Source organism: Rhinichthys klamathensis, unplaced genomic scaffold, assembly GCF_029890125.1.
Source record: "Rhinichthys klamathensis goyatoka isolate OS25496 unplaced genomic scaffold, OSU_Roscu_1.1 h1tg000115l_1, whole genome shotgun sequence".
Classification (NCBI taxonomy): domain Eukaryota; kingdom Metazoa; phylum Chordata; class Actinopteri; order Cypriniformes; family Leuciscidae; genus Rhinichthys; species Rhinichthys klamathensis.
The window spans coordinates 1,516,434-1,588,522 of record NW_026606652.1 but is presented as its reverse complement, the minus strand read 5'-3'; the positions used below and the strand labels follow the sequence as shown (position 1 = coordinate 1,588,522).

Sequence of the window (72,089 nt, the reverse complement as noted above, 5' to 3'; positions counted from 1 at the left end):
AAGTTGCCAATGTTATTGAACGGATATGACTGATACACCACTCAACTAATTTGGGAAGTTCTTGGCTATTCGGCAGGGATTCTCCAGTCGCAGTGTGTGTTCATCAGAACTGGATGGTGCATGCTCACTGATCCAGAACTAACATCTGGAAACTTCTTTCTCTTTTCTTGTCTCACAGACACACACTTTCACTGTTCCAGAAAACAGCTGCTACTGCTAGAAATGGTTTTCACATCTTCTGTACATGCATCTGGTACTTGTTTAAGCCAGAAAACACAGGATCCTCCTGATTCTGATGTTTGGAGATTTCTGTCCTACACAATAGCTACATACCTATACATTTTTACAAAATTGGCGGTTTTATCACTATAAATATGTTACATGTTCTACATATTTATTGTGTGTGTGTGTGTATATATATATATATATATATATATATATACATACTGTATACACACATGTTGGGTTGTCATGTTTTATGGGGACTTTCCATAGACATGCTTTTTATACAAACTGTAGTCTATCCCCTATCCCTAAACCTACTCATTACAGAAAACTTTCTGCATTTTTACATTTTCAAAAAAACATCACTTATTGCTTTATAAGCTGTTTTCCATAAGGGGACCAAAAATACACACACACACACACACACACACACACACACACACACACACACACACACACACACACACACACACACACACACACACACACACACACACACACACACACACACACACACACACACACACACACACACACACACACACACATGATGAATAGTATAATCATCAAATAAATTAATCATGGTTAAGTATTTATAGGATTTAATATTGTTTTGTTCTTTGCACACATGTGAAATCCCACACACTGATATTTAATATTCCATGGAAGTATCTTGTTTTTCCCAACCTGTCAGTTTGTGTTATGCATGTTGTTCAATGATGAGGAAATTCGTAAGAAGTATTCATTGTCAGATACACGTACACGCATAGCTGGAGGCTGTCTTTGCCATTAACTTGTGCCTATAACCAATGACATTGTCTGATATTGAAACTCTTTCACACACACACACACACACACAAAAGAAGAGTTCTCTGTGTCTGACATCCTCCTCTCCTGTCCTCAGGGATATGCTAACCTCCTTTTCAGATGTTCTACTTTGATTATGTTACTCCACATTTTTCTTTTTTAAATTCACATGCAGGATGTTCCCAATCTTAAAATCAATGGCACAACCTTGAAATCCAATGATAACATGTAAAAAATGTAAAAGAGTTTTATTTGAAGGTGCAAGAAGGCTAACGTTTCATTCATGTGACTGTGTGAAACCAAACACTACCCTCAAACAGCGCACGGTATGCGACGGCCTCAGATAATGTTACTATATCAACAAAATATGAAGTCTTAATGTTGACACAACAAACTGCTGTCGTTCACTGATACATATGGTGCACATAATCTGCCAGAGTCAAGGCACTGATCTCAGTATTGTGAAAATAAAAAAGTGGCATCACAGCCATCAAGCTGACTGCAGTGTTAGATTACAACATAAGATAGTGCTGCACTGCATTGGTTAAAGGAATTAGCAGAGAGAGATGAGAATGCATCATTAGCACAGCATAAAATCAGACAATATTTTTTTTTCTTACTGTTCAAAAGTTTGCCGTCAGTAAGACTTTTTAAAATAAATATAGGCCTACTTTTATTCAGCAATGATGCATTAAATTGATCAAAAGTGATAGTAAATATATTTAAAATGTTACAAAATATTTTGTTTCAAATAAATGCTATTCTTTGGACCTCCTAGGAATCCTGATAAAAAAATCATGGTTTTCAAAAAACATTAGAAGCAGCACAACTGTTTTCAATATTGATAATAATCAGAAATCTTTCTTGAGCTTAAAAAAAAGTATGCTTTAACCTCATGCAGAGTAATTTCATCCATTCAGGTTTATCACAAAGATAGAAAAACTGAGACAGAACTCAGGCTGAACTTGAGGCTTCAGAGAGAATCATGTTGTTTACAGGGAAGGTCCTGGTTCCGAGCTGACTGTCATTAGAGGTAATTACTGTAATTCTCAGCACGCTCCGCTGCCGCACAGAGAAACACAGGAGAACTCAAAGACATCATGGGCTTCTGAAGGGAAAAAAATAAGTATTATTTTAGTCCGTGTTCCTTTTGCTTTTAAAATCCCGATCAACAGTCAAAAGCAAACCAGCTCTGCAATACTGTGTGTGAAACTGAGTTTTACAGGAGGACAGTGATTTGGCCAGCAGGTGCAGTCGTAATGTTCCTGGTTGGAATGTGGTTGTGTCTGATTTATTTTCCCATGAGCTTGTACCTAAAAACACACATTTTCAGTCCCATGTGCATGACAGAAACATGGGACCACTCAAACTCTCACGCTACACAATCATTTAAAATAATCAGAGACTGAGAGTCCAGATATTACAATGATTATACTTCACTGATTCAAGTTCATTTCTGAACATTCGTGTTTATGAGTTACTGGTGTGCCTGGGCCTGGGATGCACATGGCTGTCTGTCTCATTCTTTGGTAATTCAGGTTGCCATGGCATTCACATAGAGGATGATCAGACAAGAAATTAGTTGTGATTGCAATCTAATACTCTTATACGGTAAGGGATTTAAATCTGTCCTGCATCATTTGGAAATGAATCACACCTAAAATCATGCTGTTTGTTGAGGAGAATCGTGATTTATACCTAATGATATCGTAATGATGTTTATTTGCACTGTAATATAAAGTTATAACTCTATGACCTTATTTCATTTTATGTCTTAATGTGTTTCCTCTCTATACAGACTGTTTACCGCTAAGGAGCAATAGAGACATTGTGCTTTTGGCTGCCTAATTTAGAAACTTTTCTGTCTCTCCAACCCCATATTACAACTCCACCCAAACCCATTTCCTGAGGAGGCCTCACAATACACACACACTCTCTCACATACAAACACACAGTTTGAAATAAAAGTACTACTAAAAATGCAGTGATTTTCTTCTGACTGCGGCATTGTAGCCTATGTGCTGCTCGGGAACATTACACACACACACACACACACACACACACAGACACACACTAGACAAACAAATATATTTTGTAATGCATGAAAGACTTTTGCATGTGTTGCAAAAAACATCATCACTGCATCACTCTAGAGTGCAACAGTGGCAGTGCCTGCCCACTTTTGTTAGTTTGAATATACATTGAACCAAACAATATCATAACATCTTAGTTGATAATTCAATAAACTTTATTTTTGACTAAACATCCCATGTTTTTTTCGTGACAGAAATGTGTTGGTACTAGTGTTAGTCTCCAAATTCAGTGATACTCACTCACGGTGTCACTTTAAAGGTGAACTAAGTAACTTTTTTACCTTAACCGAACAGCTTTGGAGTCATTGTAATGTTTATATTACTGATTTCGTGTTGAATGGTGGTCATCTCGCACCCCCCTGGTGCCTTTGAGCCGCAAAACCACCCTTGCAACTTTGGGCCGACGGGCTTTACGGCAAAAAACAGATCTGATAAAATTCTGGTAAAATGAGCATCAAACAGAAATAACCCGGCGCCGTATACATGTGGTGTTCGAGGCGCACATACAATAGAGGGAATGCATTAACGTCACTTCCCCGCCGGAACACCCCCCCCTCAGCGGGACTGAGTGGCAGAAGAGCTGCTGCGTGACTGGAGTTAATAGGGGAAACTGCGTTAACGCGAGTAAAACAAACTATTATCAGTTTAAACTAAAAGTTGGACTCGATATAGTGTTCCTTACAACTTATCAAAGATCCAGTGATCCATGGATATTGACATGCAGCCAGGAATCGTGTTTCCTGACATTTATATGTGCCTGATTTCGACGCCGGGGAAATAAATGAAGACAATTTGCCTGTAAACGTTTTATATAAATACAATATAGGTCTAAATCCGAGTGATCACTTACATTAATGTTATACTGTATATCATCATATCGTCCAGCCCTAAAACTTGTATAGTTTTTTGTCAGTGTTTATTTAAAAACATCCAATTATGCAGAATATAGTCTGTTCTGTAGCTTTTTGCAGTCTGTAAAAATATACAGTACCTGAGATTTCTGGTCAAATCTAGTTGTACAGTCAATCGCAAAGCTCTTTCCCGTTTTAGATGTGTTTTGTGTGATTTTCACGGCATTCACGCTGAAAACAAATGCTGCCGCTCAGTCTTTTTGCCACTTGTGGGCGTGACCGCATTCACTCCGGCCGACGGTGACGTCATGCGCATACCCTCTATACAGACTGCCGACAGTTAAACAGGGCGCGCGCGCAGCTCTTAAAGGGGCCATACCTTATTTACAGCGTCCATCCTACTGAACAGGTACCGGTGTACAGGGGGAGGGGATCCGGCCGTGAGTGCGAGCCATCTCTGCATGAGTGCTTTTCACGACAGTACAAGTACTCCACAGCCACTCTAGGGGTCGCTGTTTGACAAAAATGGAATTCCTACTTAGTGCTGCTTTAAAGCAACACCAAGTAACATTTCCTCTGCGGTCGCCCTTCAGTTTGGAAGCGGAATTGTCCATTCCTGCTGTCGTAAATAATTTAGCCTACCGCATCCTACTGTCGCACGCGCACGCACGCACGCACGCACATGCTCTCTGTTTATCCAGCACCGGCTTTGGAATCATGATGACAATTCAAAAGCTACCCGGCTGCTAGGTATCTGTAGTTGTAGTCTGTCCAGTACGCTCCACCTATCGGCAATTGTAACGCTTGCCGTAAAGCAAGTCAAATTTGTAGTTTTCTTATGTCTCATTCGGACTACAGAAACGCGACCCGATCTGGCAATCTTACATAGCGTGGATATATCAGATAAAGGACCGCAAAGCGGTGGCATAAGTGCATTTCACCATGTCACGACTTGATGAACCACTGAAACGATTTTGAAAACATGATTTTAAGGTAAAAAATCTTACTTAGTGTTGCTTTAACGTTGATGAATGCTTTAAAACGCGTTTAGTTTAGTTCTTGTAAATTAAACATAAAATCTCCGTCGTCCGAATAACGGACTGGATCTAATCTGTTTTTTTAGCCAAGTTGATCATGTTTTGCGGCAGTGTTGTCTCGTGATGATGACGTCTCATTGTGCATTAAATAATGTTAACAGATAAAACTTTTGATTTAAAAAATGTAGGCCTATTAGTAATTTTTTAATTAACCCCAAGGAGAATAATTGCTACACTATATAACTATTGTTTATTGTCATTTTATCTAATGTTATCTAACAAATGGAATCTTATTGTAAAGTGTTTTTAATACTACAGTTTCCATCTTTGTAACCATGATATAGACTTTAATATATAATCTAAATTGGTATTGGTTTTTGGTACAGAATACTGAAATTTTGGTACCGTGACAACACTACTGGATAGTGTAAACAAAAGTAGGCCTAAACGTGAAAGAAAAATGCATTTTCTGAAGCAACCATGCAATTTTAGCTTTTTCTACAAGACTTTGAGCTCTTTATGTCGTGCTTTTCCAATGAGCCTGTGTTGGAATTTTTTCAAAGATGCATGCAATGCCATACATGCTAAAAAAGAAACTGAAGCAAATGCATCCTGCAAATATAAAGCTGTGAAGGTTAAAGTTTGAGTTTTGGCCCTGTATGTTATGGGCCTGAATGATCTGTTTAGGTCCAGCGGTCTCCAGTTACAAACGGCAAGAACATCTGGATGTATTTATCTTTTTGCCCTGCCCGGATACAGTACAGTCTGAGCTCAGAGGCATTAAAAGCTGTGTTGTGATGCTTTTAAAATAGATTATTCTGACTGAATAGATTATTAATCTATTAAAAGAAAACTGTCTGGCCATATGATTTTTAGTATTTGCACTGAAGCAGGTTTCATTTAATGGTAACACTTTACAATAAAGTCCTATTAGTTAACTAACATTAATGAGCAATCAATTTGTTACAATTTTTATTCATCTTTGTTAATAAAAATACAATTGTTAATTGTTAGTTCATGCTAACAACAGATAATAATGTATTAGTAAATGTTGAAATCAACGTTAACTAAGATTAATAAACTCTTTAGAAGTATTTTTCTAATGTGTCTTATGTAGTTAACTACAAATGGAACCTTATTGTAAAGTGTTAGATTTAATCTTATGGCATAAGCACAGAAAGGGAGGAAATACTGGAAAAGGAAGTGGTTTCCTTAGAGTTTCCTATAGGCCTGATTTTTTACCCCACCTGGGGTCTTGTCCTGGTCTTGTTTTGTCAAATCAGCTGTGTCACGGTGGCGCTAAGGACATGACTTTGCCTTCACATTGCTGTAGGGCTGTTGGGATACTGGAAGGTCAAGCACTGACCAACACTAAACATGAGAAGTGTTCTGGACTGAGGCTGTTCGTGAATGAGTAAACTGTTGTAGGCTCTAAAAGTCTTGATTGTTTGAGAGAAAACAATGCTGTTCTCTGAGGTTTCACTGTTGTTCCTGAGAATGGAACCACTGGGGGAGAGAGCAGCACCAGTGTGTATCAGCATGCTGTGTCATCCCATACACCTTTCATAAAGCTGAAGGTTCATTGGTCAAGTAGCAGCATTTTAGCAGTGATATAAGCTATTTACACTAATTACAAATAGATAGATTCTACACAATGTAAAAATAGTAGTATTTTTATATCTTTGCAATAAGTGTAAATAGTAGTTAGATGTAATTTATACTTAAATAGTGGCAGATACTATTTGCAACTCAGTGTTGTTGCACATTAAACGGTATGCAGTAATAGAGTGTAAATGATTATATTTATTTTCACTCAGATGTAGGCATGTAGGGCTACATCACAGTAGGTCTGTCACTACTTCCGTTTCAGCGGGTGCTGAATGATGTTGCAAATTGGTATGTGTTTTTGTATTATTTTAATTTATTATCGTAATAAAAAGGTGGTTTGTAGTGGTTCACTAATTGCACTGTTATTCCTCTAGTTATTACCTATGGCCTGAAAATTTTTTAGTTTTGCACATCCACAATTATAGCTTAATTGTGCCAAAGTCCCTTTAACCCTCTGGGGTACTTCGGTCATTTCTGACCGGATTTTTTTAAACAAATTTTTTTTTAAATCGTAGCTTCGTCGGAATGGTACGAAACTTGGTGACTTTTATGGTACTTGGTATACGAACACACAAAAAAATTGGGGACAGGATTTGAAAAGTCTAAGTGGTCATAAAAAAAATAGTCACACTCAGGACCTTCGGTCAAAAATGACCGGCCATAGGAAATGAATGGGAAATTGGCAAAAATATGAAAATACAGAGTTTATTTGTGCGTACAATCTACAAATCAGCCACGATCCAGGAAAAAAGCACACAACAGTGAAGGGGGGAATCTCTAAAACATCAAGAGTGCAAAACAGACAAATACACTCACACACACACACACTTATACACACAAAAACACACGCATGTACACAAATGAACGCGTGTCTTGCAAAAGCTAATTTTGGGAAACGTGTGAAATAAAAGCAATTATTCATCAATGTAAGAAATAAAGCGCACAGCAATGAACGCATGAGACTGTGAACAATCAAGGTTGCAAAATACACACACAAACACACACACGCACGCACACACACACACACACACACACACACACATAGGGAAATATGAGACTGGTGAAACTGTAACAGAGAAATGTGAGAATATGTGAAATAAAATCAATGAATCAAATAAAGGGGAGACATTGGGTCCAAAATGCAAAGGTCACACACTATGTCTCTCTCTCTTGAAAACACGCACACACACACACACACACGCACACAGTGTAAGATCAAACGATGGAATTCTTCCTTAGTAACCTCCAGGCCTATTGCAGCACATATGTGCTCTTTTTATGCGTTTATTCAACGCATTCTCATCCCAAGGCGTCACTAAATGACAATTTTGACCATGCTTCAATATTCGACGCTTTAGGCACCCTTTAGCGTCAGTTACATGACGCGATCCTAGGGCGTCATCTTACTGACGCTTTACTTTTAGCGTCAGTTAGATGACGCGGGTAGGTTTAGGTCTGGGGTAGGAAGCGTCAGTTACATGACGCTAAAGGTAAAGCGTCAGTAAGATGACGCCCTAGGATCGCGTCATGTAACTGACGCTAAAGGGTGCCAAAAGCGTCGAATATTGAAGCATGGTCAAAATGATTCCCAAGGCGTCAGTTTGATGACGCCTTTCGAGGTTGAATTCAAATCAAATACTGTCAAACCACCCATACTACTTCTGAATAAGATGTCTACTTCATAAATTGTATGAAAATTATGGAAATACATGGTTCAGATCACTCAAAACATATATGAAAATGGAGGCGCCCTTATATGGTCAGTAAGGAAGCTTGGCTTTCCATCTAGTGAAAAAGTTTGGTATGCGCTAAAATAAAATCTTGACTGAAAGCTTATTTTTTGAGATATCAACCTAAAATTTGGAACACAACTTCTTAAGATTTTTGGCTTTCATTTTCTTGCAGTTTTAGAGTAAAATATATTTTGTAATATATATATTTTATATAAAATATAAATAATTAAATTTTTACATTGTTCATTTTCAGTAACTCAAACTTACATAACTTTTTTTCTGTTTTACTTTCATAATTTATTTCACTTCTACAATAATCTGGCAAATGTCTTCTTTAAAACAAGACCAACCATAGGTCTATATTCCAAAGCATTCTTGACTTACAACCATTTAAGTTTGGATAGTGATTTTCATGTCTATGCGAAAATAATAGAATTGTTATTTTATTTAAAAAAATAAAAAATAAAACAAACAAACAAACAAACAAAAAACTTGACAAAAATAGTCTTCGGGAATCACTTATTATAAATTAAAATCCACAACCTGAAAAAAATAGGCAAATATGTGCAAAAACAACTAGAATTCACAAGCCTTTCTTCAGAGGCTGTAAATCCATCTAGTGGTTAAAATATGATATTGCATGATAATTATGCTCACTACATCCACCAGATGGCTCCAATGTGATTTAAAAAAATGTTTTCTATAGGCCAAGGATCCACTTTAACCTGAAATATAGCATTAATTAAAAAATAATAAAAATAATATATATATATATATAAATTTTCTATTATATTCAATGGGAAAAAGTTGATCATAATTATTGCATAAATATTAATTATTTTCATAAAATTCTCTCAAAAAAAATAAAAAAAATAATAATAATATTATTGAACAAAAATAAATTTCATTGATTTTACTAAAAAAAAACAAAAAAACATTGATTTCAGGGGTCTGGTCACTTTTGACCGCGAAGGTCCTGAGTGTGACTGGAAAACGAAGAACCCCAGAGGGTTAAAGCTGCAGTCGGGCGTTTTCCCTCTTTGTCGCCATCCCTGTTCGAAATCTGCAAATGCAGTCATTCGCGGAATTAACAACTTTTTTTGTGAGTTGTACTTCAACACCCTCGACACGGCACAGCGCGGATGAACACAGTGTTTGAGGAGAGTGTGCAGCTGTCAGTCACCGCGCCGGTGTCGATACTGGCATTCAGAATCACAGATTATTCTTTTTGGAAGTATGACCAACATAATAATTTTCACCGGAAAATGTCATCTGAACTAGTAAGAAACATCCACTTTTGTTCTGGTTCTGATATTGCAGTAAATCGCGCTGATTAAATCTAACAATCGCTTATCATATCACGCAAAACCGTGCAAATTATACTTTGTTCTCAAATTGTTAATGTTAACAACGTCAGCATTGCGTGACTACATGTAATGTCCTTCCGATATGTATCCTTGTTTTCGCATGGGTCCGGTTGCAGTGTCTTTTTTCTGTAGCCACTCCGAAGTCCGAACGAAGTCTTTTGCATTTTACAGCGGGTGAATCTGTTGTCACTGATAATCGTCGTTTGAACCTTTCTGGATCCGCCATCAAATGGATAAGTTTAATTATATCAAGTGCTGTGAGAAAAGGCTATAAATCTCCACCTCCAGCATCCTCACACGCAATATAGCCTACTAGCCGAGACTCCTTCTTTATGTGTACAGATGTGACGTAATGACGCAAAGACAAGCTCAAATCTCCTGCGGAAATCCACCAGTACCACTGGAATTAAAAACATTATTACAAGCTTACCGTTTTGAATGGAGCTACGGCAAGCAGATATTTTGAACACTGGCTGGTTATGTATTTTCTCAAATATGTATTTTGGATAATTTTTAACCCAAAAAAAGCTACGGACTGCAGCTTTAAGTTTTTCTATGGTCTTTGATTGTGCGTTGAAAATGAAGGTGGATGGTAGGCTAGGGGCCCTCGAGGTTCTCTTTCCTGCAGAATTTAGCTCCAACTCTGACCAAAGGTTGACCGTAATTAGCTTGGTCTGGTGTGTTTAATAGGGCTGGAGCAAAACTCTGCAGGAAAGTGGACCTTGAGGGCAAGAGTTGAGAACCCCTGGGCTACAATAGAGCTTATAGGTAACACCGGGTTTGAAATCGAGGCTGTGAGGGACAGACTCACTGTGTTTTCAATGGCATCCGCTGTAAAAAGCTATAAAGCTCCTAGTACTTATCATTTTCCACAGCTCATATTGTCGGGAGTTTTTTGTCTACTGAAATGTATTGGAAATATTGCAAAAACTCGTTCTGGTTTTGTAAGGCAGCCTTCTTCATCCCAGTTTCATGTCTCTCTTTTAACTCTGTGGTCTTTTGCGTCTCGTATGATGAAGTGCGTTCAACTTAAGTCAGAATTTCATATGCTTTTATTTATTTATTTGGGTAAGAAGATCACTCGATTTCTCAGCTGCTGCATGGCCTAGAGGCTTTTCCAGTTAAAATCTTTCGGATGATTATCTCTGTAAGCATTGTAAATAAAGATGGTGTTTAGAACAGATCATGCAGTTTTGTTTTTAGTGCTAGAACTAAAATAGCAGCTATTATAATAAAATAACATCATCATTATTCATACTTGGGTCAAGCAATCACCCACAACACTCTTACTCATGGTTTGAGACAATGTAAAAACCTAGTTATTATTACCATTGCTGACAAAAAAATAAAATAAAAAATCTGACATTTGGGTTTACACATTACATTGCATGCTTGCTGATGAAACTTTCGTTATTATTATTGATATATGCCTTTATATTTCTTATTAATTTGTAAGTAAATAAAGTTTTTTTTTCCAGACTGATCTCATGAAATGGCGTATGTATGACACGCCAATTCGTATTTCCATTTTTGGCGTGCTATCAACACGCATAATCGCTTTTCAGCGTGTTTATCAACGCCTTTGACTTAACGTTATATTACTGTATTATGTACATATAAATATATGACCTACCCCAACCCCGTCCCTAAACCTACCCGTCACTGGGGTTAATACCATTTATGAGTCTTCTCCTACCATCCTAGGAAAAGAAATTTCGCTCCACAGATGTAGAATATAGATTTTGCTTCGTTTCGCTCGGACATTTAACGGCGTACACATACACGCGGAATCACTCGGACGTTTAATGGCGTAGACATACACGCAAAAGATTTCGGCGTGGACATACACGCGGATAGCTCAAAATGCGTATAGATAACACGCCACTTGAATTGAAAGTGGCGTGTATGTTTACGCAAAGTCAGGACGTTTAATGGCGTAGACATACACGCAAAAGATTTCGGCGTGGACATACACGCGGATAGCTCAAAATGCGTATAGATAACACGCCACTTGAATTGAAAGTGGCGTGTATGTTTACGCAAAGTCATGATGTCATGTTGCCATTTGTGTCCAAACACACAGGTACATATATGAGTTGATCTCCTTAAAGATACCTGTTTTTATCCAGCTCATCAGGGATGATACAAACAAACAGGAATTCAGGTCACACACACACACACGCAGCATTTAATCTTACTCAGACAGTCACTAGGCGTCTTTAAGCAGGTTAGGGACTGCATAAAAAAAGCTGTTTTGCATGTTACAAAAAAGATGATCTGCTTGATCTTTACCAACAACAGCGACTTAAAGGATTTAGGATATTACAGAGAAGAAATGACGAAACTAGCTTTATACCTGCACAGACAGAGGTATAGTGGAAATGAGTACAGGGAACATTTAGATGTACATTATTAATACACACACAAACCATTTTAAACTGGAGGCAAATCCATTTAGATTGTTAGTCTGAATATGTTAATTGACAAAAAGTTGTAGACCACATGACCAAAACTAAGCACATGCTGTAGCAGGTCTTTGACCTTCATGTGTAACTACAGTATGTTTCGTCTTCAGTGAAACTGTAATGTCTCTGGACTCTGGACTGCTCACAGAAACCCAAACAGGACCAAATATTTACTTAAATCTTCTCTATTTCCTCCTGCAACATAAACTACAAAACCCCCACTAAAAATACCTGATTAAAAAAAAAAGTGTTTCCCAGGCCAAACTCTTTATAAGTTATAATTCAAAAACCATGACACAAGAACTTTTTAACATCAGAACATGATCAATCTGGTTTATGAAAGTGATGATGGACGGTATAGCTGCCTCACGTCCTTCCTATCAAATTACTACATCTGCAAAAATAACATGCTAAAGGATGTTTTGGGTTATGTAAGTTATAGACAAATATTTTTGTAATATGCCTCTGTTTAAACAATCAAAAATCATGTTTGCAGCAATCCACTACAATGTAGGTCAATGGAGCAAAGCTTTATAGCAGTTAATTTAGCCATGTTTACATGAGATTAGCATGATAAAATCAATTATTTACCTCTGTGCAAATAAGTTATATCCAATTTTAAACTCCTGTCTTGAACTTGTAAAGGCAGCTAACCTGGTAACTTTTGATACTAGAAAATGTATGTTTACGTTGAGAAAAACCACAGGAATTATATCTGTAACTCAGAACCAGACATTCACCCAAAACTGTGTGTACACACCAATAAAAATATATTTTAGACTAATTTAAAACACAGCTAACACACACATTTGCACAGAAAAAAATAATATAAACTCTTTAGCAAAAGCATGAGCAGCACATTTCTGTTTTTAAAGGTGCAGTAAGCGAATTCTCTGACTTATTGATGAGTTAATACTTTATCCTGAAAACTATGTTTTTATTTTCAAACACATTACATCTTGTGTAATGTCACTTGAAAGACATTTTTATTAATAGTTGTCATTAATAATATTAAATTACCTTTAATTTTATATTTTCAGTTTTCAATTTCATTTTAGATTAAGTTTTAGTATTTTCATTATATATTAGATTTTGTCATTTCAACATTTCTATTTAGCTTTAGTTTATTTAGTTTATTTTAGTTTTAGTAATTACTTCTTACATATTTCAGTTAGTTTCCAATGCAACATTTACATTTTTCTATTTTTAAGTTATTACATTTTTTAAACAAAACTTATTTTTAGTTTCAGTTAACAAAACCAATGATTCTTAGAAAGTTAAAACAAAGAATTAGGTTCTTTTATGTCTGAATGCAGTCATTCAGCTCTTCTCATTCTCCTCTGATGCCGTTATTGTTTTTTAAGTGCCCGAGTGCAGTGCACTGTGTGATGGTTAACATCAAGGACTCATCATGAGGAATCTCATAACAACATGTTTGAGTCCTAACATTCAGATAGCCAATAAACACACACACCAGCAGTGAGTTTGTGTGTTCGCATACTCTTGAGAATCTCACACAGGGTCATGACCTGAAACAGTCTCCATTTGTTCTCCCCTTTAGTTTCCCCTTCACCCCTTCTCACTTATAAAAGGTGCATTATGTAAACAATAAACTCTGCAATCCCAACCCGAAAACTTAAGAGTGAGATTAAACCGTAACCCTAATGCCCAAACACAATTCACCACCTTAATCTTCAAACATTGACAAAATTCACAAAATTCAGTGGCATATTTATTCAATGGCATATATATAAGTTTTAGACATTTTAGTTATATAAAAAAACCACATCAAGCGATGACAAAGTTGGGAAAAATAAAATGCAGAAAATTAAGTCTTTCCTAATTTTCCAAACAGTACTTGCAAGTGATCTATGTAAATGATTCCCTTTCGAGAGGTCTCTTCTATTGCGTAAGTAGCTTACACTATGGGAAAACTCCTTTTCTCAAGAAATATTGAAGTCTTTATGTAAAACGCATTGCAGCTGCACAGCATACAGCAGTGAGCGAGGCAGCTCGGTCATTGGCTGTGCTGCGGCAACTGCACGAACCTATGACGGGGAACTCTGAACACGCTTCCAATGAGCGTGCTTCGCGCCCGCGCGCGTCAGAGCCCGCCAAAATGGGCGTGGCCAAGGGCTATATATTCGCTGCCTGGGTCCGGACCACGCAGAGGCTGCCCTTACTCGAGGCGGATGCCCCGAGTGCGACTCCCTGGGCCTCACCGAGCTGCGCGCTCGCTTCGCCGCTTTTCGCCGCGAAAGAGCCTACCACCACCGTGCTACCGTCCCCTCTAGTTGAGCCGCGCAAGAAAAAGCGCCGCTCACAGAGGCCGCCAGAGCGCGCAGATTGCAGTGACGTCACGCCGGGCCAATCCCCGCGTGCTTCACCACCACCCGAGGACTCCCCGCCGCCAGTCCGGTTCACACAGGCGGACCAGCACCCCTCCAGCTGAGCGATGGGTCTCGTCTCGTTTGGCGCGTCAGGGGATGACGACGATAAGGATGACAGCCTTTCCTTTGATGCTGCATCCGACGACTGGCCGGGCTCGTCCTTCGACCCCGCGCCATCGACGTTAGCGGGCACGAGTGTGGGCTCCAGCATGGACTCGGAGATTGTCTGCATCCTGTCCAAGGCCGTGGAAGACCTCGGGCTCGATCGGTCTTCCCCGGAAGAACCCGCCCGCAGCCGACTGGACGAGTGGTTCCTGCAGGGGCGCCGGCAGGCCCCTCGGCAAAGGCCCTCCCCTTTCTTCCCGGAAGTTCACGACGAACTCACGAAGTCGTGGAAAGCCCCGCACTCTGCTCGCCTGAAGCCATCTGTGGCTGTCCGCCAACAGGAGGCAACCGCCCGAGCGACGGGGACCTCGGCCCAAAATTGTGCTGAACCCGGAGCCTCGTAAGTCTTCCTAGCTATAGGGAGAAAAAGAGAGAGCGCGTGTCTCGCAAAAGCCGGACCACTCTCTCCAAAACGTTCAAAGCATTACCCAGTCCCCTTACAGGCGGCTGGAAATGTCTGTACAGCAGCCAATGGGCCAGCCGCACAGCTCGCTCACCTGCAAACAAACGCCGTTTTAACGGCGACACACAGAAATCACATAAAGAGCCATTTTCTGCCTGTGTCATTAAGGGGTCACGTGTCCACACTAAAGTGTGCATTCCCACATATCAAAACTGTCAAAGCAGTGCCAAATGCTTCCCCAGCTCAGGCTGGACGCCCCATAAATGTAGATCGTGTGCCCACTGTCATGTTTGCACCACTACACATAAGCACTGTTCCCACAGTTACAAACACTTCCCCAGTAATAGCGGGAAATTCTATCAGGGTAGCGCATGTACCCGCTGTCATGCACGCACCCCTACTCACAAACACTGTTTACATGGCCAAAAACCTCCCGCCATGAGCGGGAAGTTTTATGAAAGTGGCGCGCGTGCCTACCACAGTCTATGCACCCCCACCCATAAGCACTGTCCATACAGTCTTAAACATTTCTCCAACTCACGCTGTGAGCATTACGGATGTGGCGAGCGTGCCTGTAATCTCACACGCACCCCTGCACTCGGCACTCAACAAAGCTGCTCAGCGCGCGCGCGCGCCTCTGAGAGCTGTAAGCCCAGCATTAGCACATGGCGATTCGCCGGCGGGAGCCATACGTCACTGCGACACGCCCCCAGCCAGGATTCAGCCCATATCTGTGCGAGCGAAAGCTTGGGAAAATATCCCCGACATGCCGAAATGGGTTTTTGAACATAATAAAACACGGTTACTCGCTTCAATTCGCTCGCAGACCACCCCGCTTCTCAGCGGTGGTCGAGACGAAAGTGAGAAAAGATGTTTCACATGTTCTACGCACCGAGGTGCTCAAACTGATAGAGAAGGGCGCTATAGAAACGGTTCCTCCCTCTATGAGCGAGGCGGGTTTTTACAGCCGCTATTTTCTCGTCCCGAAGAAGGATGGTGGTCTCCGCCCCATCCTAGATCTCAGACATCTGAACAAAGCTTTAATGATTCGCTCGTTCAGAATGTTGACAACCAAACATATCCTCGCGCAAGTTCGCCTGGGGGATTGGTTTCTATCAGTGGATCTGAAAGATGCTTACTTTCACATTCCGATAGCGCCTCATCACAGGCCATTTCTGAGATTCGCTTTCGAGGGACAGTCATACCAGTACACAGTACTACCATTCGGCCTATCTCTGGCACCCCGTACATTCACGAAATGTATGGATGCAGCACTCTCCCCCCTGAGACAGCGGGGAGTGCGAATACTGAATTATCTCGACGATTGGCTAGTCCTAGCACAATCAGAGAGTCAGTTAATGACACACAGGTCTTGGATTATCAGCCATCTAGAATGCCTGGGTCTAAGAATCAATTTTGCAAAGAGCATGCTATCCCCCAGCCAGAATATTTCTTTTCTGGGAATAGTGCTAGACTCAGTGCAGATGACGGCGCGCCTCTCATCAGAGCGCGCGCTCACTATTCGGCGCCTTGCAACATCGTTCAGAGCAGGCGCGCGCGCCCCCGTCAAGCGTTTTCAAAGGATGCTCGGTCTCATGGCCTCGGCATCAGCTATACTCCAGCTAGGATTGTTGCACATGCGTCCTCTCCAACGCTGGCTCAAGAGCCGTGTCCCCACTCACGCGTGGCGCTCGGGCCACTTTTTAATCAGAGCGAATCACGGCTGCATAAAAGCCCTGACGCCCTGGAAAGCTGCCGACTGGTATCAGTCCGGTGTGAGTTTGGGCGTGAACACAAGGAGAAAAATGATCACGACAGATGCCTCCAAAATAGGTTGGGGGGCCCTTTACGAGGGCAGGCCTGTCTCCGGCTTGTGGTCAAACCCAGAGAAGCGCCTACATATAAACTGTCTGGAATTGAAAGTGGTCGCTTTGGCTCTCAGAGCCCTGCTTCCGTACCTGAAAGACGAACACGTCCTGGTCCGAACGGACAACATGACGGTAGTCTCATATATAAATCGCCAGGGTGGACTCAGGTTGAGCTCCCTGCACTCGATGGCCAGGGAACTCATCCTATGGTCCCAGTGCAACCTGCGCTCGCTGAGAGCAGCGCATGTGTCAGGTGTCCTGAACCAGGGAGCGGACATGCTGTCCAGAGACAAAGTTCTCCCAGGAGAATGGTCTCTCCACCCCCTGACGATTCAGTGGTTATGGCGAACCTTTGACAGAGCAGAGGTCGACCTCTTTGCCTCCAAGGAAAATGCGCACTGCCCTCTCTTCTTTTCAGAGCACAGATGCGCTCGCCCAAATCTGGCCGAGCCGCCCATTGTATGCCTTCCCCCCGATCGCGATGCTACCTCAGGTCATCTGTCGGATCAAGGAGGAGAAATGTGCCGTGCTCCTGGTAGCCCCACTCTGGAAGAACCAGACGTGGTTTCCAGAACTGATGCAGATGATGCAATCTGCCCCATGGCCGATTCCGCTGAGGCTAGACCTCCTCAGGCAGGCCAACGGGATGATCCTCCATCCCCGCCCCGATCTGTGGGCCCTCCATGCATGGCCCCTCAATGGGTTCCCGGGAACCTCCCCAGTGGAGTGTTGAGAACCATCACTGAGGCACGAGCGCCCTTTACAAGGCGCTTATATGCCCAGAAATGGAAGGTGTTCAGTGACTGGTGTAAATCCAGGAACCTGAATCCTGAGACATTCGAGGTACCGAGCGTGCTCGTTTTCTTACAAGAGCTGTTGGAGGCAGGCCGCACCCCCTCCACGCTCAAAGTATATGTGGCTGCCATAGCGGCGTCACACGATCCTGTAGAAGGACGCACACTAGGGAAAAACTACCTAGTTGTTCGTTTCCTGAGAGGCGCCAGGAGGATAAATCCCCCACGCCCCCCCTCAGTGCCGATCTGGGACCTGGCCACGGTCCTGGATGCACTCAAGAGTGCCCCGTTCGAACCTCTCCGAACTGTGCACATTAAACTGCTCTCTTGCTGGCTCTCACCTCAGTCAAGAGAGTGGGCGACCTGCACACACTGTCACCAAGCGCTGCCTGCCTGGAATTTGGACCTAACGACAGCAGAGTTGTCCTTAGGCTAAAACACGGGTATATTCCTAAGGTGCTCTCTACACCCTTCAGAGCACAGGTGATATCTCTGGCCGCGCTATCGTCTCCAGCAGACGAAAGCGACGCTAATTTACTCTGCCCAGTCAGGGCGCTCAGAGTATATTTGGAACGTTCTGCCCTGTTCGGACAGACAGAGCAATTATTGGTATGCTTTGGCGGCCGCACCAAAGGTCTCGCTGTTTCAAAGCAGAGAATATCGCGCTGGATAGTTGATGCTATAGCGCTGGCTTATGAAGCCAAGGGCCTTCAGTGCCCCTTGGTAATCAGAGCTCACTCTACGAGAGGCATGGTCTCCTCGTGGGCGTGGTTGAGTGGGATACCCATTCAAGATATTTGTGCGGCAGCAGGCTGGGCCTCACCGTCAACATTTATCAGGTTTTATAACCTACAGGTCCCCTCATTGCATTCCAACATACTGTCGGTCTAACCGACAGTATGTTGGAATGCAACTCCTCCCTTATAGGGTCCGTCTCTGACTGACTTAGAGGGTTTTTTATGCATATCAGTACATAAAAATGTGCTTGTGTGTTTTCCACTGGACACCCATTGGGCCGTTCTACATTGTCCCTTATAAAGCCCGCCTTCGGCGGGCTCGTTGGATAATTACTTTGCTTAAAGGCTCAGGCATCTGCCTCTGGCTGAATAGAGCGAAGTCAGCACGCACGGCGTTTTACATGGTGTTCCCATAGCGTAAGCTACTTACGCAATAGGAGAGACCTCTCGAAAGGGAACGACTCGGTTACTAACGTAACCTCGGTTCCCTGAGAGGAGGGAACGAGTATTGCATAAGCTGCCGTGCTTGCGCTTGGTCAGTTCGCTTCAGTCGATTGAACCTAAAGAACTCAGACGACGGGGCGCCCAATATATAGCCCTTGGCCACGCCCATCTTGGCTCACGCTCATTGGAAGCGTGTTCAGAGTCGCCCCGTCATAGGTTCGTGCAGTTGCCGCAGCACAGCCAATGACCGAGCTGCCTCGCTCACTGCTGTATGCTGTGCAGCTGCAATGCGTTTTACATAAAGACTTCAATATTTCTCGAGAAAAGGAGTTTTCCCATAGCGTTAGCTACTTACGCAATACTCGTTCCCTCCTCTCAGGGAACCGAGGTTACGTTAGTAACCGAGTCGTTTGGCAACTCTGCACGGTTATTGCAGTCCACTCTCACCCTCAGGTAAAGAAGTTATTTTGAAAAATGTTATGTTAAAAAATATTATAGGGGAAAAATACTATGGAAGTCAATGGCTACCTATCTTTAAAATATCTTCTTTTGTGTTCAACAAAAGAAAGAAACTTTTACAGGTTGGGAACAACTTGAGGGTGAGGAAATGATGACAAAATTTTCATTTTTGGGTGAATTATCCCTTTTATTCATAACTTTTTAAGTCAGTTATATAAAAAAAGTATTTAGTCTAATTGGATATCCAAAAGTAAGACTGATTACCCGCAACTAACTGCTAGTTGGTCAAACTAGTTCTTAAGACAGTTGTACTAGCAACTGGCCATCTTCTTAGCACGCGTCGAGTTCAGGAATATTAATCACGTAACGTGACGTTTGCCTAATACGCCTACGTGATTGGCTGCACAACACAAATCCTTTCATAGAGAAGGCTTGGTTCATTAATATTAATCGAATACGTTACTGGACGCTCCGGGAGGGTTACTAAGCAACGTCTACAGGACCTCATTAATATTCATAATGTAAGCCCTCGCTTTAGTATCAGGATTCATCGGCTCTCCTCTGCAGGCTGAGGGAAAAGTATGTTGAGCAGCCGTGGACGCTACCAACGTAAGCTGCAGAGGGGTGGTCTTTCGTACACGCTTGGTTAAATGTAAACACCTCGATCGCACAAAGATTTCACAACCGCTGCGTTGCTTTTAAAAATTGAGGGAAAGAGACGCCGTGTAACAGACGCGTTTCCGGCCGATTCCTTTTGTGTTTGTCACCCCTCCTACACACGGTTGGGAAATTCCCTCCACATGTATAGTGATTTGTGAGTGTTGGGGAGCCCGATGGGGTTGAGTTCGCAGCTCGGGATTATGTGCTAGACTGGCGAGCGCTGTTGAGGAATCAAAGCAAGAGTTACATGGAAGAAGGTGTGTTTGGGAATACGCAGAACTAATGCCACCAAAAAGGTGAGTTTTGTTATTTTAACTTTATTATTTCATTAGTATGGCGGTCAGGATGTACAGAGGGTTTAGTCTCCTTGCATTTCCTAAATAACTTATTCTACGTGGCAGCGCTGGCCCGCAAAATCACGCACGCACGCACACACACACACGCGCGCGCACTAGATTCGGTGGACCAAAACACAGCAGTGTGTTTGCACTCTTCTTTGTAAATTTACTATGGTAACGAACCATAGTTTACACCAATAACCCAGCTACTACAGTTAATGTTACTACTGTGGTAACTTGGCATTAGCCACCGCTTTCTGATATGTTTCACAACAAAGTGACACGATTCTAAAAGCATTGTTTCACTATGGTAACGTTAGTTGATATTGCTTGTAGTATTTTGAGGCAAACTATGATTACCATGGTAATTTTTGTAAGGGCTTTCTAATGCTCAAATCAATCTACTTCTAGACCTTAATATGGCATCCACTGGCTATTTTTGGAGTAATGTGTTGGTACTTGGGTTGGTTTATAGCACCCAGTCAGCTCAACGCGGTAATGTGGAGTTTGGCCAAGTTAAGGTCTGCTGTAATAAGCACCCTTGGCTGTGTCTCAAAACCTGATGTGCTCCCCACCTAGGCTGCATTTTGGAGCATCATAGGCATGCCTACTTCTGTATGGGATCTGAGACCCAGATAAATGTTTTATTTCTCAGAAACATTCTTAATATTAAAATATTGGCTATTGATATTGAATTTTGCGAGAACATTTAATGTTTCAGAAAATGTCTTAAACATGTTATGCAAGTTTGGTAATTCAAAGATTTCACATATTAAACATGAATACATGAAGGCATTTTATTTTGTGATTGGTGTACATTGGAAGAGGTAATTTTATTTTTATTTTGATACAGGCCTATTTTATTATTTATTGTATTTTTCAACAGTGTGTTCAAATTGATCCCAAAATAAATAGAAGGGTTATTACTATGCTGGTTAGCAATCACTTAGGCTAATTGTTATAATTTTACATGTACAACATGGGGACCCCGAACAATCAGGAAGTGATCTCAGTCTCAACAGAACATGCAGGTTAAATGCATCACAATAGGACATGAATCGGAAAAGTTAATTCTTATTTTCCCTCTCTCTCTCTCCTCGTCTCTTCTGGATTCAGGAATGTTCACAATTTCCTCTTTGCGGTCAGGGTGGGTTTAATATTAGCCCAGTGCAACTCTACACCGACCGGCATTTAAGGGTCTCACGTTTATCCTCTCTTGTCTTACAGTGATTTAATATAAGCACTGAAAATCTTTAATGCGCTTTACACATTGATGGGTTTGTAAGGTTGAACTGTAGGCCTCTGAAACGGCAATCATTCTGTTTACCACCAGGGGGATCGTTTCCATTGGCTCCTTGACAATAACTCATTGAGAGATTAAATACATTTTGAGCTGTTGATCAATTGTATATTTGACTTAGCCTATAGTTTAGTTTTGCCTCTTTAATCTCCGGACTAAAACAGTTTAAGTATTCAATGATCACTCAAAATTCACTCAAGTTATGATCATTTTGTCATTTGAATCTCAAATTGTTTGTGATTTTACCCAGAGTAGGATTCCATCCTGCCAGCCAAACGTGTCAAATCAACTTCGTCATTTAAGATTCGTCGGTGTGTTTAGTTAGATGCGGGTTTGTCTGAGTCGGTATGTAGTCACATCCTGTGTGTGTTCTCATACCGTGCCCTGAAGAATAATGAGGTCTAGTTTTGCCGGGCATAATGTTAAATTTGCCTTGTGTGTGTGTTTGTGGTGGTTTGGTGACAGGAAGTATTTTCTGCTCTCCTTTGTTTCTTTTCCTTTCCTTTTTTTTAACCTCAGGATGTTTTCTTTGCTGAGCTGCCCTTCATTTGTGCGTGTGTTTGTGGGTGTGTTTGTCGTATATGCCAGAAGGCAGCTAGAATAGATGTTCAAAAAAAGAATTCTCCCCAGAGAGTAAAGATCCCTCTGCCTTCTCTGGTGTAACTTGTCTGTTGTGTGCAAACACTGTGTGATTACGCGATTCTGGAGAAAATGGCTCATCTGATTACATTGACTTGGAAATGTCTCTAAAAATACTTAGTCACCATGAAATCAAAATGGACAATTCAAAATTTTTAATGGAATATTTATTTTAAATGATCATTAACAAATCTTACAAGTGACATCTCATCACTTGCAGTGACATCTCATCTCATCTCTTCTCTGATGAGGTGTTTACTGGTACGAGGGTGGGACAACCTGTCAATCACATGATGTCGCAGCAATAGCGACCTGACCCAACAATCCAGTTAGTCCCCGATGGACAAAATCAAGTCCGGCCCTACATTTATTCTCGTTTGAGAAGCCGTTTCACTCGGATATACGTAAATAGAAGAATTTCAGCAAAAATAGTTTTTTTCATTTAATGGAATTAAATAATTAGGAACTGGGATTTAAGGGAATAGAGTAAAAGAAATAAGAATGGTAAATTAAGTTCTAGGTCTTATTATGAAGTAATCAATTTAAACTATTTGCAGATAATGTTTTATTTTAAAATATGCACGCATTTACTCTTATTTTTATGTCTATGTTGAAAACGCAAAACGTTCCTTGTCTTGTCACATTCAGTTATTATGAATTACATGAATTATGAAAATGATAGGGCTTGCTCTAAGATTTTCCTAGTCGACTGTTAGTCGTTCATTTAAGCCATTAGTTGATTAGTTGGGGGAGAAATACTAAACCCTAATAATGAGTATTTAAAATATAAATTAAGCGCTCCAGTGCGTGCATAAAGCAGTGACACCAGCAAACGTTGCACAAACTTTTCTGAGATCAGAACGTACACAAAATAAATAATCTATAATGTAATTAACCGCATTAAAAATGTCATTTAATGAAGATATTTTCCAAATGTAGGACATAAATATAAATTATACAGCAAACTGAAACACTGAAATATCAGTGTAAACATAATCAGGTCGACGGACAAGTAGCCTTGACATCGAATGAAAACTCAGAGGTCTGAACACAAACAAAATAGGCCTAAATAAAAAATATACCAGCAAACTAAAACTAGGGAATAGGGATGTCAATGTAGGCCTACATAAATTCATTATCGATCGTAGTTAAAATTAAACATCAATTAATCGATTAATCGTTAACCTTAACCTCTTAAATCCGAAGTGGGGGGCGCTAATGTTATCTTTACTCAACAACCACTTACTTAACCAACACAAAATACTAGGTGTCATTTTAAAGCTTAGAAGCTTGGCTTTACAGTGACTATAGGGAAATGACCATCACTTAACAACAATTTGCAGATATATTAGAAGTGCTCTATTTTCATAGCGTGAAAAAAACAACTGCTTTTTCTGAAAATGTGATCTGTAAATCATACATAACAGATAGATTTGTCATAAATTGTAAAAAAGGTCTCAACTAGCAGAATACAATAAGCACATTTGTTTCAGTCAGAGACCACATTATACCAAGTAAGCATTTGAATGAAAAAGCGCTGCCACCACACGTGTATTTTTTTTGTGGCACATTTTGGTTTGTAACTTCGAAACATTAGTAAACCATAGTAGATCACACATCTTTATTTAGAACAGCTGGTCTCAAATGAGACCAAACACAACATAAGACAATGGAGTGACATGACATGCTGCTTGGCTAAAGCTATAGGACTTCCGGGATCGTGACGCAGTGTTTTCCAACGTCATTTAAAAGTTCAACCAATGGAAACTTATGGGCGTGTATACAGTGAGGGACGATGTGTAGAGAGTAGAGACCAATCAGACACTGTTTTACAGCTGGAGCGCGATCTGGGGGCCAGTTGCATAAACTTAGCCACTATGTTAAGACTCTGCCTTAAGAACTAATTTGACCGCTAGAAATTAGTCCGAGGTAACCAGTCTTACTTTCTAAATCAAATGAGACCGATCTACCTTTTTATGTAACTGACTTTAAAAAGTAAGCACCAGTCTTGAAGAAAAAAAATTAGATGACTAACTTTTAAGACTAGTCTAAGCAGTTTAATGAACCGGCCCCAGGAGCTCAGATTGACAAGTCTTAAAGCTGCAGTCCGTAGCTTTTTTTGGGTTAAAAATGATCCAAAATACATATTTGAGAAAATACATAACCAGCCAGTGTTCAAAATATCTGCTTGCCTTAGCTCGATTCAAAGCGGTAACATTGTAATAATGTTTTTAATTCCAGTGGTACTGGTGGATTTCCGCAGGAGATTTGAGCTTGTCTTTGCGTCATTACGTCACATCTGTACACATAAAGAAGAGTCTCGGCTAGTAGGCTATGTTGCGTGTGAGGATGTTTGAGGTGGAGATTTATAGCCTTTTCTCACAGCACTTCATATAATTAAACTTATCAATTTGATGGCGGATCCAGAAAGGTTCAAACGACGATCACCAGTGACAACAGATTCACCCGCTGTAAAATACAAAAGACTTCGTTCGGACTTCGGAGTGGCTACAGAAAAAAGAGACTGACACCAGACCCATGCGAAAACAAGGATACATATCGGAAGGACATTACATGTAGTCACGCAATGCTTATGTTGTTAACATTAACAATTTGAGAACAAAGTATAATTTGCACGGTTTTGCGTGATATGATAACTTATAAGCGATTGTTAGATTTAATCAGCGCGATTTACTGCAATGTCAGAACCAGAACAAAAGTGGATGTTTCTTACTAGTTCAGATGACATTTTCCGGTGAAAATTATTATGTTGGTCATACATCCAAAAAGAATAATCTGTGATTCTGAATGACAGTATCCACACCGGCGCGGTGACTGACAGCCTCACACTCTTCTCAAACACTGTGTTCATCCGCGCTGTGCCGTGTCGAGGGTGTTGAAGTACAACTCACGTAAAGTTGATAATTCCGCGAATGACTGCAATTGCAGATTTCGAACAGAGATGGCGACAAAGAGGAAAAACGCCGGACTGCAGCTTTAATTTACCATTAGCCATTGAATAGGAGCACACAGCTGAAACAGCGCTGGAAGATCATAGAGCATTAAACGTGTTGGAAATCGCACTTGTCTTTGTGAACAATTTGGGCATTTCTAATTATTGGTGGGACTTGTCCCCCTTAATTGTCTATAGTGGTTATGGCCCTGAACATAAAGGTTGCAGCCAGGTTGAATCTAGATAGGCCACCTAAATAGTGCTGTGGAGAAAGACATTAAAATCCAGGTTAATATTGTTTTTTTTTCTAAAAAATGTTGTCAAGATTGATCTTCCGTATGCACCTGAGAATGACTTCATGCTCTCACTCTTCATGTGTGTGTGATTGAAGAAACTGTATCTCCCACCTTACCTGACATGTTTTTTTTTTTTTTTTTTTACATTTTAAAGAAAGCATGCACTTTGATTGGCTGTCTCAGTTGCAGTGTAGGAGTGGTTAAGATGGATTAGTGTCCGGCTCGCTTGGATGGGTTAAGCTGACACTGCTATTGTTTGTAGGTTTGTTGTTATTGCATGTGCAGCATCCTAGTCCTTTTAATGTGGTGTGTATGTAGTTCTTTGTGTTGCCTTGCCTCTCCAACAGCTGTGTTAACATCATCCTTGTGTCAGAGTTTTTGTTGTCTAAAAGCTCTATTGAATGTATGGAGGTACTGTAACGCATTTGTCTCTGTGTAAAGACTCATTTAATATTATTAATGAGCTTGAATAGAATTTGTATCTGTTAAAAAATGGTTATACATAATAACAATGAAGAAAGAGGCTGTATAAAAAAAATATACAATACTTTAGATTCAGTGTCTTGCTTAAAGGTACTGTTTTGGTGCCTATATAGTATATATCCAGATTCAGCCCGCAGCTTTTGTGTTTAACAGAATGGATACATCATTAAATTTTTAACTTTTAAAGATGTTTTTAAGTCAAAGTAATCTGATGATCCATATACTTAGAATCACTTTATCACACAGCGCTGTAGTGTGGATGGCTTAAAAACAACCTGAAAACATAGCCTGAAGCTTTTGTGATATTCTAAATCTTTTAAAGGGTCATTTGTTATTGAGATGGCAAAGATGAATTTTTAGCCCCCATTCTCCAGTGAGTTTCACAAGATCCTTCTGAAATCATTCTAATATGCTGAATAATAAAACATTATTATCAACGTTGAAAACAGTTGTGCTGCTTAATATTTTTGTGGAAACCGAGATACATTTTGTCAGGATTATTTGATGAATAGAGAGTTCAAAACAACAACATTTATTTAAAATAGAAACATTTTGTAACATTATGATTGATTGTCTTTATTGTCACTTTTGATCAATTTAATACATCCTTGCTGAATAAAAGTAGTATTCATTTCTTTAAAAAAGAAAACTGTACATGATATAGATTTTTATGGGGACTAAGTATGTCTTTTATTTTGTCTTTTAAAGTTTTAATTAAAAAAGCATCTTAATGCTCAAAGACACACACACACACAATTACTCTATGATCTTTTTTCAGTAATTATTCTGACGGGTGTGGTTTAAAATGGTTTAACCTGAAATTAGGTCATATTGAAAGTCACCTATACGCATTACTCCATCCACGGTTGATCTAGACAAAGATATTATGGTTACGTTTTAGTACACTGTAATTTTTTATACTGCTGTTTACTTAAAACAATTATGGTAACAATATTACACAATATTTTTGAGTAGTTAAGGCTTGATTTCTTTCATGGAATCTACCTGAAGAAATCATGTAAAATCCCCTAAATAAAAATGATTACATTTTTATTAAATAATTACTAAATAAAAATGTATTTAGTCTATGACATAATGAATGTAATATTTTTAGTGTATTTTTTACTCTCAAAATTGTGTGAATTAAAGTAAAATATAAACAGGTCATCTCCATTCACTTGGAGTTATATTATTAAAAGACTGCTGCTAGCACAGCAACAAACTTGTTACTGCACTATCATTAGCAAAGTTATTGCTCAATGAACAAAGCATCATGCTTCAGAGTATTAATACATGCAGTTATTCACAACCTAACCATAAGCCCCACTCTTCTGCACAATGGTTACCATCAAAATTTTAACATAATAGAAACTTTCAAATGTCAAACATAACTGAACATTACACATGCTGGGAACTAACAATGGTGTCTAAATAAAACCGCATAATTGAGCTAATTCTCTTAAAATAAATAGGTAGCCTTTTTTCCTTGATTTTTATCAGTTCCTCAATTCAAGCCTCAAAACTGTGTATGTTTCCTTAAACAAATTAGGAAAATGTATCTCTTGGTTTTATTAGTGAAATGTTCTCAATATTTTCAATAAAACACTAAACCACAATTTTCTTAATAAAATGTACACAATATTTTTAATTATCACCTTAATTTTTCGGTTTTAATTTTTAGACTCATGATTAATTTTTTTTACAGTGGAGGCCTACTGGTTATATTATAAAAATACATGACAAAATCTTTGTATAGTTAGTTACAAAGCACAGTAAAATTCAACAAATATTTTTTCTATATCTGTTTTTATTTTATTTGCCCTAAATTTCATTTAGAAGCTGGATTATTGCAAAACATATTGCATATTTAAAACATTACTACTATTCCCAATGGCAAAAAGTGTCCCAAATTATCAACCTGAATTCACCCTATAAGTAATAACAGTTAAGCTGTATCATAGTTGGCAGAAAACATAAGTGTATCAAATGACCACACAAGTTGGACTGTTTACACTGGTTTAATAGACTGACTCCAGATTCCTTTTTTTTACTCCTTTATTATTTTGGTCTGTGATTTTTAAACCCTCCCTTTGCCAAAGGCTTTCCATATCTTTTGTTATGTAGAACATGTCTGCTTTCCTCAATGATTTTTATACAATGAATTTAATAACAGGTGTACAGATTCAGATGATGTAAGACCAACTACTCCTCTGGTTGTGTCTTCTACTGTGGCATGAAGAAACAGTTCAGTGCATGGGAAAAGGGGAATGTGTCTGGGATTAGAATCACACTAAATAACTGTGGACCAACAGTGTCTGAGCAGGTCTGGACATGCGGATTCCACCTATCGGTGGCATTTCCTTACCACTCATTCTTCCAAGCTTGCTTAGTTGCTTTGTTTTTTTGCTAGATCTTTCTTAGTAAATGTTCCTCCGTGCACTTTGCTATCTGGGTTTTCTGTCTGCATTGGTTCTAAATGTTTCCTTTCCAACAGGTAAAGGCGCAGTGGATGATATAAGACTGCTTGTAAAAGCTAAACCCCAGCACTTCAGCAGTCGTCTTTTAAGATAAGGTAAGATTTGATCCCTTGAGGCAAAACGAGCTGTTAAAGCAGGATGACAGGCGTAACATAGACCTTAATACTGTAGCAAATTATAACAGTCTGTGACGGGAACCTTTATACATATGTGGGTTTTATTAGTCTCAAAAAAAAAAAAAAAATCCAGGAAGTTTCTCCTTCCTTTTCAGCAAAGAAATGCCGCACATAACGTCACGCATAACGTCACACATCCTGACAAATTGTGGAATCATGCAATCCTCTCTTCCATTCTGTTTTCATCCTACTCAGCAATGCCAGATTAAAATGGCCTCAAAATGTAACTTTAATCAGTCACGTCATATTATTTGATTTTATGGCCATTATTGAGCCGTTTGCCTGCTTGGCTTCAACTATTAGTGCATGCAGTGTTTCAAAGTCGATCCCTTATGAACTCCTAACCATAACATGAAAAGCCAAAATCCACGTCATTGTCATCTGATGTATGCATATATGAACATTACACATCTGAAGTAAGTGCAGCAGAGTGTGTGTGTGTGAGTGAGAGAGAGAGAGAGAGAATCAAAGGCCTCTATTGTTGGAATGAGAAGCAGATGTTGGGTGGAATTCTCCTGACTGCTGCACATTTTCCTTTTCTCTCTGTCTCTCTCTCATGCAAAGTCTTCTCGCTACTCCATTTTGCATTTTGCCTTTTTTTTTTGTTTTAAATATACTTACATTTTTTCTTTTATTATTACAATAGAAAAAGCTTTAATAAAGTCCAGCCAAGAGAGCTGAGAAAATGTCATAGCAGTGTGTATGCAGTTCCACAAACTACAAAGAATATTTGAATATCAATTAGTGGGGCAATAATGACAGCATACTTGAGTAATAACAAAACGTTATTAAAGAAAATAATTTAAATCCACGTTTGAAGTAATATTTGAAGTTATTTATTCTGCTGTAAAACTAAAACCTGGACTAAACTGACTTCCATTAAGTTGATTTTTTATTTTTTTTTATTTTCTATTTTATAGATAGAGTGAGGTTTAAGGCAATCCATTCTTAATACGTTAAGCTTACATTCAAACATATGTCAACTTGATCATATTAAGTATATTTCTGCAAATGTTAGTTTAAGGAAATATGTTTGAAAATAACATGTAATACTCCTTTAAATTTGATAGGGCACATTTGTAGTAATTTGAGATGTGCTCATATCACAGATACTGACAGAGACAGAGATAGTGAGATGGCAGTCTTTTAGTGTTTCATGTAGGCAGATGTTATGTCCCAATATCTAAAATCACTGAGAAAGTTGTTGAATCCTAACATGAGTTAAAGTTCGTGACATCAGGTGAGAACTTAAAACGGAAACCTAGTCTGTAGAAACTAGTCTGTTGAAAAAAGTAACTTGGCCTGAAGATGAATAACAATATTTAGGCTAAATTAATATTGTATTTGTGTTTGTCAAGTCACCTTTATTTGATAGCGCTTCATACAGATTGTTTCAAAGAAGCTTTTACTGTGATCAGACAAATAATGATTCAATAATGCAAACATGGTTCAATTCGGCTGTAATGCAGCTCTAAAAAGAAAAAAGTGTCATTGTTTAGTGTTTTTTCAGTTACATTGTAAAGATCATCAATTATTAAATTAGCTCAATTCTGCTATAAAGCAGCTCTGCAGAAAACAGTGATGTCATCATCCAGCTCAGTTCTTGTCAAATAGTGTCAGTGCAGTCAGATCAATAATATTGAATATCGTTTGCCATGTCATGCAGAATGTTTTAATATTGTTATGGACGGTTTAATCTACAAAAAGAGAAAATTAAATAATTTCAACACTTATCAATATTACATGTCATGTCTTATTTGATAAGCAGCCATGTAATAAGAGGGATCTCTATTTGTATAGTTATCGTGGACAGTAACTTTAATGTTTATATAAGCTTTATGACCAGCTGACAGTACATTATACTTGACAAAAGATGCTGTAATGCTCAAAATTAGCAATGAAATGACAGAAAGAAGTGACAAATTTGTAGTGCACCATATTTTCTACCCAGATATAAATGCAGAGTACAGAATCTGAGTTTTGTCTTGTGGAATGACACAACTGTCCATCACTATCAAACACAGCTTTCCTTGTTTTCTGTTTTGTGAATAAAAAGATGCATCTCGTCTTATGTGCTCCCTTCAAGATCCAGTAAATTATAGCTGTGTAATGTGTCGGTGAAATATTTGGAGAGCTGCCTGCCAGTATGCATGATGTTTCTGGTTGTGCTCTCTGTTAAAATCATTTATTTTTGTCTTTCTCTCTTTTTCAGAGTCTGACGGTAGATCTGCTGTGTGTTTGTGTGGTGTGACTGTGTGTTGATGGAGGAGAAACTGTTGGCTTGAAACAGTTGTGAGGTTTAAGTTCTCTGGTCGCAGGATCGTGTGCGTGCGTGCATGTGTTTTTTTGTTTTTTTTTTATGTGTGTGTGTGTCTCAATTATCTGATCCCATTGTGACTGGGAGGTGCTCAGGGGTGGAGCTCCAGTGAGGGGCACGAATCTACAGGCTGCAGCCTCTCAAACATGAGCAAACTGACTTTCCACAATAACAAGACGATGCAGGACCGCCGGTGTGTGTGTGTGTTCCTCCCGAATGATGAAACACTCAACGTAATAGTCAGTGTAAGTACAACTCCATGCACTCAATGACACACACACCATTGGTGATTGCACGTAAGGCACAGCTTCTCCCATGATTTCATAAAAAAGTAGCAATTATCTTTATCTATTTTAATCATATACAAAGATTGTTTTTGATAGACAACATGCTCTAAACATGTCATTTAGGGTCCCGCTCCGATGTTGCATCCCGCAAAGAGCATCCTGAGTTCTTCCTGATCACTACTAAATATTGTAAAAATACAGATCTATTTTGTGTTGAGTAATTTCATGTTTTAATAGAGTTTGAGAAGCTGCTTTTTTGAGTACTATTACAGACATCAAAATAATATAAACAAAATTCCATTGAAAAGTTAAACCTGTTCCGCGACTGAAAAACACACACTATATCCTTTCTTTCTCTGTAATACAGGTGATCTCTCATACTTTCTCTGTTCTTCTCTCTCAGGTTAAGACTGTGTGTCAGGAGTTGTTGGTGCAGGTCTGTGATCTGCTTAGATTGAAGGACTGTCATCTGTTTGGCCTCAGTGTTATTCAGAGTAAGGCACACACACACATTTATGATTTATAAGCTGTTTTCTTCCTCATGGGAACCAAAAAATGTCCCCACAAGGTCAAAGATTTCAGATATTGCCATTCTTGGGGTTTCAGGTCTGTTGTATCACTCTGTGTTGCATCTTTATTCTCATTTCAACTCAAATAATAATGTTTTTTGTCCATTTATTAATTATTAAATTTGTGGGTTAATATATGGTCTGCCAATTTTATTATTGCATTTTTTACTTTGGATTGGGGTCTTGATCACCCTGTCAGGGTTTATTTTGCTGTAATTAATTACTGGATGCTGTTTGCAATTTCCCCACATTATCCATTACATATATACAAAAACATTAAAGACCTAAATGCATGTGTATTTTAAGTGTGCTTTTTCTCCTAGATAATGAACATATATATATGGAACTGGGACAGAAACTGTCAAAATATTGTCCAAAAGAGTGGAAACGGGAAGCCAGCAAGGTATCATGCAAACAGAGTTTGATTTTCTTGGGGGAAATTTTTGTTGTTGTTGCACACTTTGACAGAATTCTTACCAACTGCAGGGAATTGACCAGTTTGGACCTCCAATGATTGTTCACTTCAGAGCACAGTATTATGTTGAAAATGGAAGACTTATCAGGTGAGACATCTACACATCTACACTACCGTTCAAATGTTTGGGGTCAGTAAGATTCTTTTAGTACTCTTATTCAGCAAGCATGCATTGCATTGATCAAAAGTGACAGCAAATACGTTGCTACACAAATTACATTTCAAATATATTCTTTTAAACTTTCTATTCATCAAAGAATTCTGGGGAAAAGTATTAAGGTTTCCACAAAAATATGACAACATTGATAATAATAAGAAATGTTTTTTAAGCACCAAATCAGCATTTTAGAATGGGGGATCATGTGAAACTGAAGACTGGGATAATGATGCTGAAAATTCAGCTTTACCATCACAGTAATAAATGACATTTTATAATATATTACAATTTAAGTAAAAATTTTTATTGTAATAATGCTTCACAATATTAAGTTTTTACTGTATTTTTGATCAAATAAATGCAGCCTTGGTGAACATAAGAGACATCTTTCAAAAGCATAAATCGTACTGACCCCAACCTTTTAAACGGTAGTGTATACATTCAAAATGTCTTTAGAAAAATGACTGAATATGTTCTATCTGTTTTAGCGATCGCATGGCACGGTATTATTACTATTGGCAATTGCGGAAGCAGGTACTGCAGTCTCAGTGCATCCAGAGAGAAGAGGCTTATTTCCTTCTGGCTGCATTTGCGCTGCAGGCTGACCTGGGAAACTTCAAACGGAACAAACACTTTGGTGCCTATTTTCAGCCGGAAGCTTATTTCCCCTCCTGGGTAAGTCTGCACAGCACCCCATTAAACTACTTCCTGATGAATCATTATGCTGATCAAGCTTGTTAAACGTGTGTTCGCTCCGACCGCCCTCTGTGTGTGGTTTATGGGCTGCACTGTGTTGTCCCTAAATAGTTCAGCAACATTGAATAGAGCTTTTTGTAAAAAAACAAAACAAAAAAACATCATTTTATTTATCAGTGCATGTAGGGGATTGATGTTAAAAATAGTTGAAAGCTTTTAGAGAGAATCTTGGGTGCATTAGCTTCAGGCTTGCTGAGCTGTGCTATCATCTGGACACACATGGTGTGAGGCGCTCCTTCACTGCAGGATGGTGCAGTCGGAGATAGGCTGTGCTGTAGAACTGGCAGATCACAGGATTTTTCTGTTTTCATTCGTGTTCAGGGACATCACTGTAGCCAAGGCTGACAACTAGGATTATATCTGCTTGTATTTGTATAAATTCAAATATATTTAATATATGTATATATACAATATATTGAATTTTTTTACATTATTAAATTATAAATCTTTTTTGATCGTTTTGATCTCTAGTAGGCTATTCCATCGACATTTGCATTTAGGCTACTGTAAGATTAGAAATGTATTTTCTTGGCCCTGAAATGCATTTTGAAATATATTTTGGTATATGAAGGTTGAAACGAAATATATTTACGTTGAGCTGCACTGTTACAACACATATTTAGCATATATTTAAAATATATTTTGGTTAGAAAAAATAAATTCCTTATGGGATGCTATGCTATAGGTAAGGCTAACTTTCTTTGTTAAACTGCTAAACAAAAATCTTAAACAAAAAAACAATTAGGCATCTAGGTTTCTTGGTGCAAGTCAGGACATGTCTAGTGGACCATTTAAATGTCTTTAATATTATGTGATTTATGTCAGAGTCAGACTATCATTTAGTTTGATTAAAAAAATCATTTTGTTGTGTTCCTAACAAAGTTACTGAATCACTGGCAAGTAAGTATTTTTTTTAAATGATTGTATTTTAATATTATAAAATCTTATAAAGTCATGGAAAACTAATAGAAATTCTTTTGTTAATATACTTTTTTTATTTTTATTTTGATCAGATCAAAAATATTATACTGTATTAAATGTCTAAGTGAGTGCAATCTCTATAAAAATGATTAAAAAAAATCTAAATGCAGTTATCAACCATACCGGAAAGTCACGTACCGGTAAATTTATCAGTCAAAAGGTGCGCTTTATTATTATTTTGGTTCTCTCTTTTCTAGGTAATTTCTAAGAGAGGATGTGACTATATTCTCCGTCATATTCCAAACATGCACAAAGAACAGTTTGCCCTTACAGCATCAGAGGCCCAGCTGAAGTACATAAAGGAAGCAGCGCTCTTGGACGACGTGACTGTTCATTATTATCGCCTTTACAAGGTCAGAGAAGAATTATTGACAGTTTGTGTAAGTGCACATGCAGTGTGATTTTGACCATAATGAAAAATGTTCTTTCTGTCAGGATAAGAAAGAGTTAGAGGCCTCTTTATCTCTGGGACTGACCTTACGTGGGATTCAGATCTTCCAGGTATGCTGTTTGAACACTTACTCTGTTACAAATACTTCTCTTTTCGAATATATATATTGTGCATTTCTATGTTGTGATGGTTCAATTTGATTTTTTTAAGAATGTGGGAACTGTCAGGCAACTCTTATATGATTTTCCCTGGACCAATGTGGGAAAACTGGTGTTTGTGGTCAGTATTACAGTACTTTATTAGTATGATTTAAAGGTGAAGTGTACATTTCAGGTGAATCAACCTTTGACCCGTTTCCTTTCCACAGGGGAAGAGGTTTGAGATTCTTCCCGATGGTTTGCCTTCAGCCAGGAAGCTCATCTACTACACAGGCTGTCCTCTGCGTTCACGACACCTCCTGCAGCTGCTCAGCAACAGCCACAGATTGTATATGAACCTACAGCCTGTGCTGAAACAAGTTCGACGACTAGAGGAAAATGAAGGTATCTTGCAAATATGCATAATACAGTAACAGGAACATTTCCTAAAGCCTAGTTCACACTACATGATTTTAAAACGTCGGGCTGAACTGTGCGGTTCACACTACATGACTTGCTCTCTGTGAAATCAGGAGTGTTCAAGTTGTTGAGCTAGTTCACACCACACGACACAACGTGATTGATCCGCAACAGGAGGTAACGCACTACACGAGTTGACAACAACTCTGTCACCCAACGATTCTATCTTGTCTACAAACCACGTTTTGTCACGAAAAATCACGCGATAAAACGAACCGGAAATGACGCGAAACAGCACGCGCGCCAATACCCAGCGAAGAAGACGAAGAAGAACACAACACGCGAACATGCCTTGCTCTGATTGGCTGTAGCTCATGACATCACGTGAGCTTGAGTCGTGCGACAGCTCTGGATATCTAGCATGCTAGATATTTTTCTGGGCTCGGCGACGCGTCTGCGAGGCGTCTGCGAGCGTCTTTGATGCGTTGTTGGCTCTTTCATACTAACAGATTGGTGAGCGTTCATCGCCCGCTAATCCCCCGCGATTTTCACGCGATAACACCATGACCTGTCGGCGAGCTCAACGATTTGCAAATCGGGCTTAAAATCATGTAGTGTGAACTAGGCTTAAGTTAATAATTGAAATGACATGAAATCTGTTATATACAGACAGATAAGGCAACCATAATCTATTGGCATATACTGTACATATAAAATAAAATATAATTTATCTAGTTAAAAACCTTAAAGTAAACGAAAATTAGAAATGTTGCATTGGCAATAAATGAAATAAGCTTAAGTTGAAGAACTAAAATTATTAACTGGAAATAAATACAATTTAAAAGCTAAAACTGAAATAAAATATTCATATATGTATAAAAAAAAATTACGCACATAACGAAATAGCTAAAAATGAAAAAAAAATTATCATGAAAACCAAAAATATAACAATAAATGCTTAATACAATATTAATATTAAATATTAATATTAAAATATTAATACAATTAAATAACACTGCAATTAACTGAGTTTACACACGTGACGCAAGATAATGAATATTAACAAAGTCATTCTCAGCAGCATGAATTTTTTTGTCATGAAATTATTCTTGTTTTGTTTTGCAAAGGACCTGGAGTATATGGTTGACATTATTAACCTGTGTTCTCAGAAAAGAAGCAGTACAGGGAGTCTTATATCAGTGATGCTCTGGAGGCGGACATGGATCATTTGGAGCAGCGTTCACGTGCCAGTGGCAGCAGTGCTGGCAGCACGTCACGACCCAATCCCTTCTCACGACACTCCACCACAAGTCATGGCAGCTCCCGCACATCCGGCGTCGACACCGACAGTTTCCGAACCCCTACAAACACACCCCACCGACCGCTGAGAACACACTCGTCTTCCAACACCAGTCATGCCAGCACACACACGTCTGGCATCGAGAGCAGCAGCAAGGAGCACTGCCTGGATGAAGACGGTAGGAGACGCAGTTAAATGTGACACTTTCCTCCTAGCCAGTTAATTGCAACTCAAAGACTCATTACATTAGTAATAACGGTATCAATAATAAATGCTGTATGATTAAATGGCTGCATTGATCAAATCTTTGTTTGTGTTTTTTCTTAAGAGATTGAGATGCTGGTTGATGATCCAAAAACTTGTGAAGATCTTCATGATTTAGAACTCAGCCAGGAACTGTGTATCCACATTACAGAGGACATGCTGTCAGCACAGAACAACGGATGCTCCGGTATGCACACAGGTTATCTTATGTTAATAGTTTAGGCTTGATGCATTAACTTGAAAAAGTGACCGTTAAGAATCTGACATTGTTACAAAACTATTGTTTTAAATAAACACTGTTCTTTTGAACTTTCAATTAATCAAAAGAATAATCCATTTCCACAAACAGATTAAGCAGCTCAACTGTTTTTAACACTGGTGCTCAAGAAAAATTCCTTCTTATTATCAAATCAGCATATTAGAATGATTTCTGAAGGATCATGGGACACTGAAGACTGATGCTGAAAATTCAGCTTTGATATCATGGGAATAAATTACATTTTACAACATTACAATAGAAAAGTTATTTTAAATTCAATTTAAATCACTTTATTACTGGTAAAATTGTAATTTTTATCAAATGTGCATATACAGTATATAAAGTAGTCAACATTTGAAGTGGATCAAAAAAGTTCATCAAAGTTGTCCTAAGACAAGAACGGGTGTTGTTCAAAATTCATGTATCAAGGTGTGTGTGTATATATATATATATATATAGGGTACAACAGGGGTAAAGGCACACCTTAAGAAAAAAACATTTCCAAAGTCTAATGAAAAAAAAAAAAAAAAAGTTTGTATTGAACATTGATGGAGCAATAGATTTTGTGTGAAAATAAATCATAAAAGTGGTTCATTTTGTTTAAAAATCGTATAAATATATGAGGTGGCAAGGTGGGCCTTTTACTCCACACACGTGGCAAAAGGCTCACCAGTACGGGGCAAAAGGCACACGGTATTTATACAAATACTTTAGCTAAAATATGTTTTTAATAATGTCTAAATTAATACTTGTTCAAAACAATCACTTTAGCCAAGTTAAGCCAGTCTTCTGTTTATTTTGATGAATAAAAAAAATGCTTTTTTTTTTGTTCAATAAATATACTGTCATTAAAATGTTAATATAACAATATATTTTAAAAATACAAAAACTAAATTATTTTAAAAAAGTAAAGATTCTGAAAGCACTTAAGTAGATCCCTTAATAATTTAATATAGATTTACAGTAGTAACAATAAATTATATTTTATCATATGATATGATTAATATAAAAATTTTTTTTTTAAATATGATTTTCATTATAAACATGGGTATTATCTCTAAGGTGGACACCCAACCTAATATATGATATTGACCATCTGAATCTAACCATGTCATGTCAACAAATGGAAAAGTCAGCCAGATATTTATTATCATGTTAATTATTGTGCCTTTCGCCCTGACAGCAGATGCAAATACCACACTTTTACATATTCTTCCGTTATTGTTTAATTACCTGGAACAAAACTGAAAACCATTAAGTCGACCTTTGTCTCAAAATATTAATTTTATCGATTCTCATTTGCTACTTAAATCTACAACATTTTAAAAAACATCAAATATTAGATCAAATTAGCACTGAATCAACTTTGCGCTGCTGCCCGCGATTGTGTCAAAGATCAGACAAATTTCCACATGCATCTTGAAAAGCGAATGTTTTGGAAAGTGCTGCGGTATGTTTTTGTGCCATGCCATCTAGTGGTTTAGAGTAAAATAAAATAAAAGGCGCCTTTTCCCCCACGGTGCCTTTCGCCCTGTTGTACCCTATATATACGCACAAACACACACCATGATCGCAATGCAAAACAATGTGATTGTCCTAAAAGCATTTTTGGTGGGTGAAACGTGACCTGGATGCGTTTTTGTGAGATTTACCCACAGTGCCAAGAATAGAATACAGAACACTCCTTTTAATTAGTGGGTTCAGGTGTAACGACCACACCTGTTGCTGACAGGTGTGTAAATACAAGCCGTGTCATCTCTGGAGGCATTAGCTGTAGATTGAGTTGATCTGTGACCTTTCAGTGCCAAGTCAGTTTGTCAGTCAAATTCTCGCTGTCCTGGAACTTCCCAGGGTGAATGAAGGGCATGGCGGTATGAAGGACACTTTTAAATGATGATTTCCAGACCTGGAAAGGTCTTTGGACATTGATAAATTCCCAAAAGCCAATGGCAATTTTTCTCACACTGGTCAAAAAGTGTGAGAATCCAAATTCAAGCAGTGTTTACTTAATTGAGAAAGGCTTGAAGGCAGTTTTATCAACTACTAATTGTGTTACTGTGCACCCTAGTCTGACTAGTACAGTAACCTTCAAATGACGGAATGAGAGAGAATGATTACGTTAATGTATGTGTATGTTGTATATGTGTTTGTGCTTTTCAGGGTTAGTGGTGAAGGAAGTCGGATCTTCCACATCCAGCTCATCAGAGACCATAGTGAGAATGAGAGGCCAGAGCATCGAATGTCTCCCTCAGGTGCAACTATATACACACACACAAACACTCAATGCGTAACAGCTGTTGAACGACACTGTGTCAAGTTCCTTAACCACTGAAGTTAAACCGAGGACGTCAACTCTGCATTTTGAGCTGTATCATTCTTCTGTTGAGTAATTCTGTAATCTCTTTTAACAGTGCTGGTAACCCCACTTCCTCTTAACAGTATTTGTTTAGGGCAGCCTTACCCTACACCCAACAGCATTGTCGTTTCTCATCTGTGAATTCATGTGAGTGTACAGCTAACCGCTCTCTGAGATTTTAGGGTTAGTTGAGAGTTAGTGTAGTCTGTGATTTCTGTGTTTTAATGCGGCTTGTTGGTTTCCTACGTGCTGACGTGGGTTTTGTTGTCTTTGTTTAATTAGACGGCGATGGGCAGGAAGGGCCAGAGCTCCACAGACCGCCACAGCCAATCACTTGACGACGTTCGTCTGTTCCAGAGGAACTGTCAGGAGTGGGCGGAGCTTTGCCAGGACACCGCACATAGCTATACGTTCGGCTGCGAGCCAGACCTCGGGGACCCGGTCGGCTGTGGGTACCAGGGACTTGCAGATCAGTGCGCCGGGATCCGGATTAACCAGCACACGTTTCCCATCAAGAGAACCAGCAAGTATTTCTCTCTGGATCTGGACAGAGAAGATCTGACCACAGACCACATGACCACTGAAGCAGAACCAGAGTTCGTGGTGTAACGCAGAGAGCATTGAAAAGAGCCCCAGAACAAATGAGGAATTACAGGATGTTATTATTGAAGGGATAGTAAACGGAAAAACAGAAATTATGTGATTTAGTTAGTTACTCTCACTTTGTTACAAAGTTGGCGTACTTTTCTCTGTGGAACACAAAAGGAGAAATTCAGATGACTCTGTTGGTTGCATTTTTCCAGGCTGTTACAATGAAAAAGAATGGAAAAGCATTATAAAAGTAGTCTTGTGTGCTATAGACCTTATTCCGGGTAGCGCTATTTCTTTCATTTTTGAAAGAAATGAAAACTAGGCTGTAAAAGATCAAATTAATTGTACTCTTGTTTAACACCATTCAAAACACTACACATTATAAGTCCATAAAATAGTATTGAAAGTTGTGAGTTTGATCTAGGTGTGCTCTAGGACAACGCAATCTTTTACAGCCTTTTACATCTGTGTTAAATGTAAAAATGATAGTTATGTCATCATTTACTCACCCTCATGTCATTCCAAACCTGTATGGTTTTCTTTCTTCTGAGAAAACATTCTTCAAAATATCTTCAAAGAAAGCAATTTATAAATGAGGGTGAGTAAATGATAACAGAATTAAATTTTTTAGATGAACTGTCCTATTATATTCAATACGGTGTTTACCCTAACTAGGGTCTATATTTCAAATCTTCTAAAGCCATACGATAGCTTTTATGGATTGATGGTTGTGTCATATTTGTAGGAGTTTGACAGCCCTGTCTACCATTTAATTTCGTTATATGGAAAAAAGAGCTGCGTAAACAATCTGTTGAATGTCTCTTTTGTGTTCCACATAAGAAAAAAAGCCATACAGGTTTAGAACAACATTATGGTGAGTAAATGATGACAGAATTTTTCATTTTTGGGTGAACTATCCATTTAAGGTCATTTAGTACGTGTTTGCGTGTGTATCCAAAACAAGCAAGAGAATCTGCACCATCCTAATGCCAAAATACTAAAATCTAGAAAAAGCTGCCTTACCAAAGTATCCAAAAATGTGTTTATGTATGTATGTGTGTGCTGCCCTAAATAAACCCTCAGTGCCTTGAATCCACTATGCAGGTTCTCAGAACATAAAACTAAAGTTTCTGCACTCCTGTTTACTTCCACCCTCATCTCTAAGGAAACACCCCGGTCTTGTCTCCCAGAATAACACTAAACCTAATGAACTTTTGGGGATTGTGGCCACCGAATCATGTGAGCATCATAATCAGAGGGCCCAGTGCCGGGGTGTGCCGCCCCGCAGGATAGATGACTGATGGGATTTCAAGCCGCCGCGGCTCTTGATTTAGAGACGTTTGCACACAGCTGATACTGATGCTGATCGGGTCAAGTCTTCCATAGACCTTCCTTTAGAGGTTCCCATTTTCTTTATCTGTCTGTTGACTGTTTATTTGTCTAACTGGAAGTTTGTCTTTATTATATAGTTTTCTAAAGAATGACTGCTGTGTGTTTTAATGATGTGTTGCCTGTCAGTATTAAGCTGTTAACGGGAGACAGTATTAGAAACTTTATTTCCATCTAAACAAGAAAGAGTGTGTGTGTGTGTGTGTGAACGGTAGGGGAGGTAGACACTAAACATGAAGAATTTGCATAGATCAGTGCAGTTAGACATGGAAACCCACTTCTAGTTAAAAGCTCCTCTTTGCATGGGTGTTATGAAAGGCTTTGAATGAACAGCACTTAAAAGCTCATGTGCATGTGGGTCTTCTTGTCATGACTTTGTGCGTTCTGCTGAACACTAGTACAGTACATATAGATGCCCCGAGCCGTCTTCACATTCATCTCTCCATCCCCTTTGAAAAGCAGCAGTGAATCTGAAATGGCCAAACTGTCTAATAATTTTGGTTGCTGTTGGATTTCATGGTGACTGAACACTTGCATCGGTTCTGCTTGCAGATAACAGCCGATCACTGGACTCCATGTATTGTTTACCCTTTATGTTTGCAGCTAGACTTTGTCCTTTCTGTGAAAGGAATTTCCTATGTGAAAATGAAATTGTTTTCCCCAGTTCCTTTGCAGACCCATTCGACTCTGTTCTCTCATGAAAGTGTATTCTGTGCCTTGCAGGTGCCAAAGTCCTCAAATGTTTGCAATAAAAGGTACCTTCATTTGTAATTAAATCTGTCCTGTTGTTTTGTGTGCAGCATTTTGATGAAATGTACTTTATAAGTGCTCCATAACATCTCATGATTCGTTCCTTGTCTGATGATGGTTATGAATTACACCGTAAACTATTGGTTACATCTGATACAATAGTTTAAAGTTTCCCATAATCCTCTTTAATTACCCTGATAAACAGTTCTTACAATTACCAATTATTAGTTATTCATTTGCATAATTCATTTGTTTTTGTTCAAAATACAAAAAAAACAAAAAAGATTTTGGGATGTTCAGGTCACATTGCACCCCAAAATCAGAAGAAAGGACAGATAATTTTCATTATCAATTACATTTTATGTTGTCCAGTTGTATTTTATCTCTCCAACTGAGTAGGCTCCCATGATGTCCAGGTCATGCCCCTCAGATCTGTGATGTCTCTTTGGAGCCATCATATCTCTCTGGGTGTAAACTATGATAGAGAAACAGAAAACGCCACAAGCCTTCACTCTGCCAAGGTTGTGAAATGGCTCATCAAGGCCCCTCTGTTCTGGAGAAACAAAACACTTGGGAGATTATCGTCTTTCAGGAATTTGAGGCAGAGAAACAGTATATTTCTCATATGTAGGCCTACAAGTTAAGGATGACAGATTGCAAAAATCTTACTTATTAAGAAATAAGAATATACTAAATATAATATGGAATCCAATTCTTAAATTTCTTTTACATGTCATACAGCAGAGGGCGACATGCATCATAAAGTAATTGACATGTGTGCTTGACGTTTTCTCATTCAAAAGAAATTGTTATTGTGAAATAACCAATTGATTAATTTATCAAATTAGTTTTTTAGTAAAATATCCAAAACTAAATGACTGTCTTTTGTGTTGTATTTCCCTGTAGGACTAACTGGTTGTGTCAGAATTTCCTTGTTTTTAATTAAAGGGATAGTTCACTTTGAAATTAATTTTTGGTATGTTTTAGCTTACCTCAAGGGCATCCAAGATGTAGGTGTCTTTGTTTCCGCAGTAGTTTCAATTTTTATATTTTTAGGTCAAACTGTTCTTGTCTGTCAGTCATATAATGCAGGTCTATGGTCACTTCCTCAAAGAGCATGCACAGAGAAGGCCAAATTAAACATGATTTAATGACTCGTAAATGTAAGTACACATTGATGGCCTAAGACACGAAACGAGCAGTTTGTGTGCGAAAACGAACAGTATTTATATCGTTTTTACCTCTTGTAAACACAGCCACGTCCAAGTGATCTGACGGCGCGGGCGCTTCGGTCTTTTCCTGCAAGCGCCGGAAAGCGCCGGAAGTGATCTCTCGCGCGTGTAAACAATGAGTGACGTACACGCGCGAGAGATCACTTCCGGCGCTTTCCGGCGCTTGCTGGAAAAGACCCGAAGCGCCCGCGCCCTCAGTGTTTACAAGAGGTAAAAACGATATAAATACTGTTCGTTTTCTCACACAAACTGCTCGTTTCGTGTCTTAGGCCATCAATGTGTACTTACATTTACGAGTCATTAAATCATGTTTAATTTGGACTTCTCTGTGCAAGCTCTTTGAGGAGGTCATAGACCTGCATTATATGACTGACAGACAAGAACGGTTTGACCTAAAAATATCAAAATTGAAACTACTGCGGAAACAAAGACACCTACATCTTGGATGCCCTTGAGGTAAGCTAAAACATACCAACAATTTATTTCAAAGTGAATTATCCCTTTAAATGGTAGCCTAGTAATGGCAGAACATGAGCCTATCTTTGGCGTTGGATAGGCCTATATGTCTATGGATATGTCTTTTATTTTGGAAGAGTTGATGGTATACCCTGCTGGAACATATGTTGTCGGTCTTTGTATAGGCCTACTATATGTTTGTTACGTTAGCACAAGTTAATGTTTCTCTAGAACAGAAATATAATGCATACTTATTTACATGCTGGTTTTGTGTTTGTTTTCGAGTTCACGCGAGACAGAAAGCGAACTCGCTGTCGCCATAGAACCGGAACCTACAATTCTGTGGTAGCTAAGACACCGGCGGCGGCTAGTAACTGACATTATTCTTTCTTTATAATATTTATAGTATGAAGGAATGCTTCTTCTTGAGCGCCAATGTCAACATTTGTCCTGCTTAGTATTTTTGATGATAGCTTTTTGATGAATAGAAAGTTCAAAAGAACAGTTTTAATTTGAAATATAAATAATTTGTAACATTATAGCCTACATACATAAGTAGTTAAAGCCAGTTTAACCCCAAACTGTGGTTTAGAACCTGGTAGTTGGTTAGCTTGTCACTTTAAACGAGAAAGTGAAACATGGTGCTGGTTAAAAATGTAGAAAAAAAAAAGATGAAAAGTCTAGCATTTTAATATCCTCTATTTGTTTTGGGAGTGTAAATAGATATAAGATAATGAATTTCTTATTTTTGCAGATTCTGGGGCTTAAAGTCTATTTTCTTGTGCCTTATTAAATCTGAATAATAACAACGCATGTAATTAAGTATGAACATGAAATAATCTCATTTAACAAACATTTCACTCTCATATTTTCTCATTTGTTTCAAGTATTGAGTTTTTGAAACTGAAAGTTTAAGTCACCTTTTCCAAAGTTCATTTAAAGTTTCCAAATAATTTCTTTGCAAAAATATTGAATATTATAATTTCCATGGCAGTGTCAAAATATGACAGTCTTATATTTGATCAACAAAGGGCACAGCGTGTGTGCTTTATCTGCACATGTTTTTTCTTTATTTTCTGTGAATCTGTTTGTGGCTTCCCGTTTAAGTAGTTGCTGCTATCGCCTTGAATTTTCAGGAAAAACTCAGTCGTGATGTTCAGTGCTCGTTCACGTAGGTGGTTTAGCAGTGCATTAATGGTCCAACAGGTGGCGGTGGTGTTCTGTTACAGGATTAACACACACACACACACACACACACACTAACAGAAAATTTAACCGAGGATTGCTTTTAGTAAAAAAAAAACGAATCGAATCATTCTATGGACGTTTTTGTTCAGTTTTGCGTGTAGTTTAAGTTTCCAGCCATAATAATAATGAACTTAAACAAATGCTTTTATATTTGGCAAGACAAAAGTCTTGTCAAAAGACAAAAGTATGTTTGTGTGAGTGTATTTCTTTCAAAGTAGGCCTATCTAAAACAATTAAACTGTAAAGGAGTGACCTTGTGGATTGTACGCAATGAACTGATTTACATTGTGTCTTAGACCAGGAAAAAAAGGATTTGAGATGAAGCTTTAGTGTTGAACGCCCTTTTTCTCTCCAAAGCTCAAGAAAATTTATGGTTTTGTCCCAGATTTCAATTTCCACAACATCTGGCCTCAGATATCCTTGGCAAGTCCAGCACAAAGGCATTGAATGAGAGTGTAAAAAAGTGGGAATATCATGGGAAACCAATAGAAGCGCATTCCAGTATCTGAGACACTTCGCTGAATGCTTTTACCTGTATTTTCAGTGAGGCTGCACTGAATGAAATATCACAGTATGGGAAGAGGGAAAAAGAGCCCATTTTTGTGTATTAAAGTGTCAGACCTGTTCCAACAATGGAGAAAGAGAAGAAAAAGATCTTTCTCTTACTGCCTTCTTTCATTCTCTTTTTTTACGAACAGCATCAGCCCAGTCTCAGTTGTCTTTTCCCCCAGATCTAAGCAGTTTCTTCAGATGTGTAAATTTGGGGGTTTGATAATGCGTCTGAAACAAAGGAAATATTCCCCATAGATTTCTGTAATAGAGGGCAGCAGATTGATATTTCTTAATTGATCCATTACTTATTGAATTACAAAAAAGTTTTTGAGAAAAAAAAAAGAATATTATTCAGCAATGATGAATTGAATTGAATATTTAACATTACCCTTTTTTCAAAGAATCCTGCAGTGACACTGAAGACTGAAATAATTCTAAAACTGGAGTATTCCTGAGCATAAGAGAATCTTTTTTTTTTTTTTACCAACCCCAAACTTTTGAATAGTAGTGTTAGTCTAAAACTGAATCTGTTATTCCTTTATAGTTAATACCCATGTGATGTGGCTGTTCACAGATGTTTGAGCTTCTGGTCTCTGCATGGGCTGAGCACTACGTGATTCAAGACGGGGTGCCCAATCCTGTTCCTGGAGATCTTCTTTCCTGCTAATTTCAGCTCCAACCCTGATCAAACACAACTGAACCAGCTAATTAAGATCTTCTGGACCACAGGTCTTCAACCAAGCTCGTGGAGACCCACTGCTCTGCAAAGAGATTTCCTACCTGCTTCAGCACACTTGCCGGTGTGATCCCAAAGAGCTTGAGCTGGTTCAGCTGTGTTTGATTAGGTTTGGAGCAAAACTCTTCAGGACAGTGGGGGCAAATTCCAAACAGCATTTTTTCGCCCTTGAAGGGGAGACACCATTTGTAGAGGTGTTCCACATGAAAGTGAACAACTGGATCGCTTCACGAAGGGTCTTTCCACAATGCCGTTAGCAAAGGGTAGGCTACTTCAAGGAAGTAATTTTATAATTTATGGTCATGTGACCCAGAAAATACTCATGATTCTTTAAAGCTAGATGGCAGGAGAGTTTGAGTTAACTTACAAACAGAGCAATTCAAGTTGTTTTGTGATATATTTCACATATTTTTGTCATGTTATGTTGAGAAAAGTTTCATAAGAAATGTGTTAGGTATAATGCAGGGGCGTGAGACAGCAAGTTTTAAAGTCGTAAGAACAGGTATTCAGCTGATGGACACCATGCTGCTTTGCCATGGGAACATCCCAGGTGGAAATAATCAGGAAATTACGTTGTCTTTCATTGCTCCCTTCGCCGCCAAGTGCGTTCCAAACGGCTACGTAATGGCACACAAGTGCGCTGCTCACACCAAAGTTCCAACTTCAAGAGCTCTGCCCTTCGAAGGGAGGAGGGATGCTCACTTCCGTTTGGAATTTGCCCTGGGTCTCCAGAAGCAGGGTTGAAGACCTCTGTTCTGGACCACTTGATAATTACAGACAGGTGTGTTGAATCAGGGTTAGATCTGAACTGCAGGCAGGTAGATCTCCAGGAACAGGACTGGGGACCCCTGATTTAAGATGTTGACCTGGGTGTTGACCTGTGATGTCACAAGCTCGCACGCCCCTCCCACGATTGTTAAGTTGACTGCTGCGTTTCAACACAGACCCGCCCTCGCTCGTGAGCCAGCTGTCAATCATTGTCCGCGCTCACCGGCGCGGTCATTGTTGATATGCTGGAGCACTGTCTATGAGCAAAATGGCGTCTAAGCGATTGTGGTGTTCTGTTCTTGGGTGTAATAACGAACACAGCAGTCATTTTAATGTTCCTAAATCCGAACCGCTGAAGACGCAGTGGCTGAGTTTGTTTTCAAAGGGAATATTCCCCACGAGCAACGTCAATGCTCTCATGTTTGCACAAATCATTTCTCACCAGACTGCTTTATAAACGAGGATCAGTATAAAGCTGGTTTTGCTAAGAAGCTGCTCCTGAACCGGTACCAACTATTCGTGTTCCTGCTGAACCTCCAAAATAACTGAAGTGAGTGTAACGTTTTATTAACCTTTAATATTTATATTAATCTTTGCAAATCGCTAGATGCACGCTTCACAATGAATGCATCTAAGGTTTACACTCAGGGTACATTACGGCATGTTTTCTATGTACGACGTTCTCAATATAATTCATAATCCCACGTCTATAATGAACAACGCGTTATGGTTATTGTGTTACAAACGGTGTACACAGAACAGAGAGGCGGGGTGAGCAAAGCTCATTATCATTTAAAGTCATATGCACTGAAACGGCGTGCTGAAAACAGAGCTGTTTTTGACCAGGTAAAATAAGTGTTTTCTTACAATACTAATGAGAATTTTTAATTAAAGTATATTACAAAGTTTTAATTTAGACTCTAAAGAATCATATTAGCTTGTACAAAAAAGGCATTATATGACCCCTTTAATACTTAGAGGGTTAGTGATTTGAACAAACCCTGTCTACCATTGTAGGTTGAATTTTTTTGGTCAGGCAACGTTACTGTTGCCTTTCTATCAGCTCGAACCAATCTAGACATCAACAAAGCATTTTCACCCACAGAACTGCCACTCACTGGATATTTGCTCTTTTTCGAACCATTCTCTGGTTGTGCGTGAAAATCCTAGTAGATCAACAGGTTATGAAAGACCAGCCCGTCTGGCACAAACAACCATGCCATATTCAAAGTCACTTAAAGGTATAGCGGACGATTTTCTTTTTCCGGGTGGGTAGTCTATACTATTGGTCCACCTAAGTGTCAATCATTCTGGTGATATGTTTACGTAAGGCCGTCGTACGTGCTCGTCCCTATGTAGTTTTCGCTTTCTGCGCATGCACACTTTCAGTTGTATTATGTGTGATGAGTTACGGTTTCAGCCATTCCTTTGAAAATGGCTGAGGGTTGAAAGAGAAAAAATGTATACGAAGTGTATGATAAGAAGAGAAAGGCCACAGGATATAGAAACAAGACCAGAGTGATTCTGGGTGAAAATTTCACACGCTGGCGTGTGCTAAAAGCACATGTTGGGCTTTCCACTGATGCCGCAGTCGCGAAGATTCTACTAGACAGGTAAAGTTTGTCATGCTATTTGGAGAAATCCATTTAAAATCACTGCTAGTAAAAGTTAATGTAAGCTATCATGCTCTCTCGTGCACACGTTTAATAGGCGTTCCCTCTCGGGAGCAAATAGAGTGTTGCGCATGTGCATTTTAAAAAAAAATTTGGAGAGGGTGGGTCTTCTCTAAAATCCGCAAAGATCCTCCGCTATACCTTTAAATCATCTTTCTTCCTGATTCTGATGCTTAGTTTGAACTTCAGCAGATCATCTCGACCTTGTCTACATGCTTAAAGAGATAGTTCACTTTGAAATTAATTTTTGATATGTTTTAGCTTACCTCAAGGGCATCCAAGATGTAGGTGTCTTTGTTTCCGCAGTAGTTTCAATTTTGATATTTTTAGGTCAAACCGTTCTTGTCAGTCAGTCATATAATGCAGGTCTATGGTAACCTCCTCAAAGAGCATGCACAGAGAAGGCCAAATTAAACATGATTTAATGACTCGTAAATGTAAGTACACATTGATGGCCTAAGACACGAAACAAGCGGTTTGTGTGAGAAAACGAACAGTATTTATATCGTTTTTACTGCGGAAACAAAGACACCTACATCTTGGATGCCCTTGAGGTTAGCTAAAACATACCAAACATTTATTTCAAAGTGAACTATCCCTTTAAATGCATTGAGTGCTGCCATGTGATTGGCTGATTAGATATTTGTATTAACGAGCAGTTGAACAGGTGTACCTAATAAAGTGGCCGGTGTGTGTATAAATATATACTATTTGTTTATTGCTAATTCGATTATTATATTATAATGTAGATTAATATATGCTGTAAAAGTATTGTTCGTAGTTCATGATAGCTAATGCATAAATAAAAATGAAATCTTATACTTTTATGTTCTTTATTTTGCGTTAGACTCACTCCATCATCTTTTTATTGCTGTATATACCATGAAGACATCTCTCAATTTCTTATTCACAAACACTATCTTGCAACCTGGCTCTAACTCTATCAGTCACATGACCTCAACTGCCCAGGTTTGAGAAACTATAGCTGCATGTTGCCATGGCAGCACAGTCCGCCGTGCGTTCTACTAACAGAGGGCTAATGGAAAAAAATCGTCCTTGTTTTCAGTATGTACATGGTTTAAGGTAAATGTATCAATCTCTCTTTGCTTATTTCTCCTCTGTTTCTGCAGCCAAGGTCACTTACGACCAAGACAAGATCAGACACAGAAGAACATCTGTCTCCTCTACCACCTTTCTGACTATGGATTTCTGACTTTTTTCACTTATAAGGTGGTGACCACCTTACCACCCAAAACAAAACCCATATTCCATCATCAAGATCAGTTCCACATGTTTTCACCATCCAAAAGTTGGTTCTGGAAATGAAAAAATACCCCTTAAAGTCATAATGAAAATTAAATCAGCCTATAGATTTTCTAAATGCATGTAATTTTTCTTTTTCAATGTTTCATAAAAAAAAAAAAATGTTTTCGACCTTGTAATTTTTAATTAAAATAACACAAATCTTCTGGTGAAGACTTCTACAATCATTTAGTCTGCTTAAACTCTGCTGCGATGACAGGTCATGATATTTTTTTCCATCTTTTTATTTTTGTCTATTTGCTTACTTTGAACCATGAAACACTAACTTCAAAAGCCAGGCGGTGTGGGATCAACAACTCAAAACAAGATTGCTCCCATTATAATCCAACAAATTACACTGCATTGCAGAGTCAAGTCAGTTGACTGGATAAGTTTGCAAAACTATGAAAAAAACTAAGATGGTGATTTGCCATGTTTCAAAGCAGCTTTACAGAAAGTGCATTTCAGAAATGTACATAGAAAAAATACAGTTAGTTAATCATGTATTAATTTGGGCATAACATATCGCCGGCGTTGAGTCGTCTCTTCACAGGCGTCGAGTGGTTCTTCACAGGCGTTTACTCATCTCATCGCAGGTGTAGGGGCATCTGAAGTCTCCGTGAGAGGCTGGATACAAACTGGAGCTGACGAATGCTATTTACCTCGGGACTGGCGTCCCGAGATAACAGCAGAAAAGCAGATGGGAAATAATTAGCATAGCTGCTGTTCATAATGTTAATGCATTCGATCTGATTCAACAGTAGTATAAAAGGTAAGCATTATGTGAATGCTTGGCTAAAGAGATGCGTCTTTAATCTAGTTTTAAACTGGGCCAGCGAGTCTGAGCCTCGAACAATATCAGGAAGGCTATTCCAGAGTTTAGGAGCTAAATGTGAGAACGCCCTCCCTCCTTTAGTGGACTATCCTAGGAATGACCAGAAGCCTCGAATTTAGTGATCTTAAAGAACGCGATGGATTGCAGGGCGATAGAAGGTCCATTAAATACACAGGAGCTAAACCATTTAGGGCTTTATAGGTCAGTAGTAATACTTTGTAATTGATACGGAACTTAATAGGTAACCAGAGATGATGAAATTGGTGTTATATGATCATATTTTCTTGACCTAGTAAGAACTCTAGCAGCTGCATTTTGCACTAACTGTAGCTTGTTTATTGAGGATGTATGACAACCAGCTTAATAAAGCATTACCGTAATCTAGTCTCGAGGTCATGAATGCATGAACTAACTTTTCTGCATCAGAAACAGATAGCATGTTACGTAGCTTAGCAATGTTTCTAAGGTGGAAAAAGGCTGTTCTTTGTAACATATGTAATATGATTTTCGAAAGACAAGTTGCGGTCTAGTATAACTCCCAGGTCTTTTACTGTAGTGGATAAAGTAACAGGACATCCTTCTAAATTAAAGTTGTATTGTAAGAGGTTTTGTGGGTAGTTTTTTGGACCAATAAGTAATACCTCCGTTTTATCTGAATTTAATAGCAGGAAGTTACACGTCATCCAGCATTTTATATCTTTAAGACACTCTGTCAATTTAAAAAAAAGTTAGTGTTTTCATCTGGTCGTGATGAAATATATAATTGAGTGTCATCAGCATAGCAGTGGAAATTAATTCCATGTTTTCTTATAATATTACCAAGTGGCAGCATATATATTGAGAATAGCAGAGGGCCTAACACCGATCCTTGCGGCACTCCATAGTCTACTGACGTTATCTTCGATCTCTTTTCATGTAGTCGTGATGTTATATTGTGTCATGTTTATCAAAATAAAACTGATAAAATAACGTAGACAACACTCGCTGATCGGTTACATCCAGCAGCAGCCGATGTCGAACACACCTATTAACTCCAACCATAACCCTATATCCCTAAACCTAATTAGGTCAAGCTCCACCCATTTGGTCCACAGAGGTGGAGCTGGACTAGGACAAGCTCCACCCGTTACATCCAGTTAGGGGAAGCTGAACATCATTTGGCTCTGCAGTGAGCACCACTTGGAGTTCTGCGGTAGCCATGGAATAAAAGAATTTCGAGTATATCTCACAGTTCTAACTTAGAGTTTAGATCTCAGAATTCTGAGAAGAAAAATCAGAATTGCGATATAAACTTATTTTATGAATTTTTTTTTCACCTCAGAATTGAGAGTTAATATCCCACAATTCTGATTTTTTCTTCAGAATTTTGACTCGCAGTTGCAAGTTATAAAGTCAGAATCGGAAGAATTGTGAGATAAAAATGTTATAGGTTTAAATATTATTTCATGCTGTAAGTATGACTGCATATGTGAATATTATGTAGATCCATTGTATTCATTAAATTCATGCTTTAATAGTGGGCTAATCATTGCAGGTTTCATCAGTCCAGTATATCCTTTAAGTGACTTACAAATAACACTCCCCAAGTGTCAAATGAGAGTAAAAATCAGCATTGGTATATGAAACGGTGTCAATCGCAGTTGGCTCGTAATATTTTTATGAACGTAAACAAATGTGAACGAAGACGCTCGGGACAGTTGACGGGCCAGTGCTGCATCATCACAAGAGTTTAAGCCTTGGCAATTTAAGTATTCAAGCACAAGAAGATGCAAAAGGGAACTCAATCCGTTACTCGTGCGTTGTGTGGAAAGCTTTGTGTGCGCACACATCCGAAGCAGCGGCCAGGAGCCGCGTCTCAGACAGCGTGCCAAATCTGAATTGAGCTCTCTTTCATGTGTTCTTGCGCTTAAACAGACAAATTCCCAAAACAAAGGCAAAAATGAGTAAGTAAACGTAAACAGTAGATAAAGATGTGTAGCAGTATCAGTGTATTGGATCCATGCATTAGTCTTAAAGTGACAGCAGCCTAATATTTCTGCTACTGTCTGTGTTTTTAATGTTAATCAAACAACAAATGACTAAGAGAAAAAATTATTCACTACTTTTGACTGAATAACTTTTGTAACTTTAATAAGGGCTAATCTATGTTTTTATTTATACAGTGAATATCCAGTGTTATTTTATATTTGATTACTTTAGTCAGTGTCTCTACCTGAAAACTACGGTTACTTGTCTTTAATAATGTGTTAAATGTATATAGGCTAGTAGTTTTAACTGTGGTATTGAAATTGGAATAGAGAATAGTGAATTTTCAGTAGTATCTTTTTTTTTTTTTTACATTTTTCAAAAACTAATTTTTTTTAAGGCCTGTAAAAAATATTTATGGCTGGTACATTTTGACAGGTGTGGCAAAAAGTTTTAGGCCCTAGGTTGCAACCATAAACGTCTTAAAAGGGTGATGAAGATGGTATTTTTTTTTGCATTCTGATTCTAACATCGAAAGGTACAAGACCTTAAACCATAAATAAAATTAAATATATACTTACTCAAACTTTTGTTGTACTCTGGTTTAATTTTGAAATTGAGATAATGCTAATAATATTAGCTTGTCTATGGTAATTGCTTGTGGTTGGCTGCTTTATTCCAAAAGAGAATGCATGTGCTCTTTGTTTTTTTTTTTAGAGAGACACAAGGTTCTTGAGTGCAGTGCAGTCTATTATTCTGACAGGACAAGGTCTTTAACAAGCCAGTTGACGGACACTGGAACCTTAAAACAACAATTTTTTGCAGTCGATTTTATAGGATTCCAGTCTTTGAACTGAAAATGACTTACAGGTTACATTAAAAGATACTGTCCTGGAAAGTCTTGATTTGAGATCATCTAGCAGCTCCTTCTGTAACTCGTCTGAGAAACAAGAATCAGATTCTAGATAAGCTTTTCTACTTGTGCGTAAATTCACATAAATCTGAGCCTGAAAATAATCCGAGACGATGACTTTGGCAAAACCTTTGTAGGAAAACGCTTAGTTTGTGCATAATTAGGCAACAGGGCATCATAAAAACTCCATTAGAACATGGAACCAAGTTTGACGGCTCCCAGTCAGCAACGGGGGAAGAGTAGGTAGTCGTTTGTCAAAGTCTGAAACTCTTTTATCATCTTCTTTTCCATTCCCTTTTCTCCTTTTTTCTATTCTATGAACTCCTCCTCTCTTATAACGTTAAGACCACAGCCGAACTGGTTTAAGTGAAGAGCTGGGATGTAATACTAGGGGACCCAGTTATCTATTGTAAAATCTCACATAAGCCATTAACTGAACCAACCAATAAGTCCATTTTGGAAAGTGAATGCCAGCTCATTTCTCAACTGGCTGTCTATTACAGGAGATAATGGAGTCTCCTAAAACCCAGCTCTGCCCACTCCACCTGGCATTTGCCATTACTGCTGCCGTACAGAAACCAGTTGGAAAAATAACTGTAATTCAGAAATAATTACGAATGGCATTCTACAAAATTAAACCTCGCCTGCTGAGAAGCGGTATAAGCAGCATATGACGGAACGAAAAATTCAACTCGCTGCCCCCAATTCTCTTGCTTGCTCTCTCTCTTTCTCTCTCTCTGTCTCTCTTTCTCTCTCTCTCCCCACTCAGTTGCCCAGCAAATGAAAGAGCGTGGAGAGGTCTTGAAAAGGAACACGCGGTTCTTTAATTCGTTTCCAGTTCCAGCTTTTATTTCGCTATGCCCGTGAATAGGAGACGACCAGCATTGCATAACGAAGAAATACAAAGATTTGCAAATGATTTCACCTCCCTTTTGTGAAACATTCAGTTTTTGACAACATCCAATACTTTATTTAAAAACCAATGACAGTAATTATTTAAAAGCCAATGTGGTGAGGCGGAGAGAAAGAAAGTGAAAGATTTCTGTATTTAGGATAAGAGGTAAATTATAGATTAAAAAAAATCAGCAAATGCACATTATTTCTTGATTGACCTTAGTCAAGGTAACTTGACACCATATTGATTGATTTTTTTTTTTTTGCGAATGAAAACTCATGCACTGTACAAAGCTCTAGTAATTTTTAAAACTTTCAAAACTGCTTCATGGAGTTTTTGCACTTCAAGATTTTTTATCAGCTGAATCATTCGCATGTTATTAAACAAGTCTGTTAAACAAACTGATCTTCTATTCCACACAGCCTATCTTCATTCCTGTTAAGAAATAAATATGGAGCTGCTCTGAAGGTCTATGTGCTATTTTCTCTGATTGATCTTAAAGGTGCACTCAGTCATTTTTCCCTTTATAATGGATAGTAGTTATAGTTTAATATATTTTTTAATGATATTATTAGCAACCTAATAAAAGCTTTTCAAAAATTGACTCATGGAGGCCACCATGTTGATGTCATGAAACCAGCTGAATACTCCTCGCTTAATCTTGGTATCTCTTCTTTCATTGGACACATTGGTCACCTGGTTTTCACAGAGCATTTTGGTACTTTTTAGGGAGCGCACGTTTCAGTGCCCTGGAAGTATTTTGCGATTGAGACAGCCCGTTAAATGGCCGACTCCCTGATCAGTGCCGACTACTTTGAAATACATCTCAATCAAAAGACTGTTCTTTCTAGCATTTCAACTAAGTCAAGTATACTTAAGTATAATTTATGTAGGCCTATACTTCTGAGAAGTATACATAAAGTCTGAGAAGTACATAAAAAGTAGACCGTAGCAGCTCCTGGCAGTAAATTTAGGTAGGGCAGATTCTGGGCCTTAGCTCTAGTTTATGATAACAGACATGCCAAATAGTTACGGACCTGATGCAGACACATAGCTGCTCACTGCAGAGCAAATGGAGCTGATCGTCATTTGACTCTACAGTGAGTACCACTTGAGCGTCTTGTTCTGGAGCGAAGTTTACGTAAGGTCATGAGAAAATAAGTTGGGCAAGTCTGAAATCTGCCCCAGTGGCTCTCTATGAGAGCGTGCTGCAGTTCCATTTTTCACCACAGATTTACGTTGGAGATTTGTGGGGCGCTGTTGAGCTAGGGAGGGCTTAGAGACAGGCTTCCCCGCTTAGGCCTAGTCCACACATACAAGGGTATTTTTATAAACTGAGTTTTTCCTCCGTTTAAAATAAATAAATAAATTGCGTCCACATTCCAAACCAACAGGCGGCGGTATAACCCTAACCGTTAAGCCATGTTAGCCAATCAGAAGCCTGGAAAAACGGTTATTACCGGTTCCGACCTTTCTTTTACTGGTTCCGACGTCACAAGACAAAATCTTTGGTTTCACCGTCTACTCTACACGACAACGGCTGGATCCCAAATGGCACTCCGACCTTGTGGACCTCCTTCGAGTTCACACTTGGTGACGTCAGGAAGTGCAGACCTACGGGGCGCTGGCCTCGAGTCCACAAGGCCCGCGAGAGTAGGCTTGTTCGACTTGAACCGGCGCTGCACAGACCGATCGGTGAATGACATCAAAATACTGCGAGAACGATTAGAGAGCAGACGGCTCCGCATGCCTTTCAATCGCTCTCGCCTTACTTTGATGCATAGATTGTAAAAAAAGATGGACGACGCCCCTTCGCTCTCTTCCATTGGTCAGAAGGGAAGCTGCCAGTATCCCGATAACCGAAAACAAACTTATTTTAAAAACAAACACTTGAAATTACATCAGGGTGATAAAAACTGCAGTAAATGACAGAAACCATATTTGGAAAAACGATATTTGAAGTGTAATTTAATTGTTTAGTTGGTCTCACGTGCCGTTGAATAACATGGGGAGGCGGGGTTTATGACCTATACTAGGACCGGCAACCGGGGGGCGATCGAGAGAAGACGTTTTGGCTTCACTTTTCAGGGCTTGTGCGGCACGCTTGCGTTGATGTCATAAACCGATCGGTCTGTGCAGCGCTGGTTCAAGTCGAACAAGCCGAATATTTTGGGACAGGCTTGATGACATCATGCCACCGAAAGTCAAACAGACACGAAACTCCTCCCCTCATTTATCTGATTGTGCGTTCTGATTGTAACTCGTGTGCGAAAGTGCGGGATTCGCCGAAGTCCGCATCGAGGGCACAAAGGCGACGCTCGCGAGCTCAGTTCTGAGCGCTGAAATGCCACTCTACGGACTAGTACACGGACTCGAGCACGCGCAATTTAGGGCCACGAGACCGCGAGTCCACATGAAGTGTGCCATTTGGGATCCCGCCAACACTGGAACCGGAGTTTCTAAAAATCTTCATCCTGGCAGGATTTTTTTTTTTTTAAAGTTCGGTTTCAGTGACCGAATACTGCATTTGCGCATAGAAAAAGCTGCTGTTTTGAAAATACCGTGTTCGTGTGGACAGGGCATTTACATGCCTGCCAAATTGTATTATATACTGATCACTTTACGACTTAGAATAGTTTAAAAAATCAGAAAATATTTGTTGCAGAATGCACATTTTCAATTTATTATTAATTCAGTGTAAAGAGGTCTATGTTTGGATGAATAGTTTGTCAATACAGACGAGCCGCGGCTGACTGAAAGATATGTTTAGTTTCAAACAAGTGGGCTTACTAATATCACACTTGAATAGGCCTAACGTCTTTTTGGTAAGGGTTTGGGCGCCAAAAAAATTCGGTTGTGGAGCGAGAGACGACGAGCCTCGAGCGCTAACGTAACTTACATCTTGAAAACCTGCTAACAAATTGTGTTATTAAGCTGTAATTTAACGTCCTCATCCCTGAATTTTTTAAAAATATTTCGCACACCAGCTAATAAGTTACCAGAGTTTTATTGTCGTGAGAATCACACAAATTAATTACCGTGAACTTTGACAATGAACATGATAAAATTGTGTAGGTATGGTACGGTAATTTCCTTTAGTCCTGTTCAGAGCCTGGTCCTGTTGTTTGTCATAACTTGGAGATCTCTGCCTCGTGCAGTAAATCTAGGGGCGGCTCCAGGAGGGCGCGGCTGGCGGTGACGCGCTTTTCTAATTTTTTATATCCAAAGAAGACAGATTTCTGCCAAAGTACAACCAGTCAAAGTGCGCCATTAGGACACTACCAGGTGTTTGCATGTCCCTCTCTTGCGTCTGTCGCTCACTTCAGTGCTGCTCTTTCTCTTTGTGCGCGCAGTAAATCAGATCGATACGGCACACAGCTGATCAAACAGATCTGCTCTCCAGCTCACATCACCTGCTGCCTGCTTGCTGCTGTCGGTAAGTGCCATTTCTAACTAACGTAAAACCATAGGCTACTAAAAGGGCAACCATAGTTTCCGGCATTAAAATGTGTGTGCTAACTTGTGCTAGTTTCCACTGTCTTAAAAACAAACTGAACACAATGAAGAGATTCTAAAATAGTTTTACACTGTTTTACATCCAGTATTCATGTAGGCTATTAAGTATTATTATTCTGCAAGTGACAGGAACTATAGTAGCCTAACTGTCGGAAACTATGGTTACCATTGTAATTTTTTGTAAAGAAACTGATTTAAACTTTAAACCCTGTTGAAATTACTTTGAACGAATGCGCCTATATGATGATCAAAGAATTTGCTTCGATAGGCTGCTCACTAGAAAAAAAAGAAAAAAAAAATCTTTGTAAAACGTGTTGCAATGGATGAATGAGACGATTTTCATGAGTTTCATGATTTGATGTTTAGGTGACCACCCAATCTTCAGTGTTACCTTGCCTGACCCCCTCCCCCCAAAAAAAGCCACAAGAGAGTGCTAGAATATATCACATAAAAAATAATAATGAAAAATTATGCTATTACTGGCCATCATTTTAATAAAAACAAGTCTGTGGGTCAGTGATCAAACATATAATTGGTTTAACTTTAAAAAAAAGTAAGTTACCTGGTTGCCTTAATTTTTAGTTTCTCAAAAAATAAAGTAACTAAAAAAATTGAGGTAATACAACAAAAAACTCAATGTTATGTTTTATGAACCATATTAATTATCTAAGTTGATTTGATAATAGAAAAAAGTTGTGATAAATCATGACATTTTTTTGTAATAACTTTTACAGTAACATAACAATACTAAAATCAGTGCTATAACTGTTGTTTAACTTATTTGGCCGTAAAGGGGATTATGATGTGCCTGACATGGTCTAGACTTTTTTGCAGACAGGGTTTTTTCCCTCTGCACAAACACAGTCTATTACTCAATGTTGATCATGATAAGATTATAATGACGTTAGTGATAAGAGAAATGAGGGGTTTTGGTGGAGAGGTTGAAAACGGTTGAAGTGATGGTTCAATGACAGATGAAAATGATAAAATGAGGTGTTTCAGTGAATAAGACATCAGAATAACAGACCACCATCTGAGCGGTGTAATTTATCAATCACATTACAGTAATAACAAGAGCATTTTCCATATTTATTGAATATGGTGTTAACATGACAATCTGTTGTTGTTTTTTATTCATGTTTTGAGTTTTGTATATCAGAGGCCAAGGGCAAATCTTTCAAAATATCTGTTCTGTGGATACGTTAACCAAAAGTCCATGTAACTAAACAAGCGACTTCGGCAACATTCAGTTGAAGTACATCATATTTCAGAAGTATTGTTTTGCGAGTGAGGGTTTGTATGCTGGGAACTCTTTTAGATATACAAGTTGCCACAGTTGTTTATGTGAACTATGTATTCTGTGCATATAAAACTTGAGTTTTAATTGTTTGGCCACTATATCATTCCAATACTTGAATAAACTTCATTTAAACAGCTCATTTAAAGCATATCACACGAAGCAAATTTTTTTGGATCGCTGACTTTTTTTTTTTTTTTTTCTTTTTTTTTTTTACAGTGGGGACCACCTTAATCCTTTTTCATTCTCTTGTCCCACATGCTAAAGCTAAACTGCTTCATATAATCCCAAGTGTCTTTGTCTATCTGAATCTAAATCCAAAGCAAAATATAGAACATATGCAACTGTAAATTGTTAGGACACATTATCTCAAGGGATCAGTTCATGTGTCTCTCCTACCTGAAGTTAAACCCACAACCTTTACAAAAGTACAGGAATGGATTTTCGGTGTGTTTTGTTGAAGGGAGACACTCTAGTCTAGAGAATGTGAGGGAGGAGAAGAAACACTTTTTTATCAGTTTAGACAGAGGTCCTTGTCCTCTTGAGCAATGGACGAGGACTCGCACTGGACATAATGGTCTGATATCATTCAAAATGATGGCTACAGACTGCACTCCTTTTAAATAAATTTTCATTGTATCGCCACACTAGACTAGACTATTATAGACGACAACCTATATGCAAGAGTAAACCATTCACTGTATTTACTCATAATTCTTTAAATCTCTTAATACTGTCTTTATGAAAGGAGCTGCCTGATGTGTAATGGCTGTGTAGCATTTAAAATCAGAAATTTCTGTTTTTTGGGTTAGCAGCAATAGGTTTTAGCTTTGGTCAAAACAAAAACAAATGTGGACTGCTCTGTTGACAGGTTTGCTGGCTTGTATGACGAGTGATAGGAGGATTAAATCGGTCTGTCTGATTTAGTAACGTCAGAAATCTTTCTCTGTTACTCTCTCTCCTTCTCATTTGCGAGAAGCTAGTCTCAATTAGGAGAACATGAATGGTGTCAGCAATTGGAGGGGTTTCAAGCGTGAAGAATGTGCATGTGTACACAAACCCAGGTGTTTATGTGCATACTTATTTGTAGGTTCGCTAAGTGTAGACAAGTGTAAGTCTCAGTTACTGGGGTGATGTGGGCCTGCATGTGCCCAATGTGAAATTAATGGAAACTTAATTCTTCTGTAAGTTCAAAGAAATCTCAAGTTTTTTGGAGGACCTTATTAGGATGGAGAAAAGTTCACCCAGGGACTCTGTGTGTTATGTGTAGGGGTTTCTTCATCCTGTCCTTGGCTTTTTGTTCAGTGGTATGTGTGTCTGGACTTTAGCCAAGAGCTTTACCAGAATGGCAGTAGGAAAGTGCTAAAGTTTCACCAGCTCCCAACTGAAATATGTGACCATACTTTAAAATAAATATGTAAAATTATTACGAGGGTGAATTAAAATGAACTAGCGTTTGGTTGTTACGGGCTGCTGTGTAAAATTCCAAGGATCAGGACAAAGAATGAATGAATAAATACCACAAAGAGTGAGAGCATATCAAACAACTAACTTACAATTAATACTGGACAAGTAACTAAGCAAAACTCAGGGCTTAAATGCACCGGGAGTAATCAATAAAACAGTGAGCCGGTGTGGAACACAAATCAGTGAGGGTGCGTTTACACGTCAATGATGTACAAAAAAACGGAAAAGTATTTCCTTTGCGTTTTTCGCGTACAGACCACAACGTTGTCAAAACGATCCCCGTTCACACGGATCCGCGGAAACGACTAAAAACACTATAAGGCTGGCTGCCAGGCCAGAAGTTGGTGATGTTACTTTGTAAAGAAACACAACGCGCCTAATATAGACTTAACACGTAATACGCATTTGCATGACGTCACCGTTTTCACAAATTAGCATTTTTGTGGTTTACACAGAGACAATAATGGTATCTTTTTCAAAAACGTGCACTCTGAAACCTGTTTTCAGGTCCCCAAAAAGACATTGTTGTGTAAATGAACAGCCAAAATTAAGCAAAAAAATTAAGTTCTGTTCCAGGGTTCCCATTGTCATAAAAAGCCTGAAAATATCGGAGAGTTTTAAAATAGTGTTTACCAGGAAACATTCTAGAAATCAATAAGTCACAAAACCAATAGGACAATAATGGACATTTCTGCAGTGAATATAATATCTAAATAATTTATAAACTCTGCTGTTTCATCATCTAAATTTGTTCTTTGTGAGTGAATTCCCTTGTAAATTTAGATTTCTTTTTGTGTGTGTGTGTGTGTAATTCTCATCCAGTGTTTACATCTGGAATAGTCGTTGAAATTCATGGTCAGAAAGTGTGGCAAGCCTGTGTTCTGCATTCTCACACTCCCCCACCTCGCTTTGTCCCTTACTGTCTGCTGTGTGCATTATTAAAACAAACGAAGAATGCTTTAAAATATGTTATACACTACTGTTCAAAAGCTTACATTTTGTAAAAATAATACATTTATTCAGCATTGAAATGATCAAAAGTGACAGTAAAGACTGTTTCAAAAGATTTCTATTTCAAAGAAATGCTGATCGTTTGAACTTTCTATTCATCAGAAAATGGTAAGGTTTCTGGGTATATTCTTTATGGATGTGTGTTCTTCTCTCAGACAGAAGTACACAATGTTTCATGAGTTGTCTCAGTAAAAGCATTGGCACATCAGTGTCTCACCTTTACTCTTTCTGTTTACTGAGGCAGCGAGCCAGATCTCTGACCTAAAACCCGCAGATGCCCTTTAGCCTAGAGAACAGGGAACTCTGCGTAATAAAGTTAAGTTTGTTGTTTTGAGTGTTTGTTTGTAGATTTTGTTTTTATTCATTAATGCAGTTTCATTGAGATTTTATTTACAGTTTAAACGCATTTAAATTAAATTTGTCTTATTTAATTTCAGTCTCTGTCCTCATAAAACTCTGAACTAAATGAACCATTTTTGAGTGAATTCACCTGCAGGAAAAGTATGGGAAATAATTAGTGTACTCAAATTATCTCTGTAATGATTCTCTATAAAGAATTTCAGGCATTTTATGATAAATCGTCTTCTGCATTCAGAAAAATGTCCCCAGATTTCCGCAGAATTGGAGCACCTATCATTCAGAAAGTTCTACGCATATTGAGCCCTTGAGCATTCGTTTCTGAAATACTTATTAAATAAAAAATATAAAAAAATATTAATTAATAAAAAAAAAAATATATATTTTTATGCTTTCAGCTATACAGTTTTATATTCATTTTCCCCACAAAAGCAGTGCAGTAACTAGTCATTTTCTTCTCTTTCTCTCTTACTCTCTCTTTCTTCTTGCAGTCTTTGATTTTGTTTTTTTTAGTACGTTAAGTTTTAGACTTGCTTATATTATACGTTTTTAAATAAAATATAACAAAATATATTATACATAATATAATAAAATAAATGGTTTAAAAACATCTTGTTAAATAGCTGCGAGTGAAGCACTGTGTGCATTTCAAGAGCGTATTGTGAATCTGATCTGATATAGAGACACATTTATATACAGAAACGTGAACACATGGCTCTCTTTAATTCGATTCAAGTTTTGTTTTTTTGAGTAGGGCAGGTTTCATTTTCACAACCGGGAGGTTTTGGGTGGATCTCTATGTGTGTGCTCGAGAGGGAATGGCTTTGTGTTCTTTCATAGTCTGCAATTTACTGCTTTTTAACTTGGTTATCTGTATTTTTCTTTTGCATGCTTTTCTCCTATGCTGTCTTTTCCAAGCAGTGTATGTTGTTGTTTTGCTAGATATTTTTTCGTGTGTGTTCGTTCGTGTGCAGTAATGTGTGTACTAAGTTGGATGGGTTAAATGCAGTGGACAAATTCAGAGTATGGGTTAGGGTTACCATACTTGGCCTTCCCTAGTGAAAAATAAATATGCTAAAATGTATTTGTAGTATACTTGGCATGGAAAAAATATGTATTTCAAATACATTCACATATTTAAATACCTTGCAATTGTACTTTTGGTATACTTCAAGTCTGCTAAATTGGAACATCTAATTTTGTACTTAATGCACTTTATTTATCCAGAAATAATGCAGAGGTCTAACTAAAGATATGCTTAAGTATATTTGATTGTGCTAAAGTTAAACTATTGCAATTTATACTTTAGGTACACTTTACATATCTTGAATCTAAATTATACAGTGATCATACTATCATTACTAATAGTGATATTAAACACATTTTGGCCCTAATATTAAGAAATATGCATTCTGCAATAAAGAAGAACTCCAAATAAAGTTTAATTATAAAATTTATATCAGTAAGTTTCAAGCAATATTTCAGTAAATATATTAATGGGTTTGTAGTATAGGCTAGTTAGTATGAAATAAATGTAGGCCTATTTTAAATACATTTTGGCATAGGTTTTTTTTCACTAGGGCACACTCTGCATCCATTGCCTCTGACATATTTGATCACTGTCACGCTCCTAACTCGCAAACTCTTGAGAAAATCCAAAACTCTTAATAGCAAGATGTGCTGATGTTCATGTGCATTTTAAGTTAACTTGTAAATGCGTTATTTCTGACATGACTTGAAAGCACCATAACTGCCGAAGCTAAACCTTGACCCCCATTGGCCCCAACGTCCTACCATTGGTTGAACCAGAAGTTGACCCGTCAGACTGCTATGCTTGATCTATGTTTCGAACACGCCATAAAGCCAATGCCATCACACTCACCAACAATCTGTTTTGCTGAACTTTTGCTAAACAACCGAACTCACAATAGTGCACACTATTGGCCACATTTGTCAGAAGGAAACCTTAGAGTCTAGAAACTCATTGCAGCTAAAGACACAACTCACCATGTATTTTAAATCTGAGAATGATGAAATAATTTTTTAGATGATGCTATGTATTCTTTTTAGATCAGACTTTCTTTTTTTGCAAACCAAAGAAAATGTGAGGTATGAACTGAAGCATCTACAGTGGGGGAAATAAGTATTTGACCCCTTGCTGATTTTGCAGGTTTGCCCACTTACAAAGAATGCAACGATCTATAATTTTAATCATATGTACATTCTAACAGTGAAAGACAGAATCCCAAAGAAAATTCCAGAAAATCACATCATATGAATTTATAAAAATTGATAACCATCTGATGAGGAAAAACAAGTATATGACCCCCTACCAAACAGCAAGTATTCTGGCTCCTACAAGCCAGTTAGTCTTTCTTTAAGACACAGCCCCAATCCCAACCAATTATCTACATCAAATACACCTGCCTCACCTCGTTACCTGTATAAAAGACACCTGTCAACACCCAAACAGCCAGTATCCAACATCACCACCATGGGCAAGATCAAAGAGCTTTCTACGGACATCAGGGACAAGATTGTTGATCTGCATAAGGCTGGGATGGGCTACAAGAGAATCGGAAAGCAACTTGGAGAGAAAAGATCAACTGTCGGTGCAGTTATCAGGAAATGGAAGAAGCACCACACCACCGCCAACCTCCCTCGGTCTGGGCCTCCACACAAGATCTCGCCTCGTGGGGTGTCCCTGATCATGCGAACGGTGAGGAATCATCCCAAAACCACAAGGGGGGAACTGATGAATCAACTGAAGGCAGCTGGGACCACAGTTACAAAAGAAACGGTTGGTAACACACTACGCCGTCATGGATTGAAATCCTGCAGCGCACGCAAGGTCCCCCTGCTCAAGAAGAAACATGTACAGGCCCGCATTAAGTTCGCCATTCACCACCTGGACGACTCAGAAGAGGCCTGGAAGAAGGTGATGTGGTCAGATGAGACCAAAATAGAACTTTTTGGCCTCAACTCAACTCGTCGTGTTTGGAGGGCAAAGAACACCGAGTACAACCCAAAGAACACCATCCCCACCGTCAAGCATGGTGGTGGCAACATCATGCTTTGGGGGTGCTTTTCAGCCAAGGGGACGGGACAACTCCATCGTATTGAGGGGAGGATGGACGGGGCCATGTATCGTGGAATTCTGGACCAACATCTCCTTCCCTCAGTGAGAGAGCTGAAGATGGGTCGAGGATGGGTGTTTCAGCACGACAACGACCCTAAGCACACCGCCAAAGCAACAAAAGAGTGGCTGAAGAAGAAGCACATCAAGGTTCTGGAGTGGCCTAGCCAGTCTCCAGACCTGAATCCAATTGAAAATCTTTGGAGGGAGCTTAAAATTCGAGTTGCCAGGCGACAACCTCGGAACCTGAAAGATTTGGAGGCTGTCTGCAGTAGGGTTGGGAACCGAGAACCGGTTCTTATGCAGAACCGGTAGTGTTTTTTCAAAAATACCGGAACCGTGCGAAATTCCTGAGTTTCGGTTCCTAAAACGGTTCTGATGCGATGTGTGGACGAAGTGCTGGGAGCTTATTCTTTAATAGCGACGTCTCACCACATGAATATTAAAATTGTAATGAATGCACTGTCCCTCGCGCTATTCGTATAACAAGTTACATTTTTTTGCGTCAGATATCAACGCAGAGAGAGAATAAAGACAGTAGAGCTGCACCATTAATCTTTAAACGATCTCAATTCAAACACCCACGCGATCTTATTCCTAACTGACAAAAACTTCACACCGGGACATTCAAATCTGTTTGCGCTGTCGCTGACCCAGAGAGAGCAGTTCTACATGAAACAGCTAGCTTTACTTTTCAGTCTTTTCAACAACACAGTATCGATATTTCTGTGTTAAAAATATTCAAATGATCACAGAAGTACTGAGGTAAAAGTTTATAGTTCGAGAATAAACACTGATGTCTACTGTAGCAACCAAAACAGTTAATCACCTTTTGAAAGTCGCTTCAAATAACGAAAATTTTTGAATGCCTTTTTTCAAAACGTGTTTTTGTCTTATCCTGAATCACTACGGTAAGGCTGTAATAAGCGTTTAGACTCGGACTACTTTACACTGGTCGGTTCGGCACTGCTGCGGAGTAGCCCAGTGCCTGCGTGACTCACCTGCGTCATAGACATAAACATAGAGAAGTAGCTCCGGCTACAATGTTCTTCCGCAAGACGCATGCATTTCTGTTTATTAACTGCTAGAGCACTTTAATCCAGTAAGGAAACAAGTGAAGTTTTTATGAATCAATCATTCAAACCGATTTAAAAAATATTATGTTTCACCTGTTTGGATCTTACATGTGTGTTCAAGCATATTCTACCCCTTCTGAGAGGGTATTCCACTGCTGGAGATACAATAAGATATAGGAGAGGTCCCAAATTATCCTTGAGAATGCAGCATTTTTTATTTTCCTTCAGAAAAAATGATTGCTAAATAATATGTTGCATTTGTTGACATTGCCAGTCTGTTAAACTCATTTGACAAGTATCAGAAATAAAACACAAAAAGGATTGTGTATTTTCCCCGTACTACTATTTGTATTAGTTGTTTTAATAATTTTTATTGAATGGGAACCGGAACCGGAATCGTTTGGCGGAAAAGGAATCGGAACCGAAAAATTTCTTACGATTCCCAACCCTAGTCTGCAGGGAGGAGTGGGCCAACATCCCTGCCGAAATGTGCACAAACCTTGTCCCCAACTATAAAAAGCGTTTGACATCTGTGCTGGCCAATAAGGGCTTTTCTACAAAATATTAACATGCTGTTTGTCCAGGGGGTCAAATACTTGTTTTTCCTCATCAGATGGTTATCAATTTAAATAAATTCATATGATGTGATTTTCTGGAATTTTCTTTGGGATTCTGTCTTTCACTGTTAGAATGTACATATGATTAAAATTATAGATCGTTGCATTCTTTGTAAGTGGGCAAACCTGCAAAATCAGCAAGGGGTCAAATACTTATTTCCCCCACTGTAGCTTGTTTCTGCTAACAGGTGCTGTAAGGGCAGAATTTCCAAACTTTTGCAATTTGCAAATAAAACGATTTAATTTGTTAAATATTTAAGTACTATTTTTGTTGAATCCTCTGTTGACCTGTTATGATTAAATGTACAACACAATGAACTGTATTTGAGTTCTGTTGAGTATAAAAATGGTATGGATAAAAATTAACAGGAATTGTGTTTTGAGTTGCAAAAAAATAAATAATTTATAATCATGAACTAAGTTAATAATTATGACCTTTACCTTTGCAAATTTATTTCTAGAGCACTTTTCACAATTTTCCATGGTTGCAAAGCAGCTTTACATACATAGTTACAGAATGTTTTATTACTTTAGTGTATTCATAATACACCAAAATGCACCTATAATGTACAAATACACCTTTTCCCATTAATGGTATTTTAATGGCTCGTTGCACATTAAAATCTGGACTTTGGGCTGTCAAAATATTATTAATTATTAAAATTATCTTGACCAGTCCTCAAATTACACAAATTAAAATGTCAACTAAATTCAGAAACGTTAACTGCATGAAAAGTAACAACGTAAAATGTATTAAAATAATTTCAATTCATGCGTCACATTTAAATCCGCAGCGTAATGCGAGCGAGACCGTTAAACCATTTCATTGCGTTTTCCATCAGGAGCAGACAGTTCTGCAGTACATTGAGAGTTGAAGCGGCAGAAAAATGTTACGGATGGTTTTATTCCATCCGCACGGACTGAAACGCAAGCAGTTCTGCACGTTCACATTCTTCCACCAACGAACGGATCTGTCTGTGTTTTAGTGCATGCACAAGAATAAAACTAATGTAATGCTGGACTGGTTAATGCAATTGCTTCCTGCAGCGTTAATGACAGATCATGTCAGGTAAAAGGGAAGCAAAACATTCTGCAGATGATATTTAATGTTGTGTCTGCTGGCTTTATTTCCTCAACAGCTTCAAGTTTAACACACTTTCGTGTTCTCCAGACCATTTCGAGTTTTTCACGCACCACTTACTGCACCTATATTGAGACTTTTCTCTGCGATTCGCAGTCTTTAAATCCATATAATCTGTGCTTTCATTGATAGAAAAATCAGTTTGTTTATAGCAGTACTTGTAACAGTATAGAAAGAACACAAAGTAACCCCAGTTTAGCATGGTGATTATCTGTGCGGTGGCGCAACTGGTAAATCGATAGCGCTCGCGTGGCAGCGACCCGGGTTCTATCACAGTCCATAGTGTTTCCTACATTCGATGTACATGTGTTCCCATGGTCTCTGATGTTCTCCGGATAAAAGTGAGTTACTGGTATACAGGGGCTGTCTGTAAAATGTCAGTAAATTCTTAAGCTGTGCCATTTTTTTATAAAGATTACTTTATTGTATTTGAAGCACACAATAATGGCATTAGCACCCTCCAAGTTTACTTGGAATGCCATTGCAATCTAATTTTAAATCACTAAGTATGACCTCAGTTTGTTATCAGTATAATATTAATGCATGTTCAACACTGTAACCAAAATGGATTTAAAGTTTATGCTGCATGGGTGAAGTCTGCATTTCAAAACTTAAGTGCAGTTTAAATATCTACTCGCATATTTAAGTATACTTGGAATAGTTCTACTTTAGCACAAACAAGTATATTTAATGCAACTTTAGTTGAACTTCAGCACAGCTTTTGGTACAATATTAGTTGTTCCAATTTAACAGACTTTAAGTATACCAATTTATAGTGTGCCACAAATACATTGTTATACTAAAGTACATATAAATAAATTGTGCTTAAGTATGCTATTTTTTCACTTTTGCATATTTTTCTTATTTAAAAATCAAACCTCGGTTCAGACACGATTTGACAAATATAATTTTTTTTGAAGACTGATGTATTGTTTGTGCACTATTTTATTAATTTGATATGCTGACTTGAACTTGACTAATGATCCTGAACTGTGGTCACATTCTCTCTCTCTCTCTCTCTCTCTCTCTCTCTCTCTCTCTCTCTCTCTCTCTCTCTCTCTCTCTCTCTCTCTCTCTCTCTCTCTCTCTCTCTCTCTCTCTCTCTCTCTCTCTCTCTCTCTCTCTCTCTCTCTCTCTCTCTCTCTCTCTCACTCTCTCTCTCTCTCTCACAGACACACTCACACAGACACTCTCTCTCTCTCTCTCTCTCTCTCTCTCTCTCTCTCTCTCTCTCTCTCTCTCTCTCACAGACACACTCACACAGACACACTCTCTCTCTCTCTCTCTCTCTCTCTCTCTCTCACAGACACACTCACACAGACACACTCTCTCTCTCTCTCACAGACACACTCACACAGACACACTCTCTCTCTCTCTCTCTCTCTCTCTCTCTCTCACAGACACACTCACACAGACACACTCTCTCTCTCTCTCACAGACACACTCACACAGACACACTCTCTCTCTCTCTCTCTCTCTCTCTCTCACAGACACACTCACACAGACACACTCACACAGGCATGTTGTTTATTCTGGCTCTCTTGAGAATTATCATAGTCTATTTGTTCATCTTTGGTTACAATGTTACACAAAGCATTGTGAACTCTGGACCTTTGTGACAAACTGTTTAAAAGAACTTTCCCCTCTGCATCTATTACTAAATAAACATTTGAATTAAAACCAGTGACTGACATGTTGTGCCTCTACTGTTACGCTCCATTAACTGGCCCTCTTCAAGTTACTCTTCTTAAAGGTGCAGACTCAAATTTATAGACCGTTATGAAAGTGACAAACTCCTCAGTTATCAGTAGCATATTAGAGCCTCGATCACAAGGAACTTGTCCATCAGCTCATTTCCTGGAGTGGCCCCTTTCAAAATGTCATCTGCAAAAAAAAAAAATCAATACCAACTCCGTCAAAGCAGTTATCCTGTCTGTTTTGGTGTGATGAGTACTCTAGAAGAGAGCAGTGTAACCCGCCACAGCGTGCATCATGTTTTTCTGTGACGTTCTTCTTTTTTCCCAGTCACTTTTTCAGAGAAAAGTAGTAAAAGGAGGTACATCTGCTAATATAACCAGGAAAAAACAGGTCTACTAGCAATCATTGGTTGTAGCCTGCCAAGTTTAAAACCATGAAAATCACAAACAGGTTTAGAGACCAATAAAGAAAATGCAGGCAACACCTATTTGACATTTGCAGGACACATTAAAGGCTTGTGCAACATGTACACTGCCGTTCAAAAGTTTTGTAATATTGTGAACAATTATTACAATTTTAAATAACTTTTATTTTAAAAATGTAATTTATTCTGATGGAAAAGCTGAATTTTTAGCATCATTACTCCAGTCTTCAGTGTCACATGATCCTTCAGAAATCCTTCTAATATGCTGAGTTGCTGCTCAAGTAACATTTCTTATTATTATTATCACAGTTGAAAACAGTTGTACCTGAATATGTTTGAGATTCACAAAAGGGTTCTTTGATTAGAAAGTTCAATACAAGTACAGCATTTATTTGAAATATACTTTTTTTTTCAAACAATGTAAAAATCTTTATTGCCATTTTTGGTCAATTTATTTAAAAATACAATTACGCACCCTTAACTTTTGAACCTGTAGTGTGTGTTTAACATGCAGGAGGGGGTGTACCGTGTTACTCTGATATCAGGATCTGATTTCTATTTTCGTCCTTCAGCAAGAGCTTCCTCTGACACAGTTGGGCCTGTGTGATGCAGTAGTCTGTCAAGCCAGGACCTCGCTTGAGTTCTCCAGAATGAGCTCCTCCCCTGGTCCAGTCCCTGCGTCAGTCTCCCCTGCCCTGGCCGATCGAGGGGACTCGCCTAACCTCTTACCCCGTCTGTACACTTCCCCACTCGGCATGGACAACCAGACCATCTGCATTCCATCTCCGTATTTGGAAGCCTGTCAGGATTATTCACCGCCGCACGGGGGTGAGTTCAACCATGGAGCTTTAACACTCTACAGCCCGGTGTCCTCCGCAGTGCTTGGGTACCCTCATCCCCCCGTGTCTGAAAGCCTGGTCCCGCTCAGTCCCACAATCTTCTGGCCTTCCCACACCACACACACCGCGCTGTCTCTGCACTGCCCACCTCCACTGGCCTACAGCGAAACATTCCCACACACTGCCTGGGAGGACGCCAAGACACACACGTTTAACCAGAGCAGGTGAGAATGTGTATTAAACAGTGCAGTGCGTGTGTTAAACTAGCCACTAATAGCAGATATATTCCTTTCATCTCCAGGTGGCAGCTGTCAAAGGGATAGTTCAGTTGCCATAGAAACAATAACAGCCCTGTGACCAAACAAAATGTTTTAGTTTTCCTGCACTTTATTAGAGGTGCTTGCTACAGTATTTTAAATCATGCAACTTGTTGAGCAGACAATAAAACGGGTAAAAAGGACCGTAGATCAGTGGTTCTCAGCTGCTGGGTCAAGACCCAGGATGTGGTCACACAGCAGGTCTGTTCTGACAGGATCACCGACAGCAGGGAAGAAATTATTTTAAATGCAAATAAAATTCACCTTGCAATAGTCTATAGTTTGTTTAGTGAGATAAATGGGTTATAATATTAAATTGTCAGTGTGTGGTTGCAGGATCTAAATGCAGAAATTATTTTATTAAAAACAAACTCAAAATAACAAAATACTTGAAAATGATGTAAATTTATTTTATGCCAAGTATACTACAAATACAATACATGTATTTCAA

At 38.7% G+C, this 72,089-nt stretch overlaps 2 protein-coding genes across 4 annotated transcripts in view; both read left to right on the top strand.

Annotated features, from left to right (window-relative positions):
- The first annotated feature begins 20,368 nt into the window (after positions 1-20,368).
- On the top strand, positions 20,369-40,296 carry frmd6 (FERM domain containing 6). 2 transcript variants are annotated; one of them, XM_056254923.1, is made up of 15 exons: positions 20,369-20,402; positions 30,981-31,330; positions 31,776-31,866; positions 32,265-32,344; positions 32,428-32,504; positions 33,062-33,248; positions 34,508-34,663; positions 34,746-34,811; positions 34,912-34,980; positions 35,069-35,243; positions 36,428-36,736; positions 36,887-37,009; positions 39,242-39,333; positions 39,521-39,584; positions 39,720-39,911. In XM_056254923.1, exons 2-15 carry the CDS (start codon positions 31,232-31,234, stop codon positions 39,773-39,775), a joined length of 1,644 nt encoding a protein of 547 aa, XP_056110898.1. In that variant the 5' UTR covers positions 20,369-20,402; positions 30,981-31,231; the 3' UTR covers positions 39,776-39,911. The 2 variants fall into 2 exon arrangements, with proteins under 2 accessions (XP_056110898.1, XP_056110895.1); XM_056254920.1 differs by lacking the exon at positions 39,521-39,584 and having other exon boundaries at positions 39,720-40,296.
- A 17,693-nt stretch (positions 40,297-57,989) lies between these two features.
- The window catches only part of esr2b (estrogen receptor 2b), a 30,052-nt gene continuing 15,952 nt past the window's right edge, over positions 57,990-72,089 (top strand). Inside the window, exons 1-2 of one of the 2 annotated variants that reach the window (XM_056254924.1) lie at positions 57,990-58,178; positions 71,055-71,545. In XM_056254924.1, the coding sequence (XP_056110899.1) occupies positions 71,133-71,545 (413 nt within the window). In that variant the 5' untranslated portion in view covers positions 57,990-58,178; positions 71,055-71,132. Of the gene's footprint in view, positions 58,179-71,054; positions 71,546-72,089 lie in introns of those variants that run through there. The other variant, XM_056254925.1, reaches the window with a different exon arrangement.

Excerpts from the sequence above, each read along its gene's own strand:
- frmd6 (XM_056254920.1), top strand. The coding sequence starts at position 31,232 with ATGAGCAAACTGACTTTCCACAATAACAAGACGATGCAGGACCGCCGG. Across the intron at positions 32,505-33,061 it reads GAAAATGGAAGACTTATCAG|CGATCGCATGGCACGGTATT; the intron begins GTGAGACATCTA and ends TATCTGTTTTAG. Across the intron at positions 37,010-39,241 it reads ACAGAACAACGGATGCTCCG|GGTTAGTGGTGAAGGAAGTC; the intron begins GTATGCACACAG and ends TGTGCTTTTCAG.